Genomic DNA, 60,948 nt, shown 5'->3' with positions numbered 1-60,948 from the left:
TAGAACAATATCTTGCTAACAGACTAGGAATTGAAAGTTATGGTTTGGTGTGAAATTACAGTACTTACATGGTAGATATCCATTAAGGTCACGAGAAAAGTTAAGGACTTCTTCATTCCAGCATAAGTGAATGTTTAATGGTGTGATCAGTCTTAATTACTGCCAACTAACCTTCCTGGCCCAGTGAATTAATTTTTACAAATGTGGAGACCCATTCCTTCAGATTTTTATAATTGTTGGAGACTTAAAATTAAAAAAATGTATTTTCAAAGTATTATTCTTTCAGTCTCTTATTTATCTCTCTCTTAATCCTATTTTCATTTCCTGCTCTTTATTTTGCTTTCTAACTGACACTTCTGAGTTTAGTCTTTGTGTGCCTCTGATTGTTTACAGGGTTGCAGCGGTTTAGGAAGGCAGCTCACCACCACCTTCTCAAGGGCAATTAGGGATGGACAATAAATGCTGGCCCAGCCAGTGGCACCCACATCCCATGAATGAATAGAAAAAGATGCACAGCTGTTGGTCTTGTTCACACAAATCCCAGATCCACTGGAGAGAGCGCTATAGCAAAATAGCTTTCTAAACACCACAAGTACCAGTGCAAATTCCCACAGAAAGTCAATGGGCAAACTTAAGTGTAATGAATGTTTGTGCTGACCACAATATCTGGCCCAATAGGATGAGAATTTAAAGAGGGAAGCAATCCAGGTAAGTGAAGGAAGGTAACTACCAAAAAGGGATGATTATTGGATCAAATGGCCTTTGCTGTTCTCGAAAATTTTCATGATTTATGCATCAAAGAGGAACAATCTTCATTAAAAATATTTAGCAGGTCATTTTGCTTGTCTATCAATGTATGATATGATCATACCAATCATGCCAAAATGTGGCAGCACATTGTGATTTCATCGTAATGAATTCCAGTTTGCCTGCTCAAACAGAAAGTAAGTTTTGTTTCCCAAACCTTTTTTGATGAAGAGAAAAACCCTATAAACCTTCCAGGATTCAGAGGATTTTTAAATAAAACTTAAGCTTAGTCCTTTAAGCTCACACGGACTCAAAATTCTTCTTCATGAAATTTGGGAGAAGATCTGATTTTTCCACTTATAAAATCATGGGAACGAGGGATTTCTGAAAATACAATTTCATTAAAAGGGGAATTTTGCTCCTTAAGTCATAGCCTCTGGAGTCTTTTTTGATGTAGGAGGCAAATGACATTAACAATATATATAAATCAAACAGAACTGAAACCTTATTCTGGTGTTGACAGTGAGCAAATTATTTTAACAACTTTGCCATGTTGGTCAATTTGTCTTTTTGACATTTTTCTCACCACAATTTTTGGGTCTTTTTTTTAAGGTCCTAGTGGAATGATTTTAGTAAACAGCTTGTCACTTCAGCAGCCAGAAACTTAGATTGCAAGATCATCTGATCTGGTCCGATTGCTCTGTTTGCTCGTGTCACTATTCCTCCTCTTGTCAGTCACAGAAACATGGCTGTTGGGTAGTGCGCTTGTCTCCTCCTGATTCCCCTGCTTGTCATCCATCATGGCAAAATTGTCTTGGTTTTGTTTTATTGCCATATTGCCGTTGTAAGGATGGCACACAGAGTTTGTTTTTGTCAGTGGGGAGACATTGAAGCCTGACTCTATCTTGTATAGCTGCGACCCACTGTGATTGGCAAAGTAATGGTAACTTGGGGCGCAGGGCTCCGACCTCTCAATTGGGAGCGCCCCATTCTGCTTACAGGTGGACTTTGAGACTTGGTTGTCCTTCTCACTCTTTCTAAATTTCTTGAGTCCTAGATGAAATATTTCAATTAGGTTCAAAAGTAGTGAAAGGCAAGCCATAAGCAGCATGAATATAATGAAAACCGTTTTCTCAGTCGGACGGGAGATGTAACAGTCAACGGTGTTAGGGCATGGCAGGTAGCTACACTTGTAAAGAGGTTTGAGCTCAAAGCCATATAGATAGTACTGTGCCAATATGAAGCCAACTTCAAAAAGGGTTTTAAAAATAATGTTAAACACATAAGTGCGTAGAAGAGCTCCTTGCATTCTAATTTTGCCCTGATCATTCAGCAAGGGGCATTTGATGTCCTTGGCATTCTGTGTCAATGCCTCCTTGTCTCCAGGTTGATGCCTGCTCAGCTTCTCTTTATCCCTCTGCTTCTGTTTCTCCTCCATCCGCACCAGGTGGAAGATGTGGCCCAGATAGACCAGCGTGGGGGTGGACACAAAGATGATCTGCAGCACCCAGAAGCGGATGTGGGAGATGGGGAAGATCCTGTCGTAGCAGACATTCTGACAGCCGGGCTGTTTGGTGTCGCAGGAAAAGAAGACCTGCTCATCTCCCCAGACCTTCTCGGTGGCAGTCCCCAGCACCAGAATACGGAAAATGAACAGAGACGTTAACCACACCTTTCCTACCACGGTGGAGTGCTGCTGGGCACTTTCCAACAGGTTCCCCAAGATACTCCAGTCTCCCATTCTTTCCTGCTTTTAGCTAAACAGGGAAAATGACAAGGGGTGGGTGGTGGAATGGAGAGAAAAGAAAAGTCAGTATGTTTGGTATTACATCTCAGTTTCCTTAGATTACAATATTTCTCATGATCCCTGTGTATATAGCTCCCATCTCAAATGGAGGTAAATTAAAGCCTCTGAACAGCACACAAGATACAAATTTATCAATTCTAAATGGTTCTAATGAAAGATCCTTGACCTACAACATTAGACAGACATCAGACATCAGAACGGTTAAATCCTGACGTTGGACAATTTTTTGGGTGGCCAGCATGCTCAGGTGGAGGTGGGTCTCTGAAAAAAATTACACTGTAATTAGTTTACCTCCTTTCTGTGATTACAATTTGAACCAAAATAGTTGGATTTATTCAATGTACAGAACAAGCAATTTGAAAACACTATAAATACGGGAGAAATAAGAAAAGCTTAAAATAATCAAGAACACAGTAAAAGATGTAGCAAAGCAATATCCTAGTCCAGCTTGGAATGCATATGTTTCAGGACATTCTCAGTAACGCCCAAACTCATTCCACAAAATGGACACAAGGTGGATTAGTGCTCTGTACCTAGAAACATAGAAAATAGGAGTAGATCAGTCGGCCCTTCGAGCCTGCTCCACCATTCAATATGATCGTGACTGATCCTCTATCTCAATGCCATACTCCCATGCTCTCCCCATACCCCTTGACGCTTTTAGAGTCTAGAAATCTATTTCCTTCTTAAATATATTCAGCGACTTGGCTTCCACAGCCTTCTGTGGTAGAGAATTCCATAGGTTCACCACCCTCTTGAGTGAAGAAGTTTCTTCTCATCTCAGTCCTAAATGGCTTACCCCATATTCTAAGATGGTGACCCCTTGTTCTCGGCTCCCCCAGCCAGAGGAAATATCATCCCTGCATCCAGTCTGTCCAGCCCCGCCAGAATTTTATATGTTTCAATGAGATCCCCTCTCATTCTTCTAAACCCTTGAGAATACAAGCTTAGTCTGCCCAATCTCTCCTCATATGACAATCCTGCCATCCCAGGAATCAGTCTGGTGAACTTTTGCTGCTCTCTTTCTATGGCAAGTATATCCTTTCTTAGGTAAGGAGACCAAAACTGTACACAATACTCCAGGTGTGGTCTCACCAATGCCCTGTACAGCTGCAGTAAGACATTCTTGCTCCTGTACTCAAGACCTCTCGCAATGAAGGTCAACATACCATTTGCCTTCTTAACTGCTTGCTGCACCTGCTTTGAGTGATTGGTGTACAAGGACACCCAGGTCCCTTTGTACATCAACATTTCCCAATCTATCACCATTTACATAATACTTTGCCATTCTGTTTTTCCTAACGCAGTGGATAACTTCACACTTATCCACGTTATACTGCATCTGCCATGTATTTGCCCACTCACTCAACCTGTCTAATTTGCCTTGAAGTATCTTAACACCCTCCCCATCACACACATTCCCACCAAATTTTGTGTCATCAGCAAACTTGGAAATGTTGCATTTGGCTCTCTCATCCAAATCATTGATATGATCCCTGCACCACCCCACTAATCACCAGCTGCCATTCCAAAAAAGGCCCATGTATTCCTATTCTGTTTCCTGTCTGCTAACCAATTCTCAAACCATGCCAATATATTACCCCAAATCCCATGTGTTTTAATTTTACACACTAACCTCTTAGGTGGGACTTAATCAAAAGCCTTCTGAAAATCCAAATACACCACATCCACTCATTCTACCTTATCTATACTGCTAGTTACGTCCTCAAAAAACTCCAGTTGGTTTGTCAAGCATGATTTCCCTTTCATAAATCCATGTTTGTCTAATCCTGTTGATATTTTCTAAGTGTCCTGTTATCACATCATTTATAATGGATCTAGCATTTTCCCCACTTTTGATGTTAGGCTAACCAGTCTGTAATTCATTGCTTTCTCCCTCCCTCCTTTTTTAAATTCTGTGTTATGTGGAACAGTCCCAGAAGACTGGAGGGTGGCAAGTGTAACCCCATTGTTTTTTTAAATTCAGTCATGGGATGAGGACTTGGCTGGCTGGGCCAGGATTTATTGCCCATCACTAGTTGCCCTTGAGAAGGTGGACAAGAAGCTGCCTTCTTGAACTGCTGCAGTCCACCTGGTGTAGGTACACCCACAGTGCTGTTAGGAAGGGAATTCTCGGATTTTGACCCTTCACTGTCGCTGTGTTAAGATCCTGGAACTCCCTCCCTAACAGCACTGTGGGTGTACCAACATCACATCGACTGCAGCGGTTCAAGAAGGCAGCTCACCACCACCTTCTCAAGGGCAACTAATGATGGGCAATAAATCCTGGCCCAGACAGCAAAGCCCACATCCCATGAATGAATTTTAAAAAAACAGTGGGGTTACACTTGCCACCCCCCAATCTGCCAGGACTATTCCAGACTCTGCAGCATTTTGGAAAATGACAAACAACACACCTACTATTTTCATGACCACCTTCTTTAATACCCTGGGATGTAGATGTTCGGGCCCTGAGGATTTATCGGCTTTCAGTCTCATTAATTTCTCCAGCACTATTGTTTTAGTAATACTAATTTCCTTCAATTTCTCCTTCTCACTAGACCTAATTTAACATGGTGATTTGCAAACTTTTCTTCTATATTATTATACGGTGCTGTGGGTCACTTAGTTTAGTTGGCTAGATCGTGGTGCAGAATGACACCAACAGCACAGGTTCAATAAGATAAAAGCAAAATACTGCAGATGCTGGAAATCTGAAATAAAAACAGAAAATGTTGGTAAAACTCAGCAGATCTGACAGGATTTGTGGAGAGAGAAACAGAGTTAATGTTTCGAGTCTGCACCACCCTGAAGAAGTCGTGTGGACTCGAAACCTTAACTTTGTTTCTCTCTCCACAGATGCTGTCAGACCCACTGAGTTGTACCAGCATTTTATGTTTTTATTAGCACAGGTTGAATCCCTGTACCAGCTGTGGTAGTTCATGAAGGGCTGCTTCCTTGCCTTACCTTGTGCTTAATGCAGAGTGGTGCCCCTCAAGCTATATACCCACTTGTCTGCCTCTAACAGAGAGAGATGTCTATGGCCCCTAGTGGACTGTGGATAATTACCTACACATTAATTACCTATTACATGGTAGAGAGGAAAATTTCAGCTCCGAATTTGTTTACAATTGCACACATCTAAGCCTGTCTATACTGTGTATAAATGCAACTGAATTTGGATAGATGCAAAGAGTAGCTTTTGCCAAATTATTTTTTGTTGAAAAGCACTCTTCACTGAAAAGCTTTAAACATAGGTAAATAAAATGATAGAATTTCAAACATTAAAGTACAAAAGGTCATGTAAACACTGGAGCTGCAATCACAGAAACTGGTGGAGATAAACATAGGACAGCAACAAGATACAGCCTCTGGTGTGGAGAGATAGCAGACGTTATCCAAACCAGATGACAGCAAAATTCATTCCAGTGGTAATCAGAGAAAGCCATCTTAAATGTTTGGGAGCAGAGACACAGCAATCAGGTAAATAGGCTGAAAATAATCATTTATTACCTTCCGTGCCAATGTTTGGTTATCTTCATATTTTTGGTTGGAATATTAAAGCTGACACAAAGAATTGAATTATTATTCTTAGACATGAGGGGTCTCAATTTTACTTTATGATGTGATTATAATTCACTGGCAGTTACAGAAAAAGCCTATGAGAACCAGATGCTCATGAAACCTGCCAACATGGGACTCAATGCAAGAGCCCCTCAGAAATCTTGACCTTTAGTGCTATGATACATATGAACATACGATTTAGGAGCAGGAGTAGGCCATTCAGTCCCTCAAGCCTGCTCCACCATTTGCTAAGATTATGGCTGATCTGATTGTGGCTTCACATTCCTGTCTACCCCCATACCCTTTGACTCCCTTGTCTATCAAGAATCTATCTAACTCAGCCTTAAAAATATTCAATGATTCTGTTGTATGATGTACCTTTGTAATGTAAAGGTGCTTAGCAAAGCATCCCCCATGGTATGATGCATAGAGCCACATGGTAATAGACTGAGAGAACAGTCTAGAAAGAACACTCTGGAACCAGCCTGCATGGAGGTAACAGCACCATGCATGACAGTAACCTGGGGATCTGTAAATAGTTAAAGATTAACAATAAATGGTTCATGTTTAAATATACAAGTCTTAAGATTTCATCATTGAGACCTCTAAAGAACCCATAATACAACATGATGGCAGTGGTGGGATATCAGTGCTATTAGCATAGTATAACACGGTTGGCAGTATTGGGAGCTCCTAAAAGATATCACATCAGCAGTAATCTGAAAGATGGCAGCATTTTAAACAATGAACCCAGAACAATATCTCAAGGTATGAAAAATTGAAAGCAGCTGAAGCTGCACTTGTCAGGCATGCACCCAAGAAGAAAACTTGAAGAAACAATTGCAGAAGCTTTGCTACAGTTTTAGAAGTTGAGAAATCCACCAGAGTGAGTGGAAATTTATTCCAAGACCAAGCGACACAGCGTAAAGAGAGAAAAAAACTTGGTCAGGTCACGAAGACGTGTGAGCAAGAATACAAAAACTTCAAGACCCTGAGTGATGCAGAGTTAAAACATTTAGTTAGATCACAAGACAATAAACAAAAACTACAAAAATTGCAAAACCTGAGTGACTCAGTTCACGAGATGGTGGGCAAAAATACAAAAAAAGTAGCTGTACTTACATTTTAGATGAGATGGCTGTCCCAAGGGTTCAGCATCCAGAGAGCAGCTGAAAGAGAGCCGCAAGTAAAAAACAAAGGTTTAAAAAAAACTGTAAAAACTGGCTGGCAGGGTCAAAAGTTTAAGCAGAACCTGCAGATTAAAAAAAAAGACCTGCGAATTTTAAGAACAAAATGCCGTTGTCTTAAGTTTAAAAAAAAAGGACCCCAATTGGAACACGAGCCCACCAAAACTCCCACTGTGTGGGACGTACAAAAAGCCATTCAGGAATAAATCAGCCAGAAAAGAAATGCTCCTACCTTAAAAGCTTAAAACAGTTTAAAAAAGCAGAAGGCCCACAATTGCCAGGGAGTCTGCAAAAATCGAGAAAAATGTAAGAAAGGTGCACAGAGAAATCAATAGCTGCAGAAACAACTTGAGAGGAAAAAAACAGTTACTGCACTGACAGCTCTTAAAGCAGTAATGACATTTAAAGCAGTAGCTACAAAACAAAAAAAACAGTCATGTCGAAAAATTAGAAGAGCCACATGTATTTGTGTTATGGTAAGGGCTAATCCATGCCAAAGAGTGGGATTCTTGGAGAAGACAAATATTTAGTGTACAGGAGAAGCACAGGATTAAATAAGGAATCAGAAGAAGCACAAGTTGATAAGTTTTTATTTGTCTTTGGTTCATTTGCTGGTGAAGTACGCCACAGCCAATCTATAAATCAATTCTCAACAGCACTTCATGAGATATTAAAAGGTTTTGACAGATATGTTGAACTCCAAATTGTGGAGAGCGCAGACCCTAGAAGAAGGAGTAACACTTCCCCAATAATGTGCCAAGGGCAACAAGAGACCCCAGAAAGAGGACAACTCCCAACAATGCACTAAGGGTAACAAGAGACCCCAGAGAGAGGCAACTCCCAATAAAGTGCCAAGAGCAACAAGAGACCCCAGAAATAAGGCAACTCCAAACAAAACACCAAGGGCAACAAGAGAAGCCAGAAAGAAGGCAACTCCTAATAAAGTACTGAGGGCAACAAGAGACCCCAGAGAGAAGGCAACTGCCAATAAAGTGCCAAGGGCAACAAGATACCCTAGAAAGAGGACAACTCCCAATAAAGCGCCGAAGGCAACAAAAGATCCCAGAGGGAGAGCCAGAGAATGCTGTAGAATGTGAGGTAACTCAAAAGAAGCAAAATGTGCAAAAAGTAAATGAAGCTGTTCTACAGGACAATGTTTGCATCAGAACTGAACTGGAAGATTTAAAGCACAAGATTCAGAGTATATACCTTTGAAAATGCACAATAAACTGAAGTCTTCAATGAACCAAACTGTTCAAGATCTGAACAAACAAATTTCAGAGATGACGCCAAGGTATCAGGAGGAGGTAACGGACCTCAATTCAACAGTTGGCAAATAAAGCAAGGGCTAAAAAAACTCAACCAGATGTACAGCCAGGCAAAACAGCAGGCAGAAAAGGCATGCAAAGGAGTTGCGACCCTGAAGGACTCCTTAAAGAATCAATATGTATCCATGGAAAAACATGAGGAGGTTAAAAAGTACGTTGAATATTACTTCAGAAAAAGCTGTGTTGGAACTATCAATAGCAATGAAATGTTGCACTGAAGCCCAGAGTGAGTTGGCAAGAAGTCAACAAGAAAATTAATACTTGAATGAACAGCTGAATGTTCCTCAAGATCAAATGCAAAAGGAAGGTGTGACCATTCAGCAACATGAAGAAATGAAGACAGAATTAAACAGAAGAAATGGAAGCACAGCAGAAGAAACTCAAGGAGACTATGCTAAATTACAGGAAAACTCAAAATGAAGCAAGTGAGCTTCACAAAGAAAAGAAAAACCAGCTGAAGAACATTCACACGCTACAAAAATCCCTTAGGTCAAAGTTCATTCCTCTGGATAATTACAAAGGGAAGCAAAATGGATTTAACATCACTCTAAACAAACTGAACAACCAGTTGGCAGAGAAGGCTCAGCAATGTTCAATATTCCAGGATGAAACCGAAAGCTAAAAGAAACAGACCAAAGAGCTGAAGGGGCAGTTGAATGGGAAAAAGGAGGCATTGAAAGGAAAAGCTGTAGAACTTTCCAAGCTGCTAATGGACAATGAAGCCATGAGCAGCACATTTACAGAACTGAAACAAGTTAAGACTTCAGCCAGAGACAGATCTGGCCAACAGTGAAACCACAATGAAGGACAAGGACAAAGTTCTATTGCAGACAGAAAAAGAAAAGATAGAAACGAGGTTGGAAAATGTAAATCTGACACTGAAGCAGAAGGCACTGGAAGAAGAGAAAGCTGAGCTGAATGAATAGATTCATAAGCTTGCAAAAGGATTTCAAAATAAAACATCAAACACACATTTGGCTGAGATTGTGAAACAAATGGAAATGAAGGTTCCATTTGTGAAGCGTCAATGTTCAGCAAGAACATGGCAGATACCATGGGAAAAGAAAATTCAAGTCCACTCTAGGAATAAACAGGGTGCACAATCCCCTTCGAAGAAACGGAACAGACCCACAGTGTCTGAAAAAAGCAGATGAGCTGTTAATAAAGAGAAACCCAACTTGAAGGAGTGCAAAATGTGAATCAAATTGAGATAGCCAAGTACCAGAAACACAGAATACTATTACCATTCCTCCAAACTTGACAGACTGAGATCCAGAAGAACTGTCAATCTTCCAGACCTTCCATATTTATAAAGTCAGAGATTTGAGATGGGGGAAAAGGGATAAGAAGTAAAGATTGTACTACAAATAGTTATACTCAATTGGAAAGGAAAGTTTTCCTTGGAGAAGTAAGGGGGATAATGTACATCATAATGTAAAGGTGCTTAGCAGGGCAAGGGTTAATGTGGGACTGAGGAATAGCACCACCCATGGTATGATGTGTAGAGTCACATGGTAATAGACAGAAAACAGTCTAGAAAAAATACTCTGGAACCAGCCTGTATGGAGGTAACAGCACCATGCATGACAGCAACCTGGGATCTGTAAATAGTTAAAGATTAACAATAAACAGTTCATGTTTAAAGATACAAGTCTCAAGATCTCATCAGTACAACTGCTCCACTAGTCTCTGGGGAAGAAAATTCCAGACTAATGACCCTCTGAGAGAAAAAGCTTCTCCTCATCTCCATTTTATTTTTAAACTGTGTCCCCTAGTTCTAGTCTCTCTCACAAGGGGAAACATCCTTTCAGAACCCAGCCTATCCCGTCCCTTCAGGATCTTTTATGTTTGCATAAGATCACCTCTCATTCTTCTAAACTCCTATGGTTACAGGCCCTACCTGTCCAACCCTTCTGTATAAGATAACACTGACATCCCAGGAATCAGTCGAGTGAACATGCTCTGAAGTGCTCCTAATGCTATTATATCTTTCCTCAAGTAAGGCAACCAAAACTCTACACAGTACTCCAGATATGGCCTCACCCACACCCTGTACAATTCTGGCAAAACTTCCCTTGTTTAATATTCCATTCTCTGCACAACAAACAAGGATCAGTATTGTTCCAAGAGAAATGGTGAAATAACCTGTTAGAATCATATCACACTATGTCATAGGACTTAGGCATATGTTCACCACAGAATTCTTCACACTGAACTTCTGATCCCAAATGTGCTGTTTTGTAGATGTATTGGTGTGTACTGGGTCTTCGCCCACAGAAGAGAAGGTAAATTGCAGGGACATTGCTCTTGTAAGCCTCTTGTCAATTGATTTCAGAACAGTATTAGCAGATACCCAGGGACAGATTACCCACCTGTATTCAAATTCATGGCACAAGGAGACTCAAGACAGGGAAACCAAAACAAGTATCAAACAAAATAATTTTTTCCTTTCCAAATACAATTAAATTAAGAGAATGCATGGCTTATTAAATGTCTAGACAAACTTATCCAGTGTGTAACTGAGCATAGGGACTAGGAAGGTTCTAAATTCTATTCCTTTATATATAGTGAGCTAGCTGATCTCAACCAAATGGCAGTAAGATGATTCCAATTGATCCCAGTGTCTCTGAATGAAGAGATGGAAAAGTCATCCTGCATTCTGGTCCTGAATGCTAGTCAATGGCTCGTTCCGGAATGCAGCTGTGTGGTTCTCCAGTGAGAATAGGATCGATTTTGCTATGATCCCATTCCTCTTGCTACCATTAAATGGCAATCCAACACTCACTGCCCAAGTATCTTTATGAATAATGGCCACTTGGAACACAACCTGTATCTCTAGAATGGTAACCCATTAAGGAGAGAACAAGAAGGGAGAAAATTGGGAGAAGGATAAATATGCAGGTCCACCCTATACAGTCATCATTTTGCTATTGCAAATATCTAACAGAGGTGAATTTAAATCTTAATGTCAATTTGGAATCAAGCTCAGATTTGTACTAGAGAACGAGTTTCAATCTGTCTTCTGTGATATTTGGAGGAATGAAAAATGTTTCATATCACACAGACAAACTTCTTGATGGTTGACTATGGAATCCTTCTGGCTTCTACACATGCTTCAACAATCTGGATCCACCTGACTTCCCAAGCAAGAAATGTTTACTGCTTTCCAATCCTGACCAAATAAGCCCATAAGTTGGACTAAGGGGTACCTGCAACTAGGATTGACCTCCTTAGAAGGGATATGTATGAATCATATATTCTGAGAAAACCATTCCTAAAGACTGACCTTGAGTGAGCAGTGTCTTGGGGATTGACCACCTTATCCTCCAGACCAAGCACAGATGCTATGAATAGGGTTAGCTGGTTTATCAGCGGAATATAGAAATAAACAATATATTTAAATCAAATGGGTTTATTTAGTTTGTGATCAATGAAAGGATAAAAATTCAAAAGCTTTTTCTTTGGTCAATTACATGAAAACAGAGCAGTCCAACAATACTTGAAAGGGAATATTACCATCTCATTTAATGAGTAGATGACTGTATAAATGGATAAAGCTGTGTCCTAGTGCAGGAATCACAAAAGGCTAGTATGCAGGTACAGCAAATAATTAGGAAAGCCAATAGAATATTATAGTTTATTGCAAAGGGAGTTGAATATAAAAGTAGGGAGGTTATGCCCTAGTTTTACAGGACACTGGTGAGACCATATACTGCATACAGCATTGGTCTCTTTATTTAAGAAAGGATGTAAATGCAGTTGAAGCAGTTCAGAGAAGGTTTACTAAACTAATACCAGGAATGGGGAGATTGTTTTATGAGGAATGATTGGACAGGCTGGGCTTGTATCTGTTGGATTTAGAAGAGTAAGAGGTGACTTGATTGAACCACATGGGCCTGAATTTTACCCTTGGCGGGCGGGTGCGATCAGCGGGCCCGCGATCAGTTGGAAAATGGGCCACCGCCTATGATTGGCACTGGACCGTGATTTCACACTGGCTGGCCTTTTAAGCCCCATCCAGCATGAAACGCGTCCTCCCAATGGTCGCAAAGGAATGGGCAGTGGCCTGTCAGCTGCCTGGTCCAATGGCGACCCGGAGGGCAGTTTAAAAACGGCACAGGCAGCTCCTTGGAGGCTGCCAGGGAAGAACATATCTTCTGCGTTGTGAACACTGAAGTTATGGCATTAAATGTGGCTGGAGACGGCAGGCGGGAGGGCAGGTTGGGTGGACACTCTGCACCTCACCCCCCTAGTTTTCGGATGAGTGCCTCGCGGTCCTCCTGGAGGAGGTGGCTACCAGGAGGGACACCCTTATCCCCAGAGATGGAAGGTGGAGGCTACTGCACTTAACAAAAAGCTTGGGAGGAGGTGGCAGCACAGGTCAGCAGCTGCGATGTTGTGCAGCACACATGGATGCGGCACCACAAAACGTTTAAAGACTGCTGCGCATGAAAAGGATGAGTACCATGTTGGCATGGATCAGTATGTGGAAGTGTTAAGGTCTAGCCATCCCCCTGTTGAGCTCAGGGGTGTAAGACTCTGAGTACCAACAGTCAATGATGCCAGAGCTGGCCAAAGGGGTGAGCCCTAGCTGCTTGGACTGAGTGCCTTGCAGCTGAAGGGCCACGACTCGGGTGTGCCCTGCAAGGTGCTCCTCAGGTGGCCAGGCTGAAATAGCGCTTCAGATAGAGAGTGGACTAATCCGTGCTCCCCTATCCTTTCAGGAGAAGATGACCCATGACAACATTGAAAAGTCATGGACAGGTGGAGGGCCCCTCAGACCTCTTAATCCTATCCAGATTTGAGCAGGACGCCTTGGAGCTGGAGAGCCACCAACTACCTCGGTCAACTGGCAGCGGAAAGGCTGGGGTGTCAGACAAAGGTAAGCGTGCCGAGCACAGAGGTGAGAATTTCGGATGGTACAAACAATCTTGTGTAGTCTCATCATTGAGCCTCAAAACTGGAGTCTCCATTGATCATTGAAAGATGATGGCACCATGATGCAGATCTCCATTGTCTCACCAGAGCACCTGGCATGCACAGTGACAGTGTGATGGTTTAAACTAAAGACATGTTGTTGTTCTCCCCTAGAATCACCAGCACACACCCAATCGCAGGACCCCAAAGAGCCACCCCTGACGCCAGAGGACCACCAGGCTGTACATGCACCTGCGTCACACCTGCTCTCTGAACCAGGCCCCAGCGTAGATATCAGATCTCAGTGGGCATTAAATCCTCAGCTAGAATATGGGAGCACTGTGGTGAGGGCACTTCACACTCTCTTGAGGAGCAGGCGGAGGCTGAGTCTGCCCAGGGTGCTGGCAGTCGGAGGACTGCTGGAGACCAGGACAATGCTGAATCAAAGGCAGATGATGAGCCTCTGGAGTCGTCCAATAGGTGGCAGGTGCTGGACATCCAGCAGGATGTGCAGGAGGATGTAGTGGAGATCCATGAGGGTATGCATGCCATGGTCTCTGTTGTGGAGGAGTCCATACCAAGCATGAGCACTGTGTTGACCCTCATGGCGGAGCACACTACTTCCTCCATTAAGAGGGTGGCGACTCTCATGGAGAGGCAGCCCCAGGGACAAAATCTGGAGTTCCTGGGGTTGCACTTGGACCTGCAAGCCCTCACACAGACGATGACCTTAGATGGTCATTGCCAGTGTGGGAGATGGATGAGGCACCCAGTATCCCAGGTAGGTGCCCGTCCTACAATAGTGAGCAGGAGGTCCAGAGCATCCTCACGTTGGCGCACGAGCTGCTTGTCATCTCTGTGGGCTTCTTTCAGGGCGCTCTGGATGACATCAGCAGCTCATCCGCCTCTCTGCCAGTGAACGTTGAATCCGATGAAGCTGCGATGACTGAGAAGATTGCTGCCATGGCACTGGCTGCTCCCTCCCAGGCAGGGCTAGCACATGCTCCACTGGTCAGAGGATGACCTCCAAGGTCATCAAGGCTAACAAGAGGCTAGAATCAGCAGGCTATCTCCAAAGCCTGTGCCAATGTGGGGGCGTGGTGGGGGGGCACCAAGACATAGCACTCGTAAGTTAAAGGCACTATAAGCACAAGAGGGACTGTTCATGGGTGATCTTCAGTTGTATCATTTTTGTTTATGTTTTCTGGTCTGGGAATTAAGACCAGAGAAGGCAATGTAAATTTTTTGGATTGTCAAAATAAGATCAATTTTGTTCTTGACCTAATGGCCCGAATATGCTTCAACTTTGTATTTTTTTTGGTGCACAATATGTAATGCTGGACGTGAGTGGCTCTAAACTTTGTTGCACAGACACTGAGTGGACTTTGGGGCCAAATGAAAGTCATTCCAGACATCCTGGATGGGGCGGCAGCCCTGGCATGAGGTGGAAACAGATCTTTGGTAGCCTAGCTGAAGGAGCGTTGGATCAAGGGGACCCTGCTCTCCAGCCTTCCTGAAGAATACAGAGGACTGCCTCCACACCCTCAGCATTCTCCTCACCATGCTCCTCTTCTGACTCACCTCTGTGGCTTGTGGAGCTGTGTCAAGATCCCCTCTCTCCTGTGGGTCTCCCCTTGCCAGTGCCAGATTGTGGAGAGGGCAGAATGCAACCACTATCAGTGACACCCAGTCAGCTGGCTATTGTAGTGCTCTGTCTGAATGGCTCAGGCATCAGAAGGGCATCTTCAGAAGACCTATAGCCCTATCTACCACCGCCTTGTAGAGGCATGACTCCTATGTAACGCTGCTCTGCCTTTGTTCTTGGGTGGCGGAGAGGCGTCATAAGCCACGGTTTCAATGATAGCCCTCGTCACCCAGCTGCCATCCATCCAGTTAGTTGGAGCATTGAATAGCCTCGGCATCTGGGAATGTCTCAGGATTGTCACAGTGACCCTCAACTTCTTTGCCTCCAGCTCTTTCCAGGGATCAGGGGGGTCTTTGTGGAGTCTCCCAATCAGCTGTCCACAGTTGCGTCAAACTGGTGACAGAAGCTCCGTTCAGGCGGGTAATGACATTTATTCAGCATGATGGGAGCTGCCAAGGTACCGTGCACAGACTAACAGAATCTGCGCCCTGTGGTCACACACTATCTGGATGTTAAGCAAATGGAATCCCTCCCTGTTGACAAAGGCTGACCCGTTGGCACCATGATGGCCACACATGCAGTCGATTGCACCTGGATACAGGGAAAACCCAGCAACTACCGCAAAACCTCTGGCTCACTCAGCCTGGCTGGCCTTGTCCATATGGAAATGAATAAATGTCATTACCCGCCTGAACGGAGCTTCTGTCACCAGTTTGACGCAACTGTGGAGAGCTGATTGGGAGACTCCACAAAGACCCCCCTGATCCCTGGAAAGAGCTGGAGGCAAAGAAGTTGAGGGTCACTGTGACCTTCAGAGCCACTAGCATGGGGTGTCCACCCATACAGTCAGAGGTGATATCAGGCTCAATCATCTGACAAATGGAGTTCACATCCTCCCTGTAGAGTCGGGGCCTCCTTTGGCATTGCACCTCTGACATATTGAGGTAGCTGCATCACTGCCTGTAAACCCTGGCAGCAGGTTAGTGGCATCTTCTGTGGCCCCTTCTGTCTTGGACTACCTGCTGGCCCTCCTCCCCTTGTGCCTGCACCTCTCCCCCCACAGGTCACTCCCCTGGAAGCTGCATTGGGGGACCTGGTCTCCTCTCCCTTCTGCTCCTCTCTTCCTCCTCAGAGGAGGTGCCACCAGTGGAGACCTCAATCCTCATTACCAGGGTAACAATGACATTTATTCACCTGGAAGGTTCCACACGGTCAAAGTCCTCTGGGGGCCTTGGAGACACCAGTGAGTCCTGAAATGAAGCCTAGAAATGCTAAAACTGAAGCTCAGAACAGAGATGAAGCTGTCATGTTCAAATAAGCGACCAGCAGCAAACTATCTCCCAAACTCCTCATTAGTCACACTGGCAATGCTGCTGAACCTCTTTACCCCATCCTTGGATGAGGTTTTGCAAAATATGGGCTGCCCGCCCCTCCATTTTGCCTGTGCGATGAGTGTGAAATCGCACGGGCAACGTAAAGTCGGTTTCAATGGCCTTAAGTGGCCTCCTAATTGATTGCGGATATGGCTTTGACTCCTGCGCATGCCCACTGACCTGAAGATTATGCGCGTGCAGGATGGCGTCGGGAGGCTCAGACGACGCCTTCTCACCCTATTTTACACCTGATCAGGTTGGGCGTGTGCCCACCCGCAAGGCGTAAAATTCTGGATAAGATCCTGAGGGGTCTTAACAGGATGTGGAGAGAATGTTTTCTCTTGTGGGAGAATCAAGAACAAGAGGTTAGTGTTTAAAAACAAGGGGTCTCTCATTTAAGACAGAGATAAGCAGAAATTTTTTCTCTTGGAGAGTAGTGAGTCTTTGTAACTCCCTTCCTCAAAAGGTATGGAGCAGAGTGTTTGAATATTTTCAAGGCAGAGGTAGATAGATTCTGGGTAATTAAGGGGATGAAAGGATATCTGGGGTAGGCAGGAGGTTACAGCCAGATCAACCATGATCTTATTGCATGGTGGAGCAAGCTCAAGGGCTGAGTGGCCTACCTCTGCTTCTAACTCGTATGTTTGTATGTATATTCATATTTTAAGATAAACAGAACACATGAAGTCCAGCTCATAACACAGTGAAGAATAGGATTATGTCTAACTGAAAATGGTCAACTATCAGAAAGGAAAGAGGACCTGTGGGAGATAAAAACCAGCGGCAGAGAGGGAGGCCCAGCACACGCAGAGCAGACCTGCGTGAGAAGGGGAGAGGCAGCGGGAGATAAAAACTGGTGGCAGAGAGTTCCTTCAACCTGTTTCTGCCTGTCAGAGCTGAAGTGTGACGTCAAAGGAAAACAGGTAGGTGATTGGTGGGTACCTCTTCCCTGTCTCTTTTGATTGGTCAAGTGGTTGAAATCAGGAGACGTTATTACAGCTGAAGAGTACGGTTAAGAAATTCACTTTTAAAATATTTAACATCCAAATTAATTAATCAAATAGAATAGAGATGGCTGGGCAGGCAATGTGTTGCTGTTGTAGTATGTGGGAGCTGGTGTGATCCACGGTGACCACATCTCCAGCAAATGTTGGCTGCTCGAGGAACTTTGGCTCAGAGTTGATGAGCTGGAGTCCGAGCTGCGGACACTGCAACACATCAGGGAGGGGAGGAGTTACCAGGACACTGTGTTCCTAGAGACAGTCATACCCCTTAGGTTAATTACATCAAATTTGGACCATGGTCAGGGACAAGAAGTTGTGACTGCGAGTGAGGCAGGTATGGGGAACCAGAGTTTAGCTTTGCAGGAGCCTCAGCCAGTGCCCTTGTCCAATAGGTATGAGATTCTTGCTCCCAGTGCGGATGAGGGCACAGACTGCAGGGAGGATGAGCAAACTGACCACAGCACCGTGATTCAGAGCGCCATTCAAGTTGAGGGGAGAAAAGAGAAATGTCCTAATAGTGGATAACATAGTTAGGGAAATAGATACGGTTCTCTGCAGCTGTATTGCCTACATGGTGCCAACGTTAAGGAAGTCTCTTCTGGGCTGGAGAGGAACATGAAGTGGGAGGGGAAGGATCCAGTTGTTGTGGTCCAAGTAAGTACCAACGTAGGTACAACTAGGAAAGAGGTTCTGCTGAGGGACTATGAGCAGCTTGGAGCTAAATTAAAAAGCAGAACCACAAAGGTAATAATCTCCAGATTATTACCTGAGCCATGACCAGGAGAGGGACAGCTGACATCATTGCCTTTACTGTGTTTCAGGAGGTTACAGCCGAGCTGGCTGGGAGGACAATAATCGCTCCTGTAGGGAAGGGGAGATCGGCCTCTCCCAGCAACATGCTAGGGATCACAGCTCTATCACCTCATCAAATCCTAACATTCACTGAGTCATGTGCAGTCTTATCTAGCTCATGCTTATTAGCTGAAACTCTATTTTCTAGGCACCAGCAGATCGAGGCCCACAAGTCAGTCCAGCACCAGTCCGAGCCCCCAGACCACTCCCGAAAAGGTAGCTCTGGAAGAACCATCATGGCTCTCACACATGCCCTCCATGAGAGACACTCACATTGGTGGGGCACAGCTGTAGATTAAGCTTGGGCTCACTTTCTGGGGACCACGTCACTGACACATTCCCGCAGCAGTCAGAGGCAGGGGCAGCCTCGGAGGGCACTCGGAGGGCTGCTGGAGACCAGCCACCTGCTCAGTCCAAGTCAGATGGTGAATCTCTGGAAGCGGCCACCAACTCAATGCTAGGGATGCAACGACATCCGGCAGCAGAACATCAGGCAGAGATTCGACAGTTAATCAGCAGACTAGAATGACTGATGGAGGATTCTGTCCACATTCTGTCTGATGTCTTGGCTGTGACATGCGAGCACCTTGCGGTCACCATGGGAAGGCTGGCGACCACCACGGAGACCTCGGTACAGCAGATCTTGCTGGATTTACGCTCGGCCCTGCAATCCATGGCCACATACCCTGGTGGGCGCCATCAAGATGTAGACGACATGGGGAAGAGACACCTTGATCTCCCTCCAGTTGCACCATCTCCCGCAGGAATCAGGACAGGGCCCTCAGGCACCCATAGGGAGGATGAGTGTCAGCCAGACACCCCAGGAGGGCCCTCCTCTCGGTACACTCCAAGGGTGTGCAGCCGCTCACAGCCCCCTCTGTTTGTGGCTCCGCCTCTGCTGTGGATGTCGGTGCTGCACCCAGGCATAGCGGTAGAGTTAGGAAAGTTAAGAAAAATTGATGTCGCTTTTGGGTCACTGGTGTGCTAGACATGTAAAGAAATTGCACTTTTGTGAATACATTTGATGGTTAAGCGAATGTTTTGGGCAACTGAAGGTGTTGCGGTTTTGTTCTTTGGAATCCTCTTATTTCAAGGTTTAACCATCCTCCCACTCAGTGAGAGTGCCCCACTGTGAGATTCACATTCTGTGATGTCAACTTCAGTTGAACAATCTCTGCACCCTTCTTTGATGTCAGGGAGATGTGTTTAAATCATTATTTGAAGGTGTGTGATGTAAGCGTTTCTGACCCTTCTTCCTCAAGGAACACCATTGAGTGACAGCATATCATCAGCTTTGATATTCTAGTGGCATTTGTGTCTCATCAGTGGTAGTGGCAGAAGAAAAAACATGCATGGGAGGTGGAGATTCTTAGGCATGCCCACATTTTAGTCGCAGCAGGCATTAGATGGCGACGAAGGCTTCAAGTCTTCTCTCACATTGCTCTTATTCCTAAGTGGACTCTCAGTTCCCAGAGTGAGTTCATTCACAGGGCACTGCGGACCAAAGCAACATTCATGGCCTGGCAATTCATGAGGTCAGAGTGTGAAAGTATGAATATAGGACTAGTTCTTGCTGCAAGTGGGTGGACATCCCCTGAGGTGAAAGAGAATAGCATTGAAGGCTCAGAGAGATGTGGTCATATTCCCTCACTTAACTTTACTCTTCTTGGAACCTGTCAGTGATTAATGTATCTCTCATGTCTATCTTCCTCCATTGCATGATAGCACCCAAATTGACCCTCAGCAGTGTCCTGCGGTTCCTGGACCTCCAGGTCTTCATCCTCCGATGAGCTCTTGTCCTCCTCCAGTTCATCCTCTGGCAGGGGTTCACCTCTTTGCATAGCCAGGTTGTGAAGGGCGCAACACACTGTGAAGATATGGGAAACCCTGTCAGGCATGTATTGCAGTGAGCCACCTGAGAGGTCCAAACATCTGAAACACATCTTCTGAAGCCCTATGGTCTGCTCTATAAGGGAGCATGTGGTCCTGTGAGCAGCATTGTACCTCTCCTCAGAAGGACTTGGACGATGCACTGGTGTCATCAGCCAGGGTTTCAGTGGGTACCTCTTATCCCCAAACCATCCCTGCAGACATAATGGCCACTCAAAAATCTCAGGCACCTCGGAGTGACTCAGGACGTAGGAGTCATGGGAACTTCCAGGGCGCCGTGCACAAACATGCAGAATGTGCTGCTGGTGATCACACACCAGTTGCACATTAATTGAATGATAGCCCTTGCAGTTTATAAACATTATGGTCTGCTGCCATGGAGCCCGTATTGCCACATGGGTACAGTCTATTGTACCCTGCAATCTTGGGAAACCTGAGATGATAGTGAAGCAATGAATCTTGCAGCTTCGCTATCTTCGTCCAGAGCAAAGCTGACATAATGATGAGCCTTCCTGTAAAGGGCACCTGTGGCCTCCCTTATGCATTGATGTGTTGCAGACTGAGAGTTGCCACACAGGTCCCCTGTTGATCCTTGGAAAGAACCGGAGACCAAGAAATTGAGTGTTGATGGATTCTCTGTTCCTGCCTGCCACAAAACCCGCTGTGGGCAGCCCCTCCCCAACCCCGCTAAAGTTCTCTGAACATACAGATAAAAGTAGAGATAAAAACAAAAAACTGCGGATGCTGGAAATCCAAAACAAAAACAGAATCACCTGCAAAAACTCAGCAGGTCTGGCAGCATCGGCGGAGAAGAAAAGAGTTGACGTTTCGAGTCCTCATGACCCTTCAACAGAACTTGGACTCAAAACGTCAACTCTTTTCTTCTCCGCCGATGCTGCCAGACCTGCTGAGCTTTTCCAGGTAATTCTGTTTTTGTACAGATAAAAGTACTTGCCTTAATGAGGTAGTTTAATGTAAATGTGAAAATGTTTGCTCACGTTCTGTTGAATGTTAGTCACAAATGCCATGGCATAAGAGAATATGGATTAACTCTATGGTCCCTAAGTTTCTTAGCTTTGCCACTGTGGGAGGTACTGAGCAATGAGAATCTTTATTAGGCTGCCTTTGTATACTCCCGGTGACTGATGACTCAACCCTTTTCCCTATGCAGCAGATACAATCACTAATGATGGTGGCAAGGGACAGTTTGGCCATTTGCTCTTACTGCTACTAAGTTAGTAAATGTTGGGCTGAGACCAGTTATAGATCTCTAAGTCCATTCAAGATGTTCATGTGAACCAAAAACGGGGACAAAAACATTTAAGAATATATCTGGATTTCCAGATTTCCAGATATAATATTCAACTTCAGCTCTTAATATAACTCATTCCATCCAATCTGTAATTCTCTATGTGATGCTTCCCAATCTAAATGTTGATCCCTGTATAATTCCTTCCAGTTCATTCTCTATGAAACTCACTCCAATCCATCTGTTATTTTCTGTATCATTCATTCTAACCCGACTGCTATCCTCTATGAAATATGTTCCAACTCTGTTGTAATTTTCTGTATCGAATACTCAAGCTTATCTATGTATCTCACTCCACCTCAACCATTTTCTCTGTGCAACAAACTTGATCCAATGTTAGACTTAAATGTCAATGTATATTTGTGCATGGTTGCTATGCCATAAAGTCTGTTGCTGAAATTGGAATGTTATTTCATGTCATTTGACTGGTTGAAGGGATAACAACAGGTAATGACATTAAGCTTTGAGTCTAAGGTACCACATTAGAAGAAAAGGCCTGTGATAGGTGCTTTGACTATTACTATAAGGCCGCTGTTATATGTTTTCAAATTCTAATGTATTACTAGTTCTGGCTCTTTAATCATTAGAATTTTCTTCATAATCGTTGTGTGAATTGTTAGAAATATATTTTAAAGGCTAGTGTCTTCAAAGAACTATATTTGGTAATTTTTTATTCCAGTTCTGGGAAAAGAGTTGAGTCAGATGAGTCATGTGTCATTATGGTACTTTAATGTGACAACTATAAGACCCATACACGGAAGGCAAAAAAATCAATTACAGACTAAATGTTCGCATGAAAGCAAGTTATTTGCAACAAAGAACAGATTATGAGGTTAGCAATCACAAGGACCATCATGACTCAGTCACAATGTTCCACTTCCAGCATTCAGACCTCTTTATCATTTAATCATCACAAACACAGCATTCATCTCTTTTTATAACACTAGACATCTCTTCTGTTAACATTTCCCTTCTTCTCCTCCTGTGTGTAAAAGACAGTGTGTGACATTGAAAGGGGACTGATTAACTCTATCCACTTCCAGTAATTTTCATCTGATCTTTGGTGTGAATATCATTTCTCTATTAGCTACAAGATTTATTAGATCGGACATTTCCATGCCAGTATTATTGGATGAATGGTCACTGTTTTTATGTGTCTAATTTGTCCATGCAGGTGTTAACTCCCTATTTTAAAATGGGTTAACATTTATGCTTAAATAGTAGACAGAGGGATTATGAAGGCATTAAGCATTCATCAACTAATTTCGGAGCAGTAATTGCTGGGCTATTATCATAAAGTTGGATTTGCCCAACATTTTTTTCAACCTCATTATGTCTTCTCACTAGCTGAATTAATCACAGGTGGCATAGGTTGGCATGGACAGAGAGTGTGAGGAGGCGAGGGCTGGATGCTTTAATCATTTTTTTAACACCTTCAACAAAGTGCTTGGGCACAGAGGCAGGCCTTCCATCCAGCCTGCCTCCATGCCCAGCAGCCTGTGCACTTGTTCTAACTTCCAATCCAGCCCAATCACCAGGAATGAAAATCCGACCTTCCAGGCTTCTTTTTCTCAGGGCGGGGTCGCAGACCCAAGTAATGTCCCATCTGGGCCTTAGCTCCCTGACCTAAGCCATTAATATATATTGCAAATAGCCGAGGCCCAAGTATTGATCCTTATGACACCTATCTTGTTACAGCCTGCCAGCCCAAAAATATTCCATTTATTCCTCATCTCCATTTTCTGTCCATTAATCAATTCTCAATCCATGCTAATATATTACCCCCAATCCGTGGGATATAATTTGGCGCAATAACCTCTTGTATGGCATCTTACTGCATGCTTTTTAAAAATCCAAATAAACTACATTCAGTGGTTCCCCCTTATCCATGTTGCAAGTTTCACCCTCAAAAAACTCTAACAGATTTTCTAAATACATTTTCCATTTCATAAATCACATTGACTCTTCTTAATCATTTTATGATTCTCTAAATTAGCTTGCTGGCATGTTCCTAAAAATAGATTCTAGCATTTTGCCTACTACTGATATTAGTCAAACAGGCCTATATTTATTTATTTATTTCTCTTCCTCCTTTCTTTAAATAGTGGGTTATGTTTGCTGCCTTCTATTCCTTGGGAGCTGTTCTAGAATTTAAGGAATTTGGCATCCAACATCTCTTCAGCTGCCTCTTTTAAAAACCCCTGGTTGCAGGTCGTCAAGCGCAGGGGTTTATCGCCAGTAAGCCTCAATAATTTTTCTAGTAATATTTCTTTACTTACACTGATTTATTTAATCAACAGGAAAGCAATGTGAACAAGCGTCACGACCATGGATCCTATCCCCTAATCACTTATGGACATATTGAACTTTTAAGTAAGACATGTGTTTTTTGAAAAAGGACATACAAACAAAAGCTGGCTGAGACTGTAAGGTAGCCACTTGCTGGAAAATTCCTATGTGGATTACTTGACCAACTAGTTCAGAGAGAATGGAATGTCGAACCTAAAAGGTGTGACATGGCCTTCTTCAGACAGAGGCACTTCAAAGGAAAGATACAATGCAAACTTAACTGTAATCTCCTGTTGTGCAGAGGCAATGGAAAACTATTACCATCTCAGCCAAAACCCTGTTGAGATATATCTCAGACTGTGAACCTGAACTGAGTTGAAGTGATCTGAGTGAAAGACATGTTTGTTTTCCCTTCCAGGAATACACAAAGTAAGGGGTTTAAAAAGCCAATTGCAACACTAGTTCTGTCCTATTCAGGTGTTCTGTTCTGGTATGTGTGTGCTGTGAAGGTCACAGCTGAAGAACACCAACTGGGCATCCCTGCACTTGCAGGTAAAAAAGTTTTCTCTCTCTGATTGCTGGAAGCAAGTCCCAAGTCGGCAAAGTCACAGTCAAAAAGGAAACAGGACAACTCCTATCAGCTAACCTGCAGAACTACAAATCTCCAAACCAACTGTTCAACTGTCAAAGTCAGCACTACTGGAATCACCCCAACTTAACATTTCACTATCTGCTCATCACGGATCAGCCAAAGGACTGATTCGTATATCTTTTTTAACTTTTATTTATGGCCTCAAGCCCTCATTTCTAATCTGTGTGTATGAGTATTGCATTTTAATTATTTTTCCTCACATTTAGAAACTAATATACTCACTCTTTCTTTGGCTCAAGACAGCCTGATTAAATTGGCTTCTTTTAAAACATAAATACATTTGGACTGGGAAAAGATATCCATGAAGGTAGGGATCCTTTTTAAATTAACCTTGTTGTGAACAACCAAGGGGGTTGAATAAAGAAAGGGAGCTAGTTCATCCCTCCTTACCCAGGAGCACAACAATTTGGGGTATCTCATCCGGGATCATAACAAATTGGGGAATCTCACCCGGGGACCGGTCATAACACAAGCCAGAGGAACACAATATCCCAGTGCAAAACAGGTTTAAATTTCAAACTTAGATAATTTATATAAAAGTGATACATTTATTAAAAATAGGATATCTTTTTCAAACCATAACAAATTCTCATTTGGGGTAGGTTGGAGAAAAAGGATTCAAGATAAAGGGTTCAAGATAAAGAAGATGAGCTTTGAAACAAAATGTAAGACTGGAAACACAATTGTCATTGTTTTTTCATTGCAGTTATGCAGTTAATTAACAATAAAGGATCCCACTGGATTTGTTTTTAAATTGGCAAGCTCAGCTCCTAGCAAAGCAAATATTTTTATAATTATTTTCTTCTTCCATTTGGAAAAGATTGAGCTGGAATGCTAATTTGTATCAAAATTTATGGATGCCAGCATTAACTTGGACACAGTCCTTTGGTAATATGCTGAAGGATTAAAGGTCATCATGGATCTTTCTCATTTTTCTTCAATGTTGTAAAGTAGATTCAGCTTCTGAGATCCAAATGCTTCCCATTCACGCTTCAGAACTTCTAGGCTTGTGATGGAACGGCTACTTTTGAAACTTCTAATATCTAGGACCAAGTTGTGAGATGGATTTGTGGCAAAAAGAGTGAGAGGATAACTTGGGAAGGTGGTGGGTTGGGGGGGGGGGGGGGGGGGGGGGGGCGGTGGCGGGTGGGTTGGGGTACCTGCCCTCAAGTCGCCTGATGGAGAGGCAGTTTCGTGGTGGACATAAAATTTTACCAATGCCTCTCAGGTGAGGGTCAGGATTCAGCAGTTGATGATGATTGAGCTTGTTATACAGCTTGGAATTAGGAAATGTAGAACATCAAGTTGTTTGGCATGTTACAAGTTTCTCTGCCTGCTGAAGGTCAATGCCCCAGTGCATGAGGTAATTCTGAAACATAGGAGGCAGTTGCTGTAAGGCACTACCTGAAGGCTTTTTATGATAATATGCCTTCAAACTTCTAGGCCTGAATTTTATGGCCATGTTGCAGTGGGGACGGGGCCACAAAATGTAGTGAGCCATTCTAAACTCCATTGACTTCAGCAGGAAGGTAAATTCCTGCTGCTGTAAAATTCCGCTCCTAGTGTCCAGGGTCTATCATGATTCAATTGCAAAGAATCAGGCAGCTATTGCTGAAACTCTGCATCTCTAACTAGTGAAACTGGAGTTGGATGTGGGTGCGTGGTGGTGGGATGTCCCTATTGAGAGATCATGCATTCCAAATCAGGGAAACTGAATCTCTACCTGTAAAGATTTCATGGCAGTTTGTACATTTGTACACATGATGATAGGCTTCAGCATGTGTCAAATAGCTGTCAGACTAAAACAATTGAGCTAGAATGAATGCGGATTCAGTTGAAGCATTGAAAAGGGGAATGGATTAATTCTGGGTTATCATGTAATACAGAGAGAAGCGTTTAGCATTAAGGCCATAGTGAGAAGAAAGTGGTTCTGAGTAGTTACGCATTCACCTAAACAGTAGAATAAGCTACATGGACATTATGGTATCTTCTCATTCCTATCTTCCAATAACCTTATGTAGTCACTTAGCAATGATACAATGTAATGTTAATAAATGGGAAAGATTTCTTGCACCTACAGCTCACCAGTATAACTCAAATGAAATCCTTATGGCATTTGTTGGGTTCCATATGATATGAAAAGAAATCCAGAACTTTATACTTTTGCCATTTTTAAAAATTCCTGCTGGACAAATAAAATTGACTGCTACAAGTCACATTACCCATAGGGTTGACCCTTTGTCTGGGAACTACCCCCAGGAATGATAAGAACAAAAGAATTATTTTCTCGGTGGTATTTCACACCTTATTGTACAGACCCCTTGCAATCACGAAAACCAGGAGGCTCGCACATTGACACTCATTATGCCTGCAGAATTGCTAACAGACTCATCTCACGCCTGGGACTTTCCAGGTCCATTTCAAAAGGAAACCAAAAAAAGGTCATATGCATCTGATAAGCTCACTTTGTTAGCAGAGTCAGTGGGTATCCCTAGACAATAGCTTCCTGTCACTAGACCCTCAATATGGATGGTAACTTTTTCAACAACTAACAACTGGGACGTTATCAGTCATGAAATCAAAGCCAGTTCCAGACATTGGATAAACATCCCTTTGGAAGTCATTCTGGAGAAAGAAGGTCACATGACTCGAGTGACCATTTTGAAATCTCTTTCAAAGAGAACTGAAAAATGCTCGGTCTGTTGTTTCAACATCAACTGGAAAGGACTCCAACTGCCCAGCTGAACAAGCAGTCAGTTACTATCTCTCAGCTCCGTCAAGCCTGTCTCTGCTGGAAGATTTCCTACCTTTGCCTGCAGGACCGACCCAGTCTCAGTGTACCTACTTCATCTGCAGTATCCACACCAACTGCAAAGTGAACCCAAAACCCCTGTCTTCAGCCAGCTGAACTCGAACTCCTACCTGAAAAAAATTCCTCATTGGACTCCGATTCTGGAAATCACATGAACTAATATTCATTTCTGTGGTCTTTGTACAACTCCTTTTTCCTAACTACCCCGCACCACCCCCCCCACCCCCCCCACCACTTTACTGTGTGTGTGTGTGTGTGTGTGTGTGTGTGTGTGTTTAACGGAGTGGAATTTTCTGCCTGTCGGGCGGGCCACGCAGGAGCGGGCCCGCGATCGGGTCCACTTCGCCATTTTACGTGGGCAGGCCAATTAAGGCTCGCCCATCGTGAAATGAGGCTCCTGAGGAGAGCAGGAGTGGGTGGGCGGTGGTGGGACTGCTTTGACCGCTGGGTCCAATGGGGACCTGGCGGCCTGTTTAAAAAGCTCCTGCAGCCTTGCAAAGGCCGTCAAACATGGCCAGCAGAAGGGCTCCCCAGAGCGCTGGTAGTGAGCAGGCCAGGCAGGAGGGTAGGGCAGGTGGGCACTGTGCCCCTCGTTTCTCAGACGATTACCTTGTTGGTTAGGATGGGACAGCAGTGAAGAGATTCCAGGCACTAATCAATGCTCTTCTCTCCTTTTCAGGAGAAGAACGCTCATAATGCCGCAGAGCGGTTGAGAACTGGCAGAGGGCCAGCCCAGTTGGCCATCATTTCCAGGTTTGAGCAGGAGGCCCTCGACCTGGAGAGTCGCCACGCGCCCAGGTCCACCGGTGTCGGTGAGGCTGGGGTGCCACAGGCAGGTATGTTTGCCCAGCACTGAGGTCACCATTAGTGTCCCAGCAGCCATGGCACTACTGAATGTTCAGTGATTGAAGTTTGCAACATGGCTTGACCATTGCTTATGGAAGGATGAGTGCATAATGATCCGAGGGACAGGGATGCACATTGACATTGTCTCCACTTTAACGAATCAAATGTCCTTGCTCTTCCTTTCAGCATCAGCTGAGCAGGACTGGGAGGAGGAGGCACAGGGGCCCCCTCTCACACTGAGGGCCCTGAAGTCTCTGACCCACCAGCATCACACCATCTGTGCCAGGCAGGCACCAGCACAGATATTAGCTCCTCAGTGGGAATTAGATCATCGGCTTGTGTCCCAGGGCACAGTGGTGAGGGCACTTCACAGTCGCTGGAGGAGCTGATGGAGACAGAGTGCCCATGGCGCCAGCAGTTGTAGGACTGTAGGGGACCAGGCACATGCTCAGTCGATGGCTGATGATTTACCTCTGGAGTCATCCGTGAGGTAGCAAAAGCTGGAAGTCCAGCAGGATGTGGGGTGGGGGAGGGGACCTGGTGGAGATACATGAGGCTATGCTTGGCTTGGTCTCCGCGGTGGAGGAGTCCACACCGACCATCGCTGATGCAATGAGCCTCATGCCTCCCCCATGGAAATAGTAGCGACTCTCGTGGAGAGGCTCCTCCAGGAGACCAGTCAGGGCTTCCTGGGGATGTGCACAGACCAGCAAGCCCTCACATTGGCATTGACCTCAGCTGATCAGTGCTAGTGTGGGAGATGCTCCGGGCACCAAGTTTCCCAGCTCAGTGCCCATCCATCTACGGTGAGCAAGGAGGTCAATGAAGCAGCTGCTTGTCATCTCTGTGGGCTCCTCTCAGGGCGCTCCAGATGAGGGCAGCAGCTCCTCCACCCCTCTGCCAGTGGTTGCGACGACTGGGGAGATGCCAGCTGTGGAACTGGCTGCCCCCTCCCAGGTGGGGCCAGCACAGGTTCCAAAGGCCAGAGGATAGCAGCCAAGATCATCAAGGCCAACAGGACAGTAGAGTCAGCAGGTTGCTAGTGCCAGCGAGGGGGCAGCACCTAGACGTAGCACCCGAAAGCATAAATTTAAGGCACCTTAGGCACACCACAGGTTTCTCACTGGTGCTTTTATGTTGCCCCGCAGTGAGGTCATGATTGTTGGTATGTTCTTCAACACCTTTGTCATTTTGTTTCCTTAAGATCACTTTGTTATATCATTAAATTTAGACCTGTGGCCATGGCTGAGGGTGACTCTTTTCCTCTGCACGTGGATGGTTACCCATGATGTTATGAGTGAGTTGTGTGACATTCAGCTTTATTGACAAGGCCCTTAGTTAATGTTCCTATCCGGGCAGATTTAGCACTCAGGTATTGAGTATGGAGCCTGCAGCACAGGCTTTTGTTGGAAGTCCATCTATGGTGTTCTAGCCGAAGCTTCATTGGATTAAAGCCTCCCGGGTGTCCCTGCCCCCCGGGAGTATGGCTGGGTCAGCGTCTACCACCTCAGCATTTCCCTGTGTGTGCTCATCCTCGGACTCACTGCTGGACTCATCGTGTGCAGCCGCAGCCACTGCATCTACACCTTCTTTGTCCACAGCGTCGCCCCTTTCTAGCGCAAGATTGTGGAGAGCGCAGCATGCAACCACTATCAGTGACATATGATCTAGAGGGTGCTGTAGTGCACCCCCTGAATGGTCCAGGCATCGGAAGAGCATCTTGAGAAGACCAATGGTTCTCTCCAACACAGCCCTTGTGGAGGCATGGCTCCTATTGTAACTCTGCTCAGCTTCTGTTCTTGGATGGCGGAGAGGCATCATGAGCCAACTTCTGAGGGGAAAGTCCTTGTCACCCAGCAGCCATCCATCCAGCCGGGCTGGAGCACTGAAGAGCCCCAGCGCCTGGGAGTGTCTGAGGATGTAGGCGCTGTGGGACCTGCCTGGGTACCTTGCATAAACTTGCGAATCTGCATCCTATCTGCACGTTCATGGAGTGGAAGGCCTTCCTGTTGAAGAAGGTACCGGGCTCCCCTGCTGGTGCCTCAATTGCCACATGTGTACAGTCTATTGCACCCTGGACGTGGGGGAAGTCAGCAATGGCCATGAAGCCTCTGACTCACTGTGTCTGGCTGGCCTGGTCCCAACAGAAGTGGATGAAGGTCAATGCACACCTGAATAGAGTGTCTGTCACCTGCTGGACACAAGTGTGGATAGCTAATTGGGAGACACCTCAAAGATCACCCACTGAGCCCTGGAAAGAGCCGGAGGCATAGAAGTTGAGGGCAGCTGTGACCTTTATAGCCACTGGCATGGGGTGTCCACCCACACAGTTAGCGGAGATCTCAGGGCAGATCATCTGACAGATATAGTTGACTGTCTCCCTTGGGAGATGGAGCCCCCTTTGGCACTGCACCTCTGACATATTGAGGTACCTGCTTCACCAGCTGTATACCCTGGCAGCAGGATAGTGGTGCATTCTGTGGCCCCTTCCACCTTGGACTTCCTGTTGGCCCTGCACCCCTTGTGCCTGCGCCTCTCCTCCCAAAGGTGGCTTCCCTGGAGGCTGAATGTGCACCCCTGGCCTCCTTCCTCTTCTAGCCCTCCCTTCCTCGTCAGAGGAGGTGACTCCAGTAAAGAGCACAAGTCTCTTTCCCAGGCTAAGGGAAGCCTTCCTGAAACCTGCAGGCCCCAAAAAGGATCTTCACCGCAAAATGCTGACCTGAAGGTTGTGACTCCTGTCCAAGCAGCTGGTATGAGTTTTGAAGTATTTCTGCTCACACAGGCAAGTATCAGTAACTTTCCAAATTAAATATCTGATTGAGCACATTCGTGACCCCACTGATCCCTCTTATTCAGCCCATGGATGGGGTTTATACAAATGTGTCTGACCCACCTGCCCGTTGTGCCCGTGTGATAACCTGAAGATTGCACGGGCTCCGAAACATTGCTGTCAATTGGCGCCTCAAGGGCCTAAAGTGGCCTGTTAATTAATGGCGGGCGGGCATTGGAGATCATCGTGCACCTGCCCAACGAAATATCGCGATGGCACACCGTGATATTGGGACGCTCGCCTGACATCACCATGCGTCATTTTACGCGTTGGTGTGCGGGGCCCGCCTCAGCATGCCAACGGGAAAATTCTGCCCCCAGTGTTTGAATGTGAAATAAACCAACCTTCTGAGCTAATCATAACGTGAGTTTGCTGTGGATTATTAGTAAATTGGATCACACAAACCAAGGGTTTGGGAAAAGGCTAAAAAAAAATTCAAGACACCCGGGCCAGGGTTTTACCGCCTCGCCGCTGCGCTTTGCCCCCGGTGGATGCAGTGAGCCATTTAAATCTTCAAGATAAAAGCAAAAAACTGCCGATGCTGGAAATCCAAAACAAAAATAAAAATACCTGGTAAAACTCAGCAGGTCTGACAGCATCTGCGGAGAGGAACACAGTTAACGTTTCGAGTCCATATGACTCTTCAACAGAACTAAGGAAAAATAGAAAAAAGGTGAAATATAAGCTGGTTTAAGGGGGGGTGGGGGGTGTGGGACAGGTAGAGTTGGATAAAGGGCCAGTGATAGGTGGAGATAGCCAAAAGATGTCATAGACAAAAAGACAACGAGGTGTTGAAGGTGCTGAGATTATCTAAGGAATGTGCTAATAGGTGACATTAAGGGTAAAAACAGGACGAGCAAGGGACAGATAGCCCTAGTGGTGGGGGGGGGGGGAAATCGAAATAGGCTAAAAAGTAGAGATAAAACAATGGATGGAAATTTAAATCTTCATTCAATTCGGCTGTGTCATAATATCCTGCCAGATGGGAGGGGGTCGTAAAATCCTGGCTCTGCTTTCGAACAGGTGGTGAGAGAAAGTCAATGCAGTTTGCCTATCTCTCTCCTGTCCGTAACACATTCCATTTGAAAATGCGTCTAAATATGAGCACAGTAGGACTTAGGGCTCTCCCAAATGAAGTCAAATATGAAACAAGAGGTAAAACCTCTTTTAAAGTGTTTCATTATGTTGCTTTTTTCATTGATATTAGAGAAGTAATATTGGTTTGCTCCGTACAACTCTATTTCCTCCTGGCTGCTATGCACAACAGCGCCACTGTTAAAAGCCAGGTTATTAATTCTCCCAGCTAGAGGAGGCCTTGTGCTATAATAGCTGAATAGGAAGTGGAGGGGGACATCTGAAGTGGGAATAATCTTCAAAATAAAGGTAGCCAGAAATATTATCTGGAATCAGGAATGGCATCTGAGCAATACTGCGGATTAAGTGTGAGATAGGGAAATGCGTAGTGGATGGGAAGTGATAGGTGCACAATAATGAAGCTTCCTTCACGCATATCCTTTGTAAGTCATTGAATTCTTTTCATAGCTTTTAGGTAACTGGGGTAGTGGGAAACAGGCTCCTTGTGGTGCTGCAGTGACTTCCTTCACAGCAGCTTGTGCTGTTTACAGCCTTTTTTTAGGACAATAGTCAGGAAGGGACGTTTTTAGTCTTTGTCCTTGAGAATGCTTGACTATGTCAACACTTAGACAATGGAGCCTTCTTTTTTAAAAAAAACCCTAAATGCGTCATTCACGATACTGGACATCTATTATATTCCAGGGAAATCAATAGAATCTTCTTTTTAAAACTAAAGATGAACAATAATTTGTTTCAAAGCAATTAAAGATGTTTTTTTTATTGAGGAGGTTTTAAAACAATGTCATATCCTGGTATAACCCTACAGTATTCTGCAATAAATGGCATGCAGCCGTGCTGCAGTGTTGAATGCACTGCTAACCATGCATTGTAGCAGAGGCACGATCGATAAGAGCCCACCTGTTTTTTTTCCCATTTGAGCTGTTTCCTTAAAGCTGAGAAAAAAAGGTAGCAAATCAAAGAGGCAAATATAAAGTATTTCGTCAGCCTCTTGCCAATCACAAAATTGCAACGTCTGCAAGAAATGTGGTGACACTGACCCTTTAAAAAGTGGCTGCTGCCCCCCTAATGGCTCAGTCAGTAAGTGAACTGTCTGCATAGAACTGAAAGTATGATTCCCGGCTTGTTCTGAGTTATCTCTGGTCTCAACTGGGTTGGGCAGGGTGGAGGGGGATGTGGCGGGGCAGTGCAGGGACACAGCGGTGTTGGCCTCAGCAGTCTTAGATTAAGAAAGGAAAACACGTCAATCAGGGTTCCTGCTGCTGATCATTACCTGGTGACTCCTGCCACAATATGGATAAGTGTGGGGTAGCGTCAGGTGCAACTCTAACGCCACTCCAAAAGTGAATCGTACTTTTAAGATTCACAGATAAATAATGGCCTCCTGGCCAAGATGTCAGACAGCAACCGCTATATACAGAATATGAGTCTCTGGCTTCCAGACAGAATGGGACAAAAATGGAGGGGGGAGTAAAGAAAACATTGAGAGCAGGACTGGAAAATCAATGCGTAGCTTGGAGTTGAGTTACCGTACTGCACTGATGCAGCTAGAATGCAAAAAAACTCTGCAAGCAATTTGTTTATCCCACCATATCTGTTCCATTTATCTTGTTATCTTTGATCCTTCAGTGTGGTTATCACTCCATCACTGATTCCTGTTAAGGTCATCCAACACCATGGGGCAGATTTTTACGGCCGAATTGCAGGGGCAGGGCCGGAAAATGCGGCAAACTGTTCAAAAGTCCATTGACTTTAGTGGGACCGGAAAATCCCGCCGGCGACAGGGGCTGTAAAATTCTGTCCCTTATCTTCAGTACTCCGTGTGCTTTCTGTTTTTCCTCTAACTTCTTTTCCTGAAACCATTGTTTCGGGTTCAGTTCCTTTGGCAGCAATCACCCATCCAGTGTCTTGCAAGGCAGCTGTTATTCATGTTTATGTTTTGACAGTGGGGGTTGGCAGGCTATTCAACTGCGGGCGGCAGAGTCAAACATCATCCTGGAATCCACACTCCTGCGCTTCCAGTAGCGTTTGCATACAGTAACCTTGTCATTTATTTTCTTTTTCCAGCTTGGTTCTAGTTAGCAATGTGTCTTTTAATCTCAACCCTGACATATCAGTGTCACCAATGACACGTATTTATTTTTGCTTGCAGGCAAAAGAAAGAAAACAAATATATGCACTGCTACCTTAAAAGCATCCTTTGTTGTATCTTTGGGTAACTTGTACTAAAGGGCAACTTTGGCTGGATAAAAATTAATCTCACGTAAATCTTTTGTATTTGTGCTCCTCATTAAACAGTAGCTGCTCTCATAACCCCTCTGAAACTGTCTGCAGCTTCAGGATATCTGGTGTGTGCAGATTAGCACAGAAATTCTCAAGTTGCAGCCTGTCACTCAGGTTTCCAAGATAGGCTGTGGATCCCACCTCAGAGCCAGCAATCATGAAATCAGTGAGAATGTCAACTTTCCCACCGGCACATCATTGTTAGAAACCTCCTAAAAGGTTACACCTTCAGTCAGGTATAGCTGAGCTTTTAATAGTGACGTGATTAATAAAATTTGATGAACGGCAGGAATGGTCCTGAGAAAATATGTTTAAAATATGAATGCTGTTAAATGATTAATAAGTACACTTTTAAAGTTAATTTTTAATAACTTCTTTAAATATTTCAGAATATTTTAGCTTCTACCTTAACCTCATGTATATGTCCCAACCATTAATTTGCTCTATGTAAAAATTTATTTAGGTGATTTTTATTTTGTTGTTTTTTGTATCCTGTTTGGCAGTGAAAATCCTTTAACATGGTTGGTTGGACAGCCTGATGACATAATTGTTGCTGCACACTGCCTCACACTAATAAAGAATGTTACAATCAGTTACAATAACACTGCATGGTGCTAGAGGGGAAATTCTCAGCAGAGAAATCACTCAAGAAGGCCTACTTTGTGGTTAGTGGCAAGCACTCTTGTTTAACCACTGTCTGCAAAATCCGGCCCAATGAGTCCTGATTCTCCACTGCTTCAACTGTGGAGATGGAGTCTGACCTTAACATGTATTTAGCACTCTTTATAACAGATGTAACCAGCTGATTTTCCCCTTACCTAACCCAGAACTAAAATGGCTTGATATTAGCCAAAGGGTGATCAGCAAAGATCAGAAATCAATTCTGTAGGAGGGTATTAATATGATCTCTTCCACTGAATATTAAACAGATTTTTAAATAAATCTTAAACAATTTGTATTGCAGAGTTAGAAGAGTTGCTGAATTGCCTGTGATAAGCTGGAATACTGTCACTGGAATGGGAAATAAAAGGGAGTGCAAATGAATTTTTGAAATTAGAAGAAGTGCTAAGGGGAGAAATATATATGAAAAAAAAATATAGGTTTATAATGAGGCACAATTTTTGAAACAAGTGAGCGTTCTCTCGCAGCTATCAATGAGCTAGAAGTAATTTCTAGGAAGGCTTGGGTCTTGCAGATGCTGATAGTGTGGCCATCAGCAGTTTTACCATCCTTTTGCCATTTTGATGCTTTGTCTCTTCCCAAATCTGTGCCATCTCTCTCACAAATTCCTATTTGAATTTCTTTTAATCAGTTTTTGCTCTGCCTCAACACCCAAACAGCTCTAACTAAAGTCAAGGTTGACATTCTCTGTGATTTTGACTGTTACGCATTATCTCATTCTTAACTTCTCTGCAGCTTTTGATAGGGTTGACCACATTATCTTCCTCCAATGCCTCTCCTCCATTGTCCAACTCTTCTCTACACTGACTACACAATCAACAGTGGCTATACTTCAGAAGTACTTAATTGGCTGTAAAGAACTTTGAGATGATTGTTTCCTTCTTTCTTTTTCTTTCTTCTCATATCCTCTCCATCCAATACTGCCTACTTCCAGCTCTTAACATTGCCTGCCTCCACACCTTAGATCATTGTGCTGTGACCCTCCTCCATGTTTTTGTTGCCTTCAGACTTGACCATTTCATTATTCTCCTGGCTGGCCTCCCATCATCCAACTGTAGACTTCAGCTCACCCAGAATTATGCTGCCTGCATCCAATCCCAAATCAAGTCCTGCTTGTTTATCACCACAGCCCTTGCTGACCTAAATTGTCTCCTTGCCCTCTAGCACTTAAAACTTAAAATTCTCATTTGTGTGTTTAAATCCTTTCATGACCTTGGCCCACCCTATCTCCGTAACCTCCTCCTGGCCTAAAGCCAGCCCAAACTCTCTGTTCCTCTGTCTCTGGCTTCTTGTGCATTTCCCCTCTCTTCACCCTATCATCGTTGCCATGGTTTTAGCAATCTAGCCCCCATGTTCTGGGATTCTCTTCCTTTTCACCTTGCCGATTTCCTCTCCTCCTTTATGTACCTCCTTAAAACCCATTGTTTGACCAAGCTTTCTGTCAATGTTTCTAATATCTTTGGTTTGATGTCCATTTTTAGATTATACTTGTGAAGCTCCTTGTGATGTCTTTCTTTGTTAAAGGTGCTATAGGAATGCAACTTGTTTGTTCTTGATGTAAAAAAAAACTCAAACTTCTCTAGAAACAAAATGTTAATTACTCTTGTAGCTGTGATTCCAGAGTCCTCCAGTCCTACAGACTATTAAAATTCAGCAATCACAGGTTACTCATTGATACACTGGAAAGCTTTACAAAGTGGTAACAAGTCACTAAGTTCATTAACTAGCTTTCATAAATGATGTGTAGCTCACTCCCAGGGATCTGTCACTTCCTTTGCAACATTCCCAGAGATGCTTTGTCCTAAATGTAATCTTCTTCTAGAGGTCAGATTACACTTCATGTAATTCATTTTTCAAATTCTTTGAAGTTCATTCCCAGACATCTGTTATTCCCTGTATAACTCACTCCTGAGGATCCATTATTCTTTATGTAACTCATTCTCAGAGATTCTATTTATATAGAAAAAGATTATGTCATGACAAGAATATGCAGGCCTAAATGATGTCAAGAAAGAAGGGAAGCAATGATCTATTTTGTGGTTTGGACATAAAACAACATAGGATTTTTGCTAAAATTCCTAGTCTATATGAAGTTGCATATGCCCTATTCTTCGTAAACTATATGATTTCAAATCAAGATTATTTACCCAGAACTTAACCACTCAAACATCTCTTTTGTCTTTCGGTTGCATTTCTTACTTCTAAACATGGAGGTGTACTGAAGCATGCAAACAACTAATTTTTGCTTAATGACATGAAAGTGTATTACCAAGTAATGTAATCTTTTGAACTAAATGATTCCATACCAACCATTTTCTTGATCTGTGACTGTACTGTAGTAAATTTCATTATGATGCAGAGGATGAGGTAAGTAGTTGGGATTGGGTTCAGTGGATGATTTCTACTTTAAGAGTTTTGTTGTCACTGCTGTGGTGAAGATTCAAAATCTTTTCATTCATTAATCTGCATCGGCGTTCTCTAATTACTATGCAACTATCCCTCATTCCTTGTAATTTTGCATAATTAACATGATCTTAACAAATAACAATTTTTCTTAATGTTTTGCTTATTCTTGGATAGGAGCAATTTTCAAAGTAGCTTTGTCAGCCTTGGCCCAGTGGTAGTGCCTGTGAGACAAAAGGTTGTGTGTTCAAGCCCACTCTAAAGATTTGAGCACATGGTCTAGGTTGGCACTTAAATACTGCACTGGTGAGAGATGTTGTCTTTCAGTGGAGATGTTAAACTGAGGTCCTATCAGTCCTTTCAGGTGAGTATAAGAGGCTATCTTGACCAATGGTTATGCTGCAAACACCATCTATAACAGGTTATTTATTCCATTGCTTTTTGTGGGAGCTTGTTGTGGGAGCTGCTGTGCTTATAGTGGCTAGACTTCAGAAGTACTTAACAGGTCAAGACGTGCTTTGGGAGATTATAGAGTCATGAAAGGTACTAAACGAATGCAAGTCTTTCTTTTATTCCATTCTTTCTTTGCCTAGTAAAAGTATTTCTTGATCCTATGCACATATATTTAGTTATTAATGACATTTTTTTTGTCATGTAGGACTTTAAACTTATTGGCTGATACTATCTCACCATGATGGTGTCTTGTAATTAACCGCACAGAGGAGAGTGTACAAATGGTATTGATAGCACCTTATTGTCATCACATCATCAATCTTGGTGGTGGGACAAATTAATTTTGCTTGGTATAAATTAAAAATATTAAATGTACTGTACAGAATCTAAGTGGACTATTGCACTGTTTGATATGATACCAAGCCACAAACTGTAGGTGGTCTCACTTCCATCTCTGGTCTATTGTGAGATTTTTCAGAATACTCAGAATAAGCATATTCTTACAATAAAGAAACATTCTAAAGGGAGGACCCACCGCCTGTGATTAACTAAAGAAGTTAAGGAAAACATCAAACTTAAGGAAAAAGCATGTAACTGTGCAAAGATGAGAGACAGGTCAGATGATTGGTCAGAATATAAAGAACAGCAGAGAATGACTAAAAGGTTTATCAGGAGAAAGAAATTAGAGTATGAGAGGAAGCTAGCTGGAAATATGAAAATGGTGGGCAAGTGTTTCTACAGGTATTTAAACAGGAGAAGAGGAGATAAATTAAGTGTTGGTCCTCTAGAGAGTGAGAATGGGAGTTAATAGTATAGAATAAGGAAATGGTGGATAAATGAACAAATATTTTTTTCTGTCTTCACTATGGAAGATATAAAAACATTCCAGTAATAGCTGAAAATCAGAAGGTAGAGGGGACAGAGGAACTTGGTGAAATTACGATCACTAGGGAGATGGTACTAAGAAAACTAATGGAGCTGCAGGCTGACAAGTCTCCAGGTTTTTTTTTCATTATTCATTCATGGACTATGGACTTTGCTGGCTGGTCTAGCATTTATTGCCCTTGAGAAGGTGATGGTGAGCTGCCTTCTTGAACCACTGCAGTCCATATGGTGTAGGCACACCCAAAGTGCTGTTAGGAAGGGATTCCAGGATCCAAGTCTCCAGGTCCAGGTGGACTTCATCCTAGAGTTTTAAAAGAGGTGACTAATGAGGTAGTAGATGTGTTGGTGTTAATTTTCCAAAATCCCCTAGATTCTGGAAAGGTTCAATCAGACTGGAAAGTAGAAAATATAACCTCTCTATTCAAGAAGGGAGGGAGTCAGGAAACAGGAAACTATAGGCCAGTCAGGTTGATGTCTGTTGTAGGGAAGGTGTTAGAGTCGATCATGAAAGAGGTTATAGCTGGGCACTTAGAAAAACACAAGGCAATGAGGAAGAGTCAACATGGTTTTGTGAAAGGGAAATCATGTTTAACTAATTTATTGGAGTTCTTTGAAGGGGTAACATGTGCTGTGGATAAAGAGGACCCTGCAGACGTATTGTATTTGGACTTCCAGAAGGCATTTGATAAGGTGCCACATCAAAGGTTATTGTGGAAAATAAAAGCCCATGGAATAGGAGGTAACATATTAGCCTGGATAGAGGATTAGCTGGCTGGCAGAAAACAGAGAGTATGCCTGAATGGCAGGATGTGACAATTGGAGTCCCAAAGGGGGTCCCTGCTGCGGCCTCTACTTTTTACAATTTACATCAGTGACTTATCTGAGGGGAGTGAAGGCATGGTAGCTAAATTTGCAAGCGACACAAGGATCGGTGGGAAATTATGTTGTGAAGAAAACATAAGGAGTTTGCAGATGGACGTAGGTAAGTTGAGTGAGTGGGCAAAAATCTGGCAGACGGAGTGTAATGTGGGAAAATGTAAAGTTGTTCACTTTGGCAGGAAGAATAAAAAAGCAGAGTATTACTTAAATGGAGAATGACTGCAGAATTCCAAGGTGCAGAGAGATCTAGGTATTCTCGCACATGAGTCATAAAATGTTAGTAAGCAGGTACAGCATGTAATCAAGAAGACTGATGGAATGCTCTGCTTTATTGTGAGAGGAATTGAACATAAAAGTAAGGATTTTATGCTTCAGTTATACAGGGCATTAGTGAGACCACATCTTGAATATTGTGTGCAATTTTGGTGTTCTTATTTAAAGAAGGATGTAAATGCTTTGGAAATGGTTCAGAGGAGGTTTACTAGATTGATGCCTAAAATGAGTGGGTTATCTTATGAGGGAAGGTTGGGCAGACTGGACTTGTTTCCACTGGGGTTTAGAAGAGTGAGGGGTGACTTGATTGAAGTATATAAGACCCTGAATGGTCTTGACACAGTGGACATGGAAAGAATGTTTCCTCCTGTGGGTGAGTCCAGAACTAGGGGGCACTGTTTTAAAATTAGGTGTCGCCCTTATAGGACAGAAATGAGAAGTCTTTTTTCTCTCAGAGGGTTGTGAGACCTTGGAACTCTCTGCCTCAGAAGGCAATGGAAACAGGATCATTGAATATTTTTAAGGCAGAGGTAGATAGATTCTCATTAGGCAAGGGAATCAAAGGTTATTGGGGGTTAGTGGGAATGTAGAACTCAAAACACAAGGTCAGCCGTGATCTGATTGAATGGCGGAGAAGGCTCAAGGGGCTGAGTAGCCTAATTCTTTCCTATTTCATATGTTCGTATGAGTTAGCTGGAGTAGAGCTAGTAACACTACAGCCTGCTTTAGAGGACTAGGTGCTAAGGAAAAGAAAATAGGACCTGGATTCCAACTTCTGCTCAACGTCCAGTGACCTTTTCTGGGATGTGGATACATCTGCATGTTCAGTGAGAAAAAGGTTTGGATTTAGCATGTGGCTTCAACCCATGGTAAAATATCCTGGTAACCTCCACTGTCTAGAATAAGACATGAAGACATCCACTTGGACAAATACAAGAGTGAGTCTGGTGACCATTGAAAGGGAAAGAGGAGATTTAAAATATGAACAAAGATATAAGATTAAAAAATTATTTGTAACTGATGTCTCCATATTTGTGTTGGTCTTTTGTAGATCTTGTTATTAGGGCTCCAGTGAAATTAACCATTTGATGGTTTGGATTTACAGATCTTGCATGATTTGTTCATTATAGAAATATTCACTTACTCTTTTTTAAAGGGAAAAAGATCAGCACCAAGCATTTCCTATTTATGTTATGCCATGGCCTACATACAGAATCAACTTAACTCGATACTCAGCAATATGCATTAATTCATTACTTAGGAAAACTTCTTTCCCCCACTGTGATGTTTCCTTTTCCCATGAGTCATTCTTGTGAACTCTCCTCATAAGTTTGCTAATTCAGTGATAGTTTACACAAAGTTATCAACTCTTTTGTGCCATGGGCTTATGCTCACAAAGATCTGAATTAAGGCTACACTTTGAATCTGTTATCCTTCAGTTGTTGAAAATCAATTGTTGGTGAGGGTACTGGGAAAACTCCCTGATCATCATTGAAAATGTACAATGGGACCTTTTACAGATTGGGCCTTGGTTTAATACCTTATCCAAAAGATGTAATACAGCTTCCCACTTCATATCCAAGAAGATATGGAGTGTCATGGATTATTTACACATCTCTCAAATGGAGGGAACTTTGGTGGAATGGAAGGTTGGGGTAATCCCATTGCACTCCTGCTGAGGAAGTTGGCAGCACAAGTTGCACTATTTCCCTTCTAGAAGATCAGCTGTTCCTGTTGCAGGGCTTTCAGGAGTTGGGCACATATCATTCCTAGTGGTCATTTCACTCAATGTGACTAGGCTGTAATTGGGAGGCAGGATGGCAGTCAGACCTCAGCCAGTCCACCTTACAACTACCTAAATACTCGTAAAGGAACTTTACGACTTTTGAGCTTGATTGTGATTCCAACAGGCTACAGAAAACTAGGGGAAACTCAAAATCTTCCATCAAATGCCAGTGTTTCCAGCATCCATTACTATCAATCCTTGGCTGTAATGAATGATGCTGCTGCATCTAACTTTACCCCAACAGTACAACAATAAAAACAATTTAATGACTATTGAAGTGTAGTCAAAGTGTCTTGAGACATACTGAAATTGCGAAAGCTGGTTTATAAATGTAAATCTTGCTTTTTAACCTGCCTGGCTGATTGAGTCCGTGCCTGAGTCTCAGGGGCTGGTTTTAACTTACTTGCCCGCTGGGAGCAGAGGTGGGTTGCTGGGGAGTGGTCAGTAATATGCAGGCAACCTGGAAGTCAGGGATTCTTCACAAGTTTTAACTCCACAGTATCAAATGGCTCCCGTCAGGCAGGGAGCAATCCGGTGAAGACCACAGGACAATGTAGATCTGTACCCAGGGGAAGGTGGGGCAGACAATCCCAGGGGAAGTGTTTGACCCTAGAGGGGCTATAGGGGTGATGGTCAATCTTGAGGGGGATGAAGGCAATCATAAATGGAAGACCTATCTGGGGGAGGGCGCTAGTATATGATCCCAGAGAGGGGACATTATAGGTCAAGGGGAGGGGATGATGGCCGAATCCTGCATGGAGTACAGGAAGGGATCAGATGTCCCAGGGGGGCAGGGATCGGATGCCCCGGGGGGAGGGGCTCAGAGGCCCGGGGAGAGGGGCGGGGGAGCGGGGAACGTGTGGTTGGAGGCCTCAGGCACAGGTTGGGAGAATCTCAGAAATCTGGCGTGGGATAGGCTGTGTCTAATCATGGGAATGTTGCCCAGACAGCCACACTAATCCAGCAGGTAAATGAAGAGACACTCACCTGGATCCCACAATCCTGAGTACATGTTTGCCTCAAAAATGTATGCATTATACTAAGGAGGAAATCTGTTAACTGGTAGTTGGAAACGGATAAAATTCAGGAAATCTTCAAAACTATGAGATAAGAGAGAATAAAAAACATGTGCAAAAAAATCCTAACACAAAGCTAGGATCTTGAGTTAAATGTTATCATGACTCAGAGATCACAAGTATTACACACCAGTGAGAGCAAGTCCCCAGAAATTAGATTCATTTCTACTCCTGTAGTTAATTAAGGCTCTGCAAAGCTGGTTATTTATTCCATTTATTCAAGGGTCTACATGTGCACTGCATTACCTATGTGTGATTTGTGTCTGTCACGTTATTATTTTATTCATTGTGGTTTGAATGAAATGTGTAGTATTATTGACTTGGGAACTGTGAACTCATGATAGTTCAATGTGGGGCTGAAATGCTAAATGGAAACATGCACCAGACTCATCAGCAGCCCAAAACAAAAAAAGAGACACCAACCTATATTATATATAAATTTGCTGCATTTGCAATTAAACATACTCTTCACTATGTGAGGCCCCTTAATATATTGCCCTTTTTAATGGAGAGTTTAGTTCAACGGATGAGGGGTGTTAATGTTGGATAATGGGCAGTCAGGCCCCTGCCAGTTCCACATAGTTGTCAAGGTGGTTGCTGTACTTGAGCTGATTTTATAAAAAAATCTGTTTTGTAATCAAATTTACTAATACATTCCATTCTAATCAGCACAACCCAAATCCTGGCTTTGCAGCCAGTTAAATGTCCCACTGAATTATCATGCAAGATCCATGCGGCTGTGGACATGCAGTTAGGCCCAATGTTTATTGATGGAACTTCATTGACTTCAGATTCACTGAATTAAAAATAAACTCAATTTTGCTGTTAAACACCAATTTACAAGAAGTGGAGAATTTTAGGAAGAGGAAACTGGAGTGGGATGTACTATGTGTCCCCTAGTGTTCGGTTTAGGGGGCACTGATTTTCTTCATTTTTTTTATTCATTCATGGGATGTGGGCTTTGCTGACAGGGCCAGCATTTATTGCCCATCCCTAGTTGCCCTTGAGAAGGTGGTGGTGAGCTGCCTTCTTGAACCGCTACAGTCCATGTGGTGTAGGTACACCCACAGTGCTTTGGGGAGGGAGTTCCAGGATTTGGACCCCGCGACAGTATATTTCCAAGTCAGGATGGTGAGGAGGTCCTTCTAGGTGCTAGTGGTCGTGGGTTTGGAAGGTGCTGTCCAAGGAGCTTTGGTGAGTTCCTGCAGTGCAATTGTAGATGGTACACACTGCTGCCACTGTGCATCGCTGGTGGAGGGAGTGAATGTTTGTGAATGGGGTGCCAATCAAGCGGGCTGCTTTGTCCTGGACGGTGTTGAGCTTCTTGTGTGTTGTTGAAGCTGCACTTATCTAGGCATGTGGAGAGTATTCCATCACACTCCTGGCTTGTGCCTCGTAGATGGTGGACAGGCTTTGGGGAGTCAGGAGGTGAGTTAATTGTCGCAGAATTCCTAGCCTCTGAACTGCTCTTATAGGATTTATATGGCTAGTCCAATTCAGTTTCTATTCAATGGTAACCCGCAGGGTGTTGATAGTGGGGGAATTCAGTGATGGTAATGCCATTGAATTCAAGGGGTGATGTTTGAAAACGATTATTGCCTGGCACTTGTGTGGTGCAAATGTTACTTTCCACTTGTCAGCCTAAGCCTGGATATTGTCCAGGTCTTGCTGCATCTGGACATGTACTTCTTCAGTATCTGAGGAGTTGCGAATGGTGCTGAACATTGTGCAATCATCAGCGAACATCCCCACTTTTAACTTTATGATAGAAAGCAGGTCATAATTATATATTAATGACCTTTCTTCTATCATAAGGACCTAGACTTGAAAGTACAGGCCACAATTTCAAAATTTGCAGATGACAGAAAACTAGGAAGTATTGTGAACTTCAAAGAGAATGGTGATAGACTTCAACAAGACATAGACAGGCTGGGGAAATGGCTGAACACATGGCAGATGACATTTAATGCAGAGAACCATGAAGTGATACATTTTGGCAGGAGAGGCAGCATCAAATAAAGGGTACAATGCTAAAGAGCATACAAGAACCAAGACACCTGGGGGTACATGTACATAAATTGATGAGGGTGGCAGGGCAGGTTGAAAAAAAAAGGCATGCGGGATTCTGGGGCTTTATAAATGGAGGCATAGCATACAAAAGCAAGGATGTCATGATGAACCTTTATTAAAAACTCTGGTTTGGCCTCAACTGGAGTATTGTGTTCAATTCTAGGCACCACATTTAAGGATGTGATGGCTTTAGAGAGGATGCAGAAAAAAATTTATGACATAGGTTACATGGTTGAGGGACTTTAGCTACATGGATTAGATGGAAAAGCTGGGGCTATTCTAGGTTAGAAAAGAGAGGGTTGGGAGAAGATTTGATAAAGACATTCAAATCTATGAGGGATCTAGGCAGAGTAGATAGAGAGAAACTGTTCCCATTGGTGGAAGGGTTGACAACCAGAGAACAATCATTTAAGGTGGTTCGTAAGAGAGCCAAAGGCCACAGGAGTGAAAGCAATTTTTACATAGTGAGTGGTTAGGATGTAGAATGCACTGCCTGATGGAGACAGATTTAATTGGGGTTTTCAAGAGGAAATTGGTAAGCACCTGAAGAGGAAAAAGATTTGCAGGAGTATTGGGACTAGGTGAATTGCTCTTGCAGAGATTGGACATGGAGATGATAGGCTGAAAGGCCACCTTCTGTGCTGTAACCATTCTATGATTTTGTGATTCCTCACCTGGACCTAGCTGCCAGGTGTCCAGAGCCTCTGCAAACCAGCTCTCCATAGTAAATTTAAAATGGGAATGAGGCTCGCAGTCTTATTGTAATATCTAAAGTGCCAATTCACCTTCTTGGAGTGGCTGGTCACTCACCCACTGTCGGGCCTGCATTAGAAAACTGAAGTAAATGGATTGGAGATGGGTTTGGATTGGGATTCATGTTTTTAACACTTTAACCTCCTAGCTCACCCAAACCTGCGTTTTTTTCTTGATGTTAAAATTCCCCCTCTGTATTGCTGCCTCTAATTTGCCTGTGTTGATGCCGCTCCCTTGCCCAGAGTTACAGAAACTGACAGGAGAGAAATGAAAACAGAAAAGTAATGACAAGGAAACTGAAGATGAAATCAAAGAGAAAGACATAAATGGAAAAAACAGCAGTGGAAGAGAAAACCAATATGAAGGAGGAGCGAGGGTGAGAGAGAAGTCAGTAACAGAGAGAGAGGTAAAATAGCAAAGTTGGATAATTCTGAGATAAATAAAAAAGACCAGGCGATTAATCATAGACTCATAGCACAGAAGGAGGCCATTTGGTCCATTATGTCTGCACAGGTCAACAAAGATCTGACTACACTAATCCCACTTTTCAGCACTTGGCCCATAGCCCTGGAGGCTATGGCAAGGCAAGTGAATACCTAAATGTTACTAGGGTTTCTGACTCAACCACCCTTTCAGGCAGTGAGTTCCAGACTCTCACCATCCTCTGGGTGAAAAGGTTTCTCCTCAACTCCCCTCTTAGTTTTCTACCGCTTACCTTAAATCTATGCCTGTTGGTTATTGGCCCCTCTAATGGAAAAAGTGCCTTCCCTATCTACCCTATCTGTGCCTCTCATAGTCTTATACATTTTGTCCGGCTCAAACAACGAATCATATTTTGCGCAGCCTCTAGCTGTGACACATGAAAGTTGGTCACTGCACTTAAAAGTTGCAGATCCTCACAGACAGCAGTTAAGAGGTAGTTGTCTGCCATGAACCTGGAACTCAAGTTCCAGGACCAAAATGATGGCACTTTTATGAGAAACCTCACTCACTTTATAAAAACAAAAAAACTGCGGATGCTGGAAATCCAAAACAAAAACAGAATTACCTGGAAAAACTCAGCAGGTCTGGCAGCATCGGCGGAGAAGAAAAGAGTTGACGTTTCGAGTCCTCATGACCCTTCGACAGAACTTGAGTTCGTCTGGCAAACTGGGAGGAAATGTCTCCTGGAAATTTCGCTTTTAAAAAAAAATCCTCGTTACTTCCGAAATCTATCCTCATTGTTCACATTGGTTAGACAAATATTCTCAGTTAACTAGTAAACTCAGTTTTAAAACCCCCGTCCCGTGCATCACATTCCGAAGCTATTTCCTTTTACTCAACCTTAAAACGTTAAAAAAAATGGCTCGCTGTTCCCAGAGGGTGAATAAAATTTAAGTGTGTTCTGTAGCCATATCTGTTCGAGATGTCCTCCTCGCAATGTGAGCAGTATAATCACTGAGCAATGAACACTCGGGGAAACAAAACAGAAACATCGCCTCTCCAGTCTAACCTGTGCTGACTGACCTACCTCGCTCGCACAGGATGGTATTAATCAGAGCGGCTCACTCGATATATCTCACAGCAGCCTCTTCTGTCTCGCAAGTAAGACTCTCCTGGACAATTATTTCTCGAACCTCATCGAACCTTTGCCCTTGAACTTAAATAAAAACAGCTGTGTTTCAAGGGAAAATAAAACGTTCCTCTTTCCAAATGGTTTCTGCAGACGTTGAACATTCGCCAGACCAGAGAGTAAACTGCGCGTCTCCTCTGTCCTTATTTTAGCATTAAAAGTTCATCGCAGTCTTGAACCCAGCTGCTTGGTCTGCTGAGTGATGGCGCCTTCTTTGAAGCAGCTCTAACTCCTCAGTAAAGTTGGAAAATGAGTGAGTGACAGTGCCACTAGCCAATGGCACCGTCCACCTATCTTGGGATCCCTTCTAAATATAAACACGGCTTGCGCTGGTTTCAGGGTGGGACTTGCTTTATCAACCCCACGGCTGGAATTCGCCTGAGTCGTTCCGAAGTTACAATGTCTTTAAAAACAAAAATAAAAACAAAAAAACTGCGGATGCTGGAAATCCAAAACAAAAACAGAATTACCTGGAAAAACTCAGCAGGTCTGGCAGCATCGGCGGAGAAGAAAAGAGTTGACGTTTCGAGTCCTCATGACCCTTCAACAGAACTAGGTGAATCCAAGGAGAGGGGTGAAATATAAGCTGGTTTAGGGTGGATGGGGAGAGAGAAGTGGAGGGGGGTGTGGTTGTAGGGACAAGCAAGCAATGATAGGAGCAGATAATCAAAAGATGTTACAGACAAAAGAACAAAAGAACACAGAGGTGTTGAAGTTGGTGATATTATCTAAACGAATGTGCTAATTAAGAATGGATGGCAGGGCACTCAAGGTATAGCTCTAGTGGGGGTGGGGGGGGCATAAAAGATTTAAAAATAATGTAAATAGGTGGGAAAAGAAAAATCTAATATAAATTATTGGAAAAAACAAAAGGAAGGGGGAAGAAACAGAAAGGGGGTGGAGATGGAGGAAGGAGGTCAAGACCTAAAGTTGTTGAATTCAATATTCAGTCCAGAAGGCTGTAAAGTGCCTAGTCGGAAGATGAGGTGTTGTTCCTCCAGTTTGCGTTAGGCTTCACTGGAACAATGCAGCAAGCCAAGGACAGACATGTGGGCAAGAGAGCAGGGTGGAATGTTAAAATGGCAAGCGACAGGGAGGTTTGGGTCATTCTTGCAGACAGACCGCAGGTGTTCTGCAAAATGGTCGCCCAGTTTACATTTGGTCTCTCCAATGTAGAGGAGACCGCATTGGGAGCAACGAATGCAGTAGACTAAGTTGGGGGAAATGCAAGTGAAATGCTGCTTCACTTGAAAGGAGTGTTTGGGCCCTTGGACGGTGAGGAGAGAGGAAGTGAAGGGGAAGGTATTACATCTTTTGTGTGGGCATGGGGAGGTGCCATAGGTGGGGGTTGAGGAGTAGGGGGTGATGGAGGAGTGGACCAGGGTGTCCCAGAGGGAACGATCCCTATGGAATGCTGCCGGGGGGGTGAAGGGAAGATGTGTTTGGTGGTGGCATCATGCTGGAGTTGGCGGAAGTGGCGGAGGATGATCCTTTGAATGCGGATGCTGGTGGGGTGATAAGTGAGGACAAGGGGGACCCTATCGTGTTTCTGGGAGGGAGGAGAAGGCGTGAGGGTGGATGCGCGGGAGATGGGCCAGACACGGTTGAGGGCCCTGTCATCAACCATGGGTGGAAAACCTCGGTTAAGGAAGAAGGAGAACATGTCAGAGGAACTGTTTTTAAAGGTAGCATCATCAGAACAGATGCGATGGAGGTGAAGGAACTGAGAGAATGGGATGGAGTCCTTACAGGAAGCAGGGTGTGAGGAGCTGTAGTTGAGGTAGATGTGGGAGTTGGTAGGTTTGTAATGGATATTGGTGGACAGTCTATCACCAGAGATTGAGACAGAGAGGTCAAGGAAGGGAAGGGAAGTATGCAGAGAAGTATCACATGAAAATGATGGAGGGGTGGAAATTGGAAGCAAAATTAATAAATTTTTCCAAGTCCCGACGAGAGCATGAAGCAGCACCGAAGTAATCATCGATGTACCGAAGAAAGAGTTGTGGAAGGGGGCTGGAGTAGGACTGGATCAAGGAATGTTCCACATACCCCATAAAGAGACAGGCATAGCTGGGGCCCATGCGGGTACCCATAGCCACACCTTTTATTTGGAGGAAGTGAGAGGAGTTGAAAGAGAAATTGTTCAGTGTGAGACCAAGTTCAGCAGACGGAGGAGAGCAGTGGTGGATGGGGATTGTTCGGGCCTCTGTTCGAGGAAGAAGCTAAGGGCCCTCTGACCATCCTGGTAGGGGATGGAGGTGTAGAGGGATTGGACGTCCATGGTGAAGAGGAAGCGGTTGGGGCCAGGGAATTGGAAATTGTTGATGTGACGTAAGGTGTCAGAGGAATCACGGATGTAGGTGGGAAGGGACTGGACAAGGGGAGAGAGAAAGGAGTCAAGATAACGAGAAATGAGTTCTGTTGGGCAGGAACCTCCTACCCAAAATCCACAAACAGAACTGTCCCGGTAGACCGATCATGTCAGCTTGCTCCTGCCCCACAGAACTCATTTCTCGTTATCTTGACTCCCTTCTCTCTCCCCTTGTCCAGACCCTCCCCACCTACATCCGTGATTCCTCTGACACCTTAAGTCACATCAACAATTTCCAGTTCCCTGGCCCCAACCGCTTCCTCTTCACCATGGACGTCCAATCCCTCTACACCTCCATCCCCCACCAGGATGGTCAGAGGGCCCTTAGCTTCTTCCTCGAACAAAGGCCCGAACAATCCCCATCCACCACTGCTCTCCTCCGTCTGGCTGAACTTGTTCTCACATTGAACAATTTCTCTTTCAACTCCTCTCACGTCCTCCAAATAAAAGGTGTGGCTATGGGTACCCACATGGGCCCCAGCTATGCCTGTCTCTTTATGGGGTATGTGGAACATTCCTTGTTCCAGTTCTACTCTGGCCCCCTTCCACAACTCTTTCTCCGGTACATCGATGATTACTTCGGTGCTGCTTCATGCTCTCGTCGGGACTTGGAAAAATTTATTAATTTTGCTTCCGATCTCCACGCCTCCATCATTTTCACGTGGTCCATCTCTGACACTTCCCTTCCCTTCCTTGACCTCTCTGTCTCAATCTCTGGTGATAGACTGTCCGCCAATATCCATTACAAGCCTATCGACTCCCACAGCTACCTCGACTACAGCTCCTCACACCCCGCTTCCTGTAAGGGCTCCATCCCATTCTCTCAGTTCCTTCACCTCCGTCGCATCTGTTCTGATGATGCTACCTTCAAAAACAGTTCCTCTAACATGTCCTCCTTCTTCCTTAACCGAGGTTTTCCACCCACGGTTGTTGACACGGCCCTCAACTGTGTCTGGTCCATCTCCCGCGCATCTACCCTCATGCCTTCTCCTCCCTCCCAGAAACACGATAGGGTCCCCCTTGTCCTCACTTATCACCCCACCAGCCTCCACATTCAAATGATCATCCTCTGCCATTTCCGCCAACTCCAGCATGATGCCACCACCAAACACATCTTCCCTTTACCCACCCCGGCAGCATTCCATAGGGATCATTCCCTCCGGGACACCCTGGTCCACTCCTCCATCATCCCCTACTCCTCAACCCCCACCTATGGCACCTCCCCATGCCCACACAAAAGATGTAACACCTACCCCTTCACTTCCTCTCTCCTCACCGTCCAAGGGCCCAAACACTCCTTTCAAGTGAAGCAGCATTTCACTTGCATTTCCCTCAACTTAGTCTACTGCATTCGTTGCTCCCAATGCGGTCTCCTCTACATTGGAGAGACCAAATGTAAACTGGGCGACCGCTTTGCAGAACACCTACGGTCTGTCCGCAAGAATGATCCAAACCTCCCTGTCGCTTGCCATTTTAACACTCCACCCTGCTCTCTTGCCCACATGTCTGTCCTTGGCTTGCTGCATTGTTCCAGTGAAGCCCAATGCAAACTGGAGGAACAGCACCTCATCTTCCGACTAGGCACTTTACAGCCTTCTGGACTGAATATTGAATTCAACAACTTTAGGTCTTGACCTCCTTCCTCCATCTCCACCCCCTTTCTGTTTCTTCCCCCTTCCTTTTGTTTTTTCCAATAATTTATATTAGATTTTTCTTTTCCCACCTATTTACATTATTTTTAAATCTTTTATGCCCTGCTAGCCTTTCCACCCCACCCCCACTAGAGCTGTACCTTGAGTGCCCTACCATCCATTCTTAATTAGCACATTCGTTTAGATAATATCACCAACTTCAACACCTCTGTGTTCTTTTGTTCTTTTGTCTGTAACATCTTTTGATTATCTGCTCCTATCACTGCTTGCTTGTCCCTAAAACCACACCCCCCTCCACTTCTCTCCCCCCACCCCCTAAACCAGCTTATATTTCACCCCTCTCCTTGGATTCACCTAGTTCTGTTGAAGGGTCATGAGGACTTGAAACATCAACTCTTTACAATGTCTTTAGCTCGCTTTCGGTTTTAATAGGCTCCACCACCACCAACACCACTCCCGCAGCTGATTTGATAATGTTTGGGGGTTAGGGAGCCTGCTAGAAATATTATATACTCAATAGCTTGTTAAAGATACTAAGGTAAAAGCAAAAGACTGCGGATGCTGGAAATCTGAAGCAAAAACAAAAATTGCTGGAAAAACTCAGCAGGTCTGACAGCATCTGCGGAGAGGAAGAGAGAATTAATGTTTCGAGTCCGTATGGCAATTTTTGTTTTGTCTAAGATACTACTTGCTAGGCCAACCGACAGAATCAGCTCTTGGCTGAGCAACCGTTAAATTCTCATCATGAAATCAACATTGGAATTGTATTATACTCTGGGGGTTTACGGTTAGAAGAAATAATCGCTCAAATTACATCCCCCGCAGAACCCCCCGCCCAGGATTTGCAATATTTAGCTAGGGATTTATAATTTAGCGACAAATAGCATTTCTTTAAATAGAGGACAGGAAGTGTTCTAACCAGGCATTAGTCTCATTAGGTGACACATAAACCACCAAGGCTCAATTTCCAATAGTTCATAAACGTTTTAAAATGATGTGATGATGCCGAGTAGGTGCTTGTGTTGTTTTAATCACCTACAGGCTGATCTGCTGTAACTTTGTTCATGCCCGGCTTAGGGTGCTGGCAATAGTGTGACGAGGGACATGTGAAATTAACTGCAGGGCACTCAATAGGCAAGACGTATACCAGTGAAACAAGAATAACTTTACCATTACTGGTGGAATATTACAGCATCACCAACTCCTCTCTATGTGTCGGCTGTGGTGGTACTAGTCTCTGACTCTATAGGTTGTTGGTTCAAGTCCTACTCCTGGGTACCTATTCTATGCTGGCACTGCTATACAGTGCTAAGGGAGTATTGCACTGTTGACTTTCGGGTGAGATGTTAAACTGAGACTCTATCTGCCCTCTTCATGTACGTAACATGTTCCACTGCAATATTCAAAGAAGAGTAGGGGACTTATCTTGGGTCATTTTTTTAAATCCCTCCGCCAAAAGTCAACATTTGTTTAAAAACATACCTGTGAAGCATCTTGGGACATATTACTATGTTAAAGATGTTCTACAAATGGAAGTTCTTGTTGAAAAAACAGAATATTTGGTCATTATCTCATTCCTATTCATGGGACATTTCATTGTGCAAATTGGTTCTGCATTTCCTACATTACAACAATGAGTGCACTTCTAAAATACTCCAAAACTCATCCAAAATTCTGCTGCCCATATCCTAAGAGGGGCCAAGTTCTGTTCACCCATCACCCCTGTGCTCACTGATCTACCTTGCCCCCAGTTAAACAACTCCTTGATTTTAAAATTCTCACCCTGGTTTTTGGATCCTTTCACACCCTCACCCCTCCCTATCTCTGTAATCTCCTCCAGCCTGTCCACCATTGACAAGGCACAAGTCAGGAGTTTGATGGAATACCCTCCACTTGCCTGGATGAGTGCAGCTCCAACAACACTCACAAAGCTCATCAGCATCCAGGTCAAAGCAGCCCGCTTGATTGGCATGCCATTCACAAACATTCACTCGCTCCACCACCGATGCACTGTGGCAGCATTGAATGCCATCTACAAGTCGCACTGCAGAAATTCACCAAGGCTCCTCAGACAGCACCTTCCAAACTCACAACCACTACCATCTAGATGGACCAGGGCAGCAGATACATGGGAACATCACCACCTGGAAGTTCCCCTCCAAGCCACTCACTATCCTGACCTGGAAATATATCACTGTTCCTTCACTGTCGCTGGGTCAAAATCCTGGAACTCCCTTCCTAACAGCAACCTGGGTATACCTACATCACATGGACTGCAGCAGTTCAAGAAGGCAGCTCACCACCACCTTTTCAAGGCCAACTAGGGATGGGCAATAAATGCTGGCCTCACCAGCAAAGCCTACATCCTGTGAATGTATAAGAAAAATGCCCTACGAGCCTTTGAGATATCTGCGCTGTTTTAATTTGTGCCTCTTGAAGATCTGTGATTTTAATAGCACCACCATTGGCAGCCATGCCTTCAGCTGCCCATGCCCTTGGCTCTGAATCCTCTCTGCATCTCTATCTCTTTTTCCTCCTTTAAGGCACTCCTTAAAACCTATCTCTTTGACCAAGCTTTTATTTACCTGCCTTATTACTCCTTTATGTGGCTTGGTGTCAAATTTTGTTTGGTAATACTCTGTAAAGTGCCATAGGATGTCTTATTACATTAAACGTCTATGTAAATATTGTTGTTGTAAAATGCTTTATGCATGGGTCATGAAAAGCTATAAATCTAAGTCAATTATTCTTTATATAAACATAAATAGGGAGAGAGACTGCATTTTGTGAGCAGTTTTAGTCTATTTGGGTCTGTTCTTTTGCCAATATAGACCCCATGCTGGGAACCAGCTGTTAGTATATCCTGTAACACTGATGTGATTAAATTAACAATTGTGATGTATACACTGCAGATTCAGAGAACAATCAAGTGAAAACTATAAGTTCAATATATACATTAGTCAGATCAATATAAGGAAAGGTTTTATGTCTGGCATATCTGTATATTCTCAGAGTGAAAAACATGCTTATTCGCTCAAATTCCAGTTTGATTCAAAAAGCGAATAAACAAAACACTTTTATTATCTCTCAAAAATGTTTAAATAATCAATAGATAAAACGTTCAATATTCCTAAACAAAAATGCCCATTTCATTTTCCAATATCTCCACCAGCTCTTGTTTGCACATATCTCCCCTCTCTGAGCCACAGATTATACAATATGTCAATCCAGTTGGAAAACAGAATATATGCTTTACAGATTTGAAAACAATATAGTCAATGCATATGGCAGCTATATATTATCCAAAGTAAGACAACTTGTTATATTTTTATTTTATTAATGACTCTCAATTTACTTCCTTTCCCTATACAGCAGTTATGGTTTCACAGGGCCATGCATCACTTTTGTCAGCATGGCAGATTGCCAAATATCAGTGACCAAGAGATTACAGAATTATTCCAGTGACAATATTTTCCCTTTCCTTTGTGCAAAAGCATTAGGTTGTACTGAGCACTTTTCCATGACCACACTGCAGAGGCCAGCTGAGGCCCGATTTTAACTGTGTCAGTCAATGAGTCAAAATCTCGCCTCTGCACGACTCAGCAGAGGCTGAAGTGGGATTGTCCAGTATACTGTAGAAGTTCTTGTCTGACTACTAATATCACTGGTTCATGGTCTAGTGATATTCCAAGGTCCCTTTTACCATTAGCTGTTAGGTAATAATGTTAGGTAATAACTTTTAGCATCTGGACTTTATTCAATCCCCGAGCAGCCCCAAGTGGAGGTAAGCATTTTCACCTGTTTAGCCAACTTTCTTTTCAACATTCTTTTCAACATTCTTTTCTACTGCTCTTAACAATGAGGCATTTACTTGCTGTTCTTGACAATCCCTACCTTTCTTTTCATCCAATTTAATTTCAGTAACCTTGACTTTCTCTTGTTATTTCCACATCACCAGGCTCCACCATTGTTGGTTCCTCCTCATGGCTCTTGCAGTCTAGAATCCATTCAGGCTGTTACTGTTTCCTACCGGCCATTATCTTCCAAATAATATATTGGGTAACAGTCAAAAAATGCTTACATTAAAACCCCAATTTAAAAGTGGTGCAAAAATTTAACTTGATCCCATGAGAACCTGGAGCAAATAGTTGTTCAATCTTGGATATTGCACAAATAATGGAGTTTTGTTTTAATAAAAAACATTTAATTGCTGTCCTTGATGTCTTTGTCAGTAAACACACCACCCAGTGTGCTACTTAGCAACATAGACATAAAGGCTCCAGGTTTGGCCTCTGGTTTATCCTGAGTTGGCTGATTTCATCAGCTGTGACTCAATTGGTAACACTCTTGCCACTGAGTCAGAAAGTTTTGGGTTCATGTCCTGCTCCAGTGACTTGAGAACAAAAATCTAGATTGACACTCCAGTTTGGCACTGAGGGAGTGCTGGACTTTCAGGTGTGCTGTTTTTCACATGAAATTTTAAACTGAGAACTGTCTATCCCATCAGGTGGAAATAAAGATTTCGAAGAATATCTACTCTGAAGCAGAGCAGGGGATTTAACCCTGGTGTCCTGGGCAATATTTATCTCTCAATCAACATCACAAAAACAGATTATCTGGTCATTATATATTACAATTTTGGGGAGCTTGCAGTCTGCAAATTAGCTGTTGTGCTTCCTAAACTGTACCAGCGAATGCATTTCATTGGCTGCAAAGCAATTTGGGATACCCTTAAGTTGTGAAAGGCGCTATATAAATGCAAGTCTTTCTTTTTTAGTCTGTGGAATGGGGGTGATGTGAACATTACAAATGCCCTCGCTGTACCAAAGTTCCACCCATAGTTAGCCATAGACACAAGGGCTCATCTTTCAAAACGCCTTTCTCTGTTTTAGAGAGGAAGTGTTATACCTCAAGGGGCACCACACAGTATTGGGCATGGCTGACTAGGCATCTCCCTACTGCCTGCCTTGGGTATATTGAAAGGATTAGCAGGTTGATTATCAACCTGTGGCCATATATGGCCAACGATTGTCCTGGAGTGGGACTTGAACCCACAGGTTCTGGCTCAGAGGCAGGTGGCGCTGCCATAAGACCTCCTGTGCCTAAGTTAATTATGGGAAATCTAATATTTCACAATCAGCATAGCTGCTACTCTTCCTTGTTATCCAATTACTTCAGCTGAAAAACGTACAGGTGCCAGATGAACTGTCAGGAATGTTGGCTCCACCATTGTTGTATAGCCTGACAACACTTGCTATTGAGGTTGACACATCAGGAATGGCTACTTTGATGAGATAGTAGGGGAAATCAGTACCCGAAGAACCAGAAGAATGAGAACCTTCAGAAAAATAGAGTATTGGAAGTATAAATAGCAAATGTGTGATACAAATTGTCCCTCTGTCCTAAGTGAAGGAAAGTTGGGAAATGAAAGCACAGTAGTATGGGCTGGGGTTGTGTGAGTGGTGGTTGTGGCTGGCAGTGTGGGGTGGGAGTGGAGGATTTCTTTTTTGAAGCATTGAGTTTAATGAATGACAGGAACATCTGAATATCTACCCCGTAAGGATTTGTTTAGCGAAACTCTAGAAGTGTTTTTATAGTAACATCACAGTAAATGGTAAAATCTCTGATATTATGCTGTGGCATATATGCCTTCAATATGGACAGTTACTTTCTATATTGAATAATCCTCTGTTAAGCCTGTACATCTACTTTATGAAGGTTTAGCCAATGAAGTTGCTTAGTTTAGAACTGTGGAAAGAATTTCATGAATATAGGAAAACTGCAATTTCAAAATGATAGGATTAGAGGCATATTATTATTCATTTAAAATGTCAAAACAGCTATATATATTTCTTTGAAAATAATGGAAAATCCCAACTTTCCAAAATGGGGATGGGTTCAGTTAACATGTTGTAACATTGTCAGTGTGCAATACTATTTATAGGACAAAACAGAACCACTGAAATCTCAGGACGTGAAGGATGTGGTATGCCTCCTGTCACCTTCTATGTCCCCCTAGCAAACTAGGTCCATCTGTTTTGTGGATCCTGATCTACCATTCTTTTGTTTCTGTTCCACTGGTATCCCCTGTTGTGGAGCGTGTAGTGAGATTTATTTTTCTCCCCATCCAAATTAAAATTGCAACAGAAATGTTTACCATGATTATTTAGCACAGATTGTGGCTGAAAGCAATTGGCACACTGTTCCTTTAAAGAGATTCATTCATCTGAATTCTCACGCAATTGTATGTTGTATAATCTGGTATAAAATGCAATGGTGATCTTATTTGTGTCTATTTGTCAGACAAAAATCACTGCAAGTCTTTCCTTCAATTTCTTCCTGCTTCCCTGAAGGGACTGGCTAATTCTGAGATAGATCCTGGGCATCAGCTGTCCACCTATCCAGTGCCCAACTCTGATTTTTTATAATGACATCCTTGCCAGTTAGCATTGGCAACAGGCTCAGGGGGCATCACTATCAAGCTGAGTTTTTTCTCACCTATTAACAGTTTCATGCACTTTCTAGCAGAGGCCACTGAAGAATGATAATGGCTAAGTGCCGCTCCATAACTTTGAGATGCTGAGGCTAAATGAATGCTTCCTCCACCACCAAGTTGAGATCAGCTTTCTCGGCACAGGCAGGGCTGATGCAGGAGTTTTAGGCGTCCTATGCGAACCCTTAGTCTTGTGCCACTCCCTGCCCCACCCACACTCCCACAACTAACTTTTGAAAATCAATATTGTGCATTAGTATGAATAAAAATTCTGCATTTATAATTACACATTTATTTTACATGAAAAAAGAGAAGATTATGTTGCTGATTGTACAGTCTCATTGCTTTACACTTTTTACAGGATGTGTGCTAGACGAAGTGCACATTATAATATGTAATATGGCTCACATGATGTAATACTATGTGTTCCTGCAACAGTTACTAGATGACTTTATGCACAATTTACACAATCAATAATCATTACAATAGAGTGGGCTAGATTAAATTATGTTCTTTGACATTATTTACTGGTTTACAGTTTTGGAATAGTCATGTAGATGTATAAATTGAATGAATAATAAATACAAAATTTTGGGAAAGACTGCAATATAAATACATGGAAATCTATATGTATGTCAGTATATGTGGATGTATATCATTAGATCTAGACATTTCATGCCTACAGCTGAAACCTGTTTGTTTACTCATGTCGTTTCATAAATAGTTCATTCAGTTTTTTGCTGCCTCCCCAAATTTTGCCACTCTAGGCAACCTCCTGGTTAGTATAGTGTTTGTATCAGCCCTAAGCAGGGGCCAATATGTACTGCTTTTGTCTATTGGGCCATCATGGAAAACATATCCTTGTAAATTAAAAAAAAAATCAATATGCAAGTAGCAACAGCAGTGATGAGATTAATGACCAGATAATTTGTTGTGCTGATGTTGGGTTGAGGGATAAATATTAGCCAGGGCATTGATAGAACTACCTTGTTCTTCTTCAAAACAGTGCCATGTCACCTTTGGTGTCTACCTGAGAGGAAACAGTACATCAGTTTAATGTCTCACCTGAAAGATGCAGCTCCCAACTGTGCAGCGCTCCATTAGCATTGCATTTAAGTATTAATTTGGATTATGCCTTCAAGTCTCTGGAGTGGAATTTAAACCCACAACCCTCAGACTTGGAGGCAAGAGTGCTACCACTAAGTCAAGGCTGAAACTAATAGGCTTGACACATCATGTAGCAGGCCATAGTGCACCTTTCCAACAGCATAAAATTCATCACTTTTCTATCTCTCGTCAGCTCTGAAGAAGAATCATATGGACTCATAACATTAACTATGTTTCTCTCTCCACAGATGCTGCCAGACTTGCGGAGATTTTCCAGCATTTTCTGTTTTTATTTCAAATTTCCAGCATCTGCAGTATTTTGCTTTTATCATTGTGCCCTCATCCTGGGAAGGAATGGAAACACCTCACCAGGAAATCATTTAACAGGAGGTGAGCATCTCATGTTGGAAGCCTGATTGTCCATTTGCCCATTTGTTGTCCCTCAATTACCAACTCCACCAACAGCAAAAGTATGTTGTCCATCTCTGGCAAAATGAAAATATGTTTACCAGCAGGCGATTGCTTGACATTGCCTCAGCGAGTATGGTAGTTCCCAGTTTACGTCCATACCATGTTTGATGGGCCCCATAAGAAATGTATGAAAGAATGACAAGCACACTTACCATCACCTTCCTCCTGATACCAGCAAAGTTCTTCCTCATTTGCATCTGGGTGTGAAAAACTGGCTAGCTGCATTGACTTTCTCAGCAACCTCCTATAACGTAGCTTTTAATGCCAGGGTGGGGGCTTCAGACTCAAATAAATCCACCCTCCTTTGGTGCAATTCCTACAGCAGGATGTCCAATACTGCAGCATCAGACAAAACAAGGCTGCTACCTTGAATTACTGCTCCCCAGCAAATTGCATTGCAGGTCAAGCTTTTTGCACAAGTTTTTCATGTAATAGGTCTATTCAAATTGGATGGAGGCACTCCTATTGCAAAGTTTGGTGGTATCATTCCCCAAGCTTCTAATGCAGACCAGTCTGTGCCAAGGGCCAACTCAACTACGTCTTTGTCAGACTCGCAAAATTGGGAGTTTAAACCATAACCTTTGTAACCAGAATTACTGGAGAATATTAGTGCTAGAAAAGACATCCAATAATGGATCTGTATCTTAAGACATCAAGTTATATTCTATAATAGAAAACCTTATACAAAACAACGTAAGGTACAAGTTTTGCCCCAGATGGAGCATTTTGCTGAATTCTGGGCATCACATTCCAGGAACGGCATGAAGATTTTAGAAAGGATACAGAAGAGATTTACTAGAATGGCTTCAGGAATGAAAGACTACAGTTCTATGGTTCGAATGTAGTGGCTGGTGTTGTTCTCTTACAGCAGAGAAGCTTATGAGGCAATTTGATAGACATGTTCAAAATCATGAAGGGTTTAGGTAGTGTAAATAAAATTAAACTGTTTTCAGTGATTATAGGGTCAATAACAATTGGCAGAGATTTAAGGTGATTGGCAAAAGAACCAGAGCCAACATGAGGCAAATATTTTTATGCAGCAACTGGTTAGGATTTGGAATGCACTACCTGATAGGCTGGCAGCTACAGATTCAATCATAGTCTTCAAAATGGAATTAGATAAATATTTAAAGGAGAAACAATTGCAAGGATTTAGGGATAGAGCTGCACAGTGAGATTAACTTAATTGTCCTTTGAAAGAGTCAACACAGAAACAATAAGCTGTATGGCCTCTTTTTGTTCTGTACTATCCTATGATCATATGAGTTTATGAACAACCCAAACAACAGAGTCTAACCATCATTTTTTGACATTCAATGGTATTACCATCACTGAATCCCCAACTATCAAAAACCTGAAGGTGTGTTTCAGTCAGTTCAGCACTAGAAGCTGGGCCTGAATGTCCACGATTCTATATCCTCCCAGGTTTCACTCTTTTTGAGTTGGATAAAATCAGTATGTATCATAGGTTGCACAAAGAAAGTAGATACTATGCATAGAGATTGCCACACTTCTCATTATCTTCCTTAGATATTCTTCAATCTTTGATAATTGGT

General features: G+C 43.4%; 1 protein-coding gene across 2 annotated transcripts; it reads right to left on the bottom strand.

Annotated features, from left to right (window-relative positions):
* Positions 1-1,128: 1,128 nt before the first annotated feature.
* Positions 1,129-47,476, bottom strand: LOC121282275 (gap junction alpha-3 protein-like). Of its 2 annotated transcripts, none has more exons than XM_041195922.1 (2): positions 47,197-47,476; positions 1,129-2,504 (listed from the first exon to the last, which is right to left on the bottom strand). In XM_041195922.1, the coding sequence occupies exon 2, from the start codon at positions 2,486-2,488 to the stop codon at positions 1,412-1,414; it is 1,077 nt and encodes a 358-aa protein (XP_041051856.1). In that variant the 5' UTR covers positions 2,489-2,504; positions 47,197-47,476; the 3' UTR covers positions 1,129-1,411. The 2 variants fall into 2 exon arrangements, 1 of the variants encoding a protein (XP_041051856.1); XR_005944033.1 differs by lacking the exon at positions 1,129-2,504 and adding an exon at positions 7,263-7,287.
* Between the last annotated feature and the right edge of the window lie 13,472 nt (positions 47,477-60,948).

Source organism: Carcharodon carcharias, chromosome 9, assembly GCF_017639515.1.
Source record: "Carcharodon carcharias isolate sCarCar2 chromosome 9, sCarCar2.pri, whole genome shotgun sequence".
In the NCBI taxonomy this organism is placed as follows: domain Eukaryota; kingdom Metazoa; phylum Chordata; class Chondrichthyes; order Lamniformes; family Lamnidae; genus Carcharodon; species Carcharodon carcharias.
The sequence above is the reverse complement of the archived record's forward strand: the minus strand, read 5'-3'. Positions and strand labels throughout refer to the sequence as shown.

Bases quoted from the DNA above. Each gene is read 5' to 3' on its own strand.
- LOC121282275 (XM_041195922.1), bottom strand. From the start codon at position 2,488: ATGGGAGACTGGAGTATCTTGGGGAACCTGTTGGAAAGTGCCCAGCAG.